The 72,089-nt window shown below is 32.4% G+C and overlaps 5 protein-coding genes across 6 annotated transcripts; 2 read left to right on the top strand and 3 right to left on the bottom strand.

Annotated features, from left to right (window-relative positions):
• Positions 1-7,782: 7,782 nt before the first annotated feature.
• Positions 7,783-11,281, top strand: LOC114389529 (sucrose transport protein SUC8-like). Its single transcript, XM_028350215.1, has 4 exons — positions 7,783-9,197; positions 10,228-10,291; positions 10,507-10,550; positions 10,698-11,281. Exons 1-4 carry the CDS (start codon positions 7,953-7,955, stop codon positions 10,878-10,880), a joined length of 1,536 nt encoding a protein of 511 aa, XP_028206016.1. The 5' UTR covers positions 7,783-7,952; the 3' UTR covers positions 10,881-11,281.
• A 4,348-nt stretch (positions 11,282-15,629) lies between these two features.
• Positions 15,630-17,906, bottom strand: LOC114390427 (sucrose transport protein SUC8-like). The gene is made up of 4 exons (XM_028351167.1): positions 16,612-17,906; positions 16,432-16,495; positions 16,173-16,216; positions 15,630-16,039 (listed from the first exon to the last, which is right to left on the bottom strand). The coding sequence occupies exons 1-4, from the start codon at positions 17,803-17,805 to the stop codon at positions 15,857-15,859; spliced, it is 1,485 nt and encodes a 494-aa protein (XP_028206968.1). The 5' UTR covers positions 17,806-17,906; the 3' UTR covers positions 15,630-15,856.
• Positions 17,907-28,324: 10,418 nt separating this feature from the next.
• On the bottom strand, positions 28,325-30,596 carry LOC114390450 (sucrose transport protein SUC8-like). Its single transcript, XM_028351190.1, has 4 exons — positions 29,297-30,596; positions 29,119-29,182; positions 28,859-28,902; positions 28,325-28,726 (listed from the first exon to the last, which is right to left on the bottom strand). Exons 1-4 carry the CDS (start codon positions 30,488-30,490, stop codon positions 28,544-28,546), a joined length of 1,485 nt encoding a protein of 494 aa, XP_028206991.1. The 5' UTR covers positions 30,491-30,596; the 3' UTR covers positions 28,325-28,543.
• Positions 30,597-36,884: 6,288 nt separating this feature from the next.
• Positions 36,885-39,077, bottom strand: LOC114390466 (sucrose transport protein SUC8-like). Its single transcript, XM_028351205.1, has 4 exons — positions 37,791-39,077; positions 37,611-37,674; positions 37,353-37,396; positions 36,885-37,218 (listed from the first exon to the last, which is right to left on the bottom strand). The coding sequence occupies exons 1-4, from the start codon at positions 38,982-38,984 to the stop codon at positions 37,036-37,038; spliced, it is 1,485 nt and encodes a 494-aa protein (XP_028207006.1). The 5' UTR covers positions 38,985-39,077; the 3' UTR covers positions 36,885-37,035.
• A 20,558-nt stretch (positions 39,078-59,635) lies between these two features.
• On the top strand, positions 59,636-62,997 carry LOC114389625 (sucrose transport protein SUC8-like). 2 transcript variants are annotated; one of them, XM_028350335.1, is made up of 4 exons: positions 59,636-61,010; positions 62,127-62,190; positions 62,389-62,432; positions 62,598-62,738. In XM_028350335.1, exons 1-4 carry the CDS (start codon positions 59,782-59,784, stop codon positions 62,599-62,601), a joined length of 1,341 nt encoding a protein of 446 aa, XP_028206136.1. In that variant the 5' UTR covers positions 59,636-59,781; the 3' UTR covers positions 62,602-62,738. The 2 variants fall into 2 exon arrangements, with proteins under 2 accessions (XP_028206136.1, XP_028206135.1); XM_028350334.1 differs by having other exon boundaries at positions 59,641-61,005; positions 62,598-62,997.
• The last annotated feature ends 9,092 nt before the right edge of the window (positions 62,998-72,089 follow it).

Raw genomic sequence — 72,089 nt, 5'->3', positions numbered from 1 at the left:
CTAGTTTTAGCACACAAACTTTTAAAATATTTATTTAAAAGGTTAATTCTATAATTTTTATTTTAATAGTTTTTATTATTTAATATTTAAGTTTATATTTCATTAAAATATTAATTTTTAATTTATTTTGTATTTTTAATTAGTTTGACAACTAACTAGCTAGTTAATAATGGTTATTTTAATGAAATAAATTCTAAGGAAAAAATGTTCATTTCACTGAAAGATAATTATTTATGAGTGAAAAATAATATATTTTAATTGGAAAATGCTTTAAATTCCATAATTGAAAGATGTTTCTAATTATTAGTAGATTTTCCTTGGTTTTAAATCAATAGCTAAAGAAAAGACAAAAGAATGTAAATTCAATTTGTAAGTTGTGGTTGCTTGATGAGACCCTTAACCTAGTGTCAAAAAAAGGATGAGGGATGACAATGGATCTTGTGGAGTAAGTGCAAGGTTGTAGGTAAGATAATTATTGATGGATCTTGTACTATAATTCAAGTAAAAGGTGGATGAAGATAGACCTTGTGGCGTAAGTGTGAGTTTGCACGTAAGATAATTGACGGTGGATCTTGTATTGTATTGAGAACAAGCACGTAAGTTGGGGTTGTTTGGTGGGATCCTTAACCCATTCACAAAAAATGATGGTTGGATAGTTGACAATGGACCTTATAAGATAAGTAGACCAGTGAATCCCAAATTATTAATCAAGGTCATTACAAACCTTGTGTCATGGTAAGTCACTACGACCTTTTCATAGATTAGGACTAAGAGGAGCATTAATGATCATTCTAGGACTTTAATAATAGGTCTAGATCAACAATAAACAAGCAAACAAAGTTTTTGCAATGAAATTAGCCTAGAAGCTTGGGAATTGGTTTTTAGGCTAAACAAAGACACGAGACTTCAGTCCAACATTGTAGACTTTAATACAGGCAAGCTCAAAATTGAATTTGGTTTTCCAAAATTGAAGATTGTATGCTAAATTTTGAAAGTAATCTTTCCATAATTAAATCTATCTTTTGGAATACGAGTTTGAAAACTTTTTATGTCTAGAATTATATTGCTTCTTATAATAAGAGATAAAGGGTGTTTTTATTTATTTATGAAAATCATACTATTAAGGATCAAATTCTAATATATTTTTTTATAAACAATGGTTGACACAAATGGTAACAACTTGTGTTCCTTAACCAAGTGGTATGAGATTCGAATCCTACGAAGATTTGTTATTGCTTTTAAAAGGACAACTTCGTACTAATACCATGGTCAACAAAAAAAAACTATAATATTTTCATAAATACAATTCAATGTAAATATGAAGTTATGTTTAATAGTCAAAAACAGAAGAAAATGCACAAGAAATGTAGAAGAATCCAAGCCTAAATTTCAATCCTTTTGATATATCTTCATCTTGTCAATTTTTCCAAAATTCATTCAATTCCTAAATTTTTAACTTATCCTAGTATTATCAGGGCACTAAATTCTTTGTTTGGAGAGACAAAACCTACTTTGATGATCCTTTTTCCTTGAAAGGATTTAGACTTTGAACATCGGTTAAGGGATATTCATGGTGAATATAAAAAAAATTCCCACAAAAAATTATAAGCTTATTCACATATAATTCTATGCCTTTTTTTTGGAGTATATGTGTATAATAGTTGTACATAAAGGACCTCTATCTATTTTTTGCTGGTCCCATAAAATGTCATGACTAAACTTGGTTCACTCTTTAACCAAAAGCTACATCTAGACCCTATACCAAAAGGATTTCTACTATTAGCACATTTTACAAGAAGTATTCTTTGTAGCGTCTTTAAGCCTTTACAACACACTAATCTCAATCCAATATTACTAACCCAAACATTCTTTGTCACTAAGCCTCTTTAGGCTTTCACAAAGATCATAATTTTCTTTTACAAAAATAACTCACAAAAGTAAGGAAATCAAACTTAGGTTCAAATATTAGATAACTTTGTAATTACAACAAAGTATGAAAGTTAAGAACTTAAGTATCATCTAATGAATACTCAAATAACTTGCTTGGAAATATTCATTTAGGTCTCTTATTCTCTTGATAAAGTCTTTCTTTTATAAGCCCGAGAGAAATAATCATTAAGATGAGGACTTTTCTCATTTTGATTATCCAACAATTGGATGAGGTCCTCCTTCACGTAAAGCAAAAAGGTCATGTATGAATTGGAGGATAGAAGCATGATAACATATTGTTTCATTTTCAATTTATCTAAAAGGCACATTGTACTTTTTCGGTTAACTGAAAATTCTTTCTATTTTCCTCTTCTTTATCATGCAACATGGGACTACTTTGATAAGTTGCCTGATTCACTTTTCTCAACATGTACTAAAGAGAGAATTGTTGCTTTGTAACAAATGAAAGCAAATATGAGAAGACTTGACAATTTAATAAACATGTCAACACCTAGCCAATTTTTCAAAATCATTTTTTAATCATTGAAGTTAAAAGAACATATGTTGTCCAATATAGTTAAAAAACACTTAAAAATTAACTAAGGTCCATTTAATAGAAATAAATAAAAACATGCATTAGACATTTCTTATGAAGCTATTTTCCAAATGCACCATGATAAAGCTCTAGGTTCAGATGGATTTAATCCAACTTTTTACCATAATTTCTGGGATATTGTAGCTTGTCAATGGGTTCGTGATGGGGGCCTTTCCACCTAACGTGACAGACACTACCATTGTTCATATTCGTAAGGTGGATAATCCTAGAGGTATGAAGGATCTTAGATCCATACTTTGTGAGATGTCGTATACAAGATTTTATCTAAAGGTTCTTGTTATTAGGATGAGGGAGGTTATTGATAAATGTGTATCTGAGGAACAATTTGGTTTTGTGCCTGGGAGATCAATAATGGATAATGCATTGGTACTTGTTGAGGTTTTACATTTCCTAAAATGTAAAAGGAAAGGGAAGAAATGAGATGTGGCTTTTAAGATTAACATTAGTAAGCTTATGATAGAATGGATTGGGGTTATATGTGTGCTATGATGATCAAGCTAGGGTTTCATGGTGATATTGTTAACTAGATTATGCTATGTGTCACCTCAGTCTAGTTTTTTGTGAATGTGAATGGTGAGATGATTGGTCTTGTAGTTCCACATAGTGACCTTTTTTAGAGGGACTCACTTTACCTATATTTATTTATACGTTGTCTTGAAGGTTTATTTGCATTGACTAAGGATGTTGGAGGGAGAGAAATCTTTCATAGGATGAAGGTGTGTAGAGGTGCCCTTATTATTTCCAATCTACTATTAGTTGATGATAGTTTTGGGTTCTTCAGAGCATAGGAGAATGAGACCCTATTTATAAAGTATATTCTTGATGAATATGTTGTTGCTTCTAGTCAGTTGATTAATCTCCAGATGTTAGAAGTTATGTTTAGCAACAATGTTGACCTCAATATGAACAATTTGGTTATATCCATCCTTGGGGTGACTAAAGGGCTAGGCAGGGGAAAGTACTTGGGATTCCTTACTGGTATTGGGAGAAACAATAAAATTTCATCAAGGATAAGGTTTGGAAGAAGATCAACTCGTAGGGAAGAAGATCAAATTTGTTCTCCAAGCTATTCTCATGCATTGCATGAGTATCTTCCAAATTCTCCAATCACTTGAGGATGAACTGCAGAAGATGATGAATTCTTACTGGTGGGGCAACAAATGTAGAGAGGCAAAAGACATAAATTGGTCGGCATGGGATAAACTATATGCTTTGAAGGAGGATGGTAGAATGGGGTTCCAAAATGTCTTTGCCTTTAATCTTGCCATGTTAGGAAAGTAGGGATGGAGAGTTACAATTGTCCCTAATGGTTTGTCATTAAGGGTTTTCAAAGCCAAATATTTCCCAGGAGGGGATTTCATGGAAGCATTGTTAGGACATAATCCATCTTTTACTTGGTGAAGTATTGTCTCTTCTAAGGTGCTATTGAAGGAAGGATTTTGGTGGAAGTCAGAAGATGGGATAAGTATTAAAGTGTGGAACCAACCATGGTTGAGGTCCACAACCAATACCTAAATCTAGATTCCTTTATATCCAGGTATGGAAAATGTGAAGGTAAATGTTCTTATAGACAATCCGTTGGATGTTTGGAATGTACCTCTTATTAATCACTTATTTGAGCCTGGGGATGTGCAAGCTTTCTTGCGAGTTCCAATAGTGGATGTCCCCAGAGGAGATATGCGTATTTGGGATCATTCTAGCTATGGAGGGTACATGATGAGAAGTGCCTATAAACTGATCTTGCCAAAACTCACAAATTTTGATATGTTACGTATGCATGGTGATTGGCACCTTACTTGAGATTTGAATATCCCTCCAAAAGTGAAGGTATTTTTATGGTGGTTGTGTAGAGATTGTCTCCCAACCAAGGCCAGACTTTGCTCCAGGGGAATTCATTGGCCTTCAATTTGTCCTCCATGCGAGCATAATGGAGACTACCTTTCACATGTTTTTTTCATGCCTCACAAATGAAGGTTGTTGGGAGCATGTGCAGATGAAGGAAGTTATTGTGGCTTGTTCCCTATAGGCCAAGTCTAGCCAATAGATGGTGCTCTTGTTGTTGTATTAGTTGAGTATGGACAAACACAAATGCTTTCCTATGTTGCTTTGAGCATTTGGCGAAGAAGAAATGATATGTTGTGGGAGATGATAGATGTCTCTGATTTTTCTGTTGTTCACCATGGAGATGATTTATTCCATGGGTGGGCCAAAGCTAAACTGAAATCAAGCTTCTCGAATGTTGAAACCGGCCAAGCTTCAATTGCTAAGTGGTTTCCCCCACCCTCAAGACATGTCAAGTGCAACATTGATGTTATTTTCTTTCATAAAGAAAACATCACAAGGACGGGGTATTGTGTGTGTGATCATGAGGGCACAATTGTTGGGTGCATAGATTGAAGAACTTCGATTATGGACATTAAGGAAGGAGAAACATGGGTCTAATAATGATTATGAAATTTGTCATCTCCCTTCGTTTGCAACACATGAAGTTCGAGGTCAGTTGCAAGATTGTGATCGATAGATAAAATTATCTAACACACCATTGATGATTTTGTGTTTGGCAGCTTAATTCAAAATTGTATTTGACTATTTCAACAAAATCCAACATTTTTTTATTGGGTTGTAAAGAGACAAGTCAATGGGTTGTCCATGAAATAGTTAGGGTGACACCATTCTTTTCTAGTCTCTATAGTTTCTATCTTGTTACTTCTTATATTGAGGAAGAGTAATTGATTAGTAATAAAATGAGTTGAGTTTGCTTTTGTAAAAAAAAAAACACTTATGAATGAAATACGAGTATTGGACGATCCAATACATGAAAACAAATATGACATTGAATGATCTGCGTTAATCCTTTACGAAACATATATTTAGAGCATTGTATGTTCAAAGAGAAAATTTAAAACATATGTATAAATCGAATAATGTTGCTAAAGAATTTTTAAGCAAATATCTACACATATAACATACTATCAAATGTTTCATATTTTTTTTAATCTTTATTATCATCAAAACATTTAGGATTAGATGCCTTATATATCTTTGGTTCCAACACAGTTAGGTCGGATTTAATTTTTATGTTTCATAATTAGATGCAGTTACCTTGACCAAATGATGTTGTTTAAAGTAAAACTGGGTTTGAATCTTTTAATTAAACATGGCCATAGGTTTAAATTTTATAAATAAAAAAATATTATTTAAAAAAGATTTTAGTAAAATTAATCAGTGAAATTTCTTAACGAATATTAACTATCAATAAAGTTAGTAAAATTTCCATACTATATAATAACATGGTGACATGAAAGTTGCAGTCATATCAAGCCTCATTTATGCTTTAGTCGATTTATTTAAAATTTATCTAAAGCCAACCTATTTTTAACATCAAATAAGAAATAATGATATAAAAACAAATGAAATTTTCTTCAATATTCATCTTTTCATTATAAATTAGATTATTCTTTTTCGTAAAAAAGTTATGTAAGCACAATTTTTTTGGTATAGGTATGCACAAATATAATATGACTAATGCTCTATTTGTTTTAAAATAATTATTAGTTTTTTAAATTTGAAATTATTTCTTACTTTAAAAAATTGTATTAATTACTTTTTTAGCAATGCTATCTTTTGTTGTTTCCACCAATTGAGATGGTACAAACGATAGAGAATAAATATAAACAAATAAACTTATATAATTTTAAAAAATATTGATAATTTTTTAATCCTTGTTCTAAGTCATGAAGATAACTATTTTAAAATGGGAAGCATATAAATTTAACATGAATTTAAAGTTTTAGCAATCCCAAAAGTTCGTGGAAAGGGTAAACTCGACTTTCTCATTTTAGATATAGTCCGAGGAGGTCAATCTAAGTAGAAAACTATAATCAATACTTTAGACTTCGTATCATATTTTCATTGATTCAAATTTTCATGTAAAACATTCTTTTCTACTTAACTAAGATAAGCAACAATAATTGATTAAGGACACTTTATCATACGATATATGTATCCAAATTTTAAAATGACACTTTTAATAGTCTTTTAGAGAAATTAAATTTTATTAATTCAATTATGGCGTTAAATGTTTTGATGAAATATATTAAGACTTTTAATTAAAAATTAATTAAAATTTCATCACATTATTTTATTTAACATATAATATATTATTTAAGTAAGATTTTACTATTAGATTACATATTTAGAACCTTTTGGATTATCTAAAATTTTTTCTATATACCATGATAAAAAAAATAAAATTAAACTCTGATTATCTTCCTAAAATCAAATCATAAATCACAGCCATGATACATCCCCGCCAGCTAATCTAAATCGATCTCAGTATTCCCTCTTTCCCTCTGATCAGTGCATGAATCCTGATTCTTCAAATCATTATTATTTAAAATTACTTATGCAAACTCAATTAAACTTATTTTACATGATCTTAAAATCTGAAACTCCCCTTTTAATTATGCAATTTTTTATCCCAGGGTAAAGGACAAAGTCCATGCACTAATAGTTAGGCCTCCCCCAGTCCGTGTTCCAGGTCTATCTTTGTCTTTATCATCATTTTTCAAAACTCCTATGGCTGTTAATACTAATTAAGTCTCGTAATATTCGTTGCCAAACAATAACTCCGTTATCTTAATACCCAAAACGCACCTCCCTCTTATTTTAACAGTCACGAACATAGCTCAATCAACTCATGCATCTCACTGTACATTTGTGTCCGTATTTATAGTCTGTCCTATCTCTTAACTCATTCTCATACTCCAGTATTAATATATCAACATCTAATTGTTATCTCTTTATTTTTTAATTATCATATATTCTATTATATATTTATCATACTTACATTTTTATGTTTTTATTTTTTATTTTTCTTTTAAGTGTCTAGTGAGTGACACAAGCGTTCAATTCACACATCACTTTTCCTACTCCTAAATGTTTAACCGTGAAGAACAAAATTCATGCATTAAAGTTAAAGGGTGTGAAAAGATAAATAAAAGCAAAACCCACAGCACTTCGAGGAAGCAGCGAGAGTAGGACCAACTTGCATTTTGAACTCTCTCTCTCTCTCTTTCTCCACGTAATAACCCTCTATACCAAAGCAACCTAAATTAACTGAAAAAGCGATAATAAACTTTAAAATTATCCATCATCATAAAATTATATATCCACACATCTTAAGTCATACTTCCATGTCCATGCCAAATTTAGTCCAACCCATTCTCCCCACGCTATAAAATCCCCCCACTCCTTCTTGCTTCACACAACATATCTTTCTCTTGTTCCTTCTCCTTGTGATCTTCTTCAACCTTCAGAGTGAGAAAACACATTCAGAAACCACGTTTCTCTCTTCTTCTTCTTCTTCTTCTTTTTCTTCTCTCGAGGTCATTATTAAGTATTCACCATGGAGGCACCATCTCCCACCAAACCCAACGACCCAACAAAACCTTCCAACACTTCCACCACCCTTAGTCTGGAGGCCGGCCCGGCCCAAGCGAGCCCACTCCGAAAAATGTTTGCCGTGGCGTCCATCGCCGCCGGCATACAGTTCGGGTGGGCTCTCCAGCTCTCTCTTCTAACCCCCTACGTTCAGCTTTTAGGAGTCCCCCACGCGGCGGCCTCCTTCATCTGGCTCTGCGGGCCCATCTCCGGGCTCGTGGTACAGCCCATTGTGGGCTACTACAGCGACCACTGTACCTCCCGCTTTGGTCGCAGGCGCCCCTTTATTCTCGGGGGCGCCTTAGCCGTCGCCGTCGCCGTGTTCCTCATTGGTTACGCAGCCGATATAGGATACGCGGCGGGTGACGACATATCGAAAACGACCCGACCCCGAGCGGTCGGGGTCTTCGTCATAGGATTTTGGATCCTAGACGTGGCCAACAACATGCTTCAAGGACCCTGTCGCGCCTTTCTAGCAGACCTAGCTGCCGGCGACCAACGAAAAACAAGAATTGCTAACGGTTTTTTCTCGTTTTTCATGGCCGTGGGCAACGTGCTAGGTTACGCAGCAGGGTCCTACAAAGGTCTCCACAAGATGTTTCCCTTCACGGAGACCAAGGCCTGCGACGTGTTCTGCGCAAATCTCAAGAGCTGCTTCTTTTTCTCAATCCTCTTGCTGCTGTTTTTAGCAACGGTTGCTCTGCTCTACGTAAAGGACAAGCAAGTGGAAGCACGGGCCTTGGATGACGCCACGCAACCCTCGTGCTTCTTTCAGCTTTTCGGTGCTCTGAAAGAGCTCAAGAGACCGATGTGGATGCTGATGCTGGTGACAGCTGTGAACTGGGTGGGGTGGTTCCCTTACTTTTTGTTCGACACCGATTGGATGGGGCGCGAGGTGTACGGTGGTCAAGTGGGGGAGGACGCGTACGCCAATGGAGTGCGCGTTGGGTCGCTAGGGCTGATGGTAAACGCCGTCGTTTTGGGCTTCATGTCGCTGGCGGTGGAGCCGTTGGGGAAGATGGTTGGGGGAGTGAAGAGGCTGTGGGCGATTGTGAACTTTATTCTGGCAATTGGGTTCGGAATGACGGTGGTGATCACCAAGGTGGCGGAGCACCAGCGCAAGATGAATCCCGCCGCCGTGGGTCACCCCTCCGAAGGGGTGGTGGTTGGGTCCATGGTTTTCTTTGGGGTTCTCGGAGTTCCTCTTGCGGTAATGTTCTTCTCTCTTCTCTCTCGACAACTACGCCTAAATCACTGCGTTTTTTTAAGTAACATTTAACAAATAATAACAAATTTTAACTTTTCCTTTTAAAAATTATTTCAAATCATTACACCATCATTAGGGTGATTTAAATTTTATTAGAGGATCAGAATTAATTCTCACAGTGATACTGAATTTGATGTTTTAAATAAAATTTTGAGATTGAACCTTAGATAAAAACAATGATTAAAGATAAGAATAATTGAATGCGCAATAAGAAATTTGAGATATGAAAAAAATTAATCAGAGAGTGTGTGGTTGTTTTTCGGGGTTGTGTACTTCACGTTTTTGTTTTATTTTTCTTCGTACTTGGTCGGAAATGATTCTGGACGGTAATTTTAGTGGGTGTTGTTATACAGTAGGGCCCTTTCCAGTTTTATTATTTACATATTTTTTTATAATAAATTTTATCAAGTTATTTTTTCTTTTAATTTTTAGGTTTCATACAGCAGTGTATTTTTCTTTTGAAAATATTTAATTAGATTTTTGAACTAAAATAAAATTGTTATTGAGTCCATTTTTATAATTGAGTTTCTCAAGTTTGTGATAGTTTTATTAATTTGAAGTACTCAATTATAATTTCTTTAGAAAATTAGCAAGTTAAAAAGAAAAAGTTTTATTGATTACTAGTTTTGTATTGAAGAATCTTGAAAAATCTTAAAAGGTAGACTCTTTTGACCGGTGGAGTTTCAGTTTGGACTTCATGTCAGTCTAATTTTTTTTGGCAGGTATTACCTAATTTATGTCTGATATTGCATAATTCAAATAGAGATTTAAAAAATGATTAAAGATATATGACTTTTTTTTTAATATGAAATAGAGACATGACCTTTATTCTTGATGTGAAGATAAAGTCACATAAAAAACGAGGTTTACAGGACAATTATAAACATTGAGAAGCATGGAAAAAAGTTGAAATCCTTGAATAATACCCAGTTGCCTTAAACTAATATACACTTTTTGTTGTTCTTGTGTTCAGATTACTTTCAGTGTTCCATTTGCTCTAGCATCAATATACTGCAGCGCTTCAGGAGCAGGCCAAGGTAAACACACCAATTCACAACTTGTCAGAATTAGATTATTTTAATTACAATTTATTTATACTTAAATTCATAAAAGTAACTTTAAATATTTTACTTTTCGCAAATTGGGTTATACTAAACACACACTCAATTAAATAAATTCTTCTCAAACTTGGGCTAATTCATGTAGCCAATTGGGTTTTACACTTTCACTAACCTTTTTTTCTTTGCTTCAGGTTTATCTTTGGGAGTCCTCAATCTTGCAATTGTGGTGCCACAGGTTAGAATTCACTTCCTCGTATATTTAATTTGTCTGATTCATATCTCTGAGAGATTAATCTTTGATTCTGGATCAGATACTCTGAATAAAGAATAATAAAAATTATGCAATTATTTGATTATGTTGTATACACATGTGAATGTACAGATGGTGGTGTCTACATTAAGTGGTCCTTGGGATGCTTTGTTTGGTGGTGGCAACTTGCCGGCTTTCATGGTGGGTGCCGCGGCGGCCGCATTGAGCGCCATAATGGCGATTGTCTTGCTGCCAACTCCAAAGCCAGCTGATGAGGCCAAGGCTTCAAGCATGATGGCAGGGGGCTTTCACTAGTTAATCGAGTTTTGCATGTTTCAGTTTTGTCCCCTGCTTTAATAGGAAGAAACCAAACAAAGAAAGTAATAAAAGAAGAAAATTTGGATAGTCTTTTAAGATTTGAATTGAAGCTGGTGTGTAATTAAGTAATAGACCCACCAAGTGCTACATTTATAACCTTTTGTAGCACCCACTGAACATAGTAATTGTAGAGTTTGGTGTGATTGTACATAATTGCAGTGGTTGGAACTTGGAAGACCCTTCCTCTTGTATAATTTTAGTCTGTTTCAGTGTTCAGAGGAATGTGGTGATTAAGGAGGAGTCTTAGTTTTAAGACTTTATATCAATTAATGATAATAAGGGAAATGCTACTTTTACAATGTTCTCTCAATTACTTATTTGATAGTTTATTTTTCTCTTATTCCTTTTCACACTGCTTATCTTATTTGAAGCATAAAAATAACATTGCCTATCTTATTTATACTTTTATCTTCTTTACTTATCTGCTTCTTTTTATGTAAAAAGTATTGTGAGAAAGTGTTATAAAAGTTATAATACTCCTTTAAATAATGCTATTTTCACTCACTATTGCTACAGAATGTTTTTTACATTTTTTGTCTTAACTGTCATATCATTTTCATTTCATATTTTTTTCCTTATTAAAAAAGTTATTATAACTTAATGAATGTAACCTAATTGGTAACATACACTTTTGTGGGAAATAATATGTGAAAACATTTCAGAATAAACAGTTGTTTAGGAAAACAAAGATTAATATTCAAAATTATTAATTGTAATCAAGTGAAAACTTGAAATACTATAACCAAAAACTAGAAGTTGGAGGAAAATAAAAATAAAAAATAAGAATACTCTTTTTTTAACCTTCATACAACACAATTGATTATTTGTGATTAAATGATCTAATATAAAATTATTTTACACTATTAATATATAGATATTAAACTAAAAAAAAGTCCTTATACTTTAATGACACTAAACTCTCGTGCTAAAATAAATATGGGTTAAGTTGGATTGATTATGATATTTGGGATAAATTTGAATATGACATGCGGTTTGGGTTACAGTGAGTCAGATTAAATTTGTTTGAATTTAATTTAAAATTCTAAAATGATGTTTAAGTGCAATAAAACTTTTTTTTTTACTTGAGTGATTTTTTGCTAGCTAAGGCCACTTCTAAGAAACCAACAAATCTTAAACAAGCAATTTTTACACTTGTGTTTCTTCCTTAGAAACGCTGTTAAACACATGCAATAGATAAAAATTAAATCTTTGATGCCCCTAACAACGGGAAACAACAATAAAAAAAAAAAAAAAAGGAAACCTAACTTTTGTGCGGCGGTTGGAGGGGACGATTTGGGTTACAATTCGGATAAAATTAGAAGATTGTTATCTTTTTTTTTTCTTTCTTTCTTTTCTTTTAATATTTTAATTTATTATTTTTAAAAATAATTACACATAATAGATGGTAACTCGTCATATACCAAAAAAAAAAAAAACACTTATAACACGTCCACTTCGTGCATTTCGTACCTCAATCCGTTCTTATCATATGGCACCGCAGAAAAATAATTAATCATCACGATTATATTATTTTCATTTATTTAACTTCAAATTTTATTAAAGTCTTTCGTGAAAATTGAATACTAGATATTAATTTTAATGGTAACACTTAATAGTGGTTGGGGGCACTAACTTTCCTTGTCTGATGTCCTTTTTGGCATTTTTCTCTTACAAAATTTAGAAGATATGAGCAGAACAGTTGTCTTAGGTTTTTAATTGGACAATCTCCACCAGAACAACTTATGAAACCAGCCATGTTGGGTAGGTTAACATTTAATAACATGTAAAACCAAATCCAAATGTTATTGGGCTGGGAAATACCCACCCAATGGCTGGGCTAAATTTAATGGGGATAGTTTTGTACGTAGGGGTAGAACGGCAAGTTATGGCTGGGTCCTTTGAGACTCCCACAAGTATTGTTTCTTTGGCTTTCTATGCCATCAATATATTAGTATATAACTAAAATTTATAATAAATACAAAATTTAAACATAAAAAATAGATTCATAATCAATAATTTAAATTATGGTATAAAATTATTTTAAAATAAACATAAATATAATTAAGAAAAGTGATAGTTTGAAATGGTTGACAAACATATCTTTCGGCTAGTTGCAAAGATAACGTGTGAAATGCGCATTCCAAAGAAAAAGAAAAAGAAAAAAGAGAGTAATTGAGAGAGTGAAGTAAGAGTCATATTCTCCAACTGGAGGATTTTAATTTGGATAATCCTAATTGTTATGAAAACTGTTTCGTAACATATCAGGAATGCGTTCGCTTCAATTGAAATCTATTTAAATAGTTTATTTAAATTTTACTTGAGATTTATTTGAATGATAATTGATGTCGTTGATTCAAAATTCGAGTGATTCTTGTTATTTGGTTTCGTACCAAATAACATTGTTGTTCTAATTTATACTATAGGAGTAGGTCAGTAAAGTTTTGGGCCACGGTTATTTCATATTAAGTAGTGATCTCTAGTTTAAATCTTGATTGAACATGTAATAATTGTCTAAAATATTTTGAGAAAAAAAAATTTACAATTAATAATAGTCTGTCTTAATTTAAATATAATTGTCTATTAGAGAATATTTGTGGTATCATAACAGAAATAGTACAATAATCATGTTAGAATTTTTTGAATTAATCTATATTTTATTGATGGGTGATCTTGGGTTCGTAAAATGGGTTAAATGAGTAGTTTAACAAATTTTCAATGAGAGCGTATAATACTATATAATTTTTTAGGAGATATATGATTGGCTAGATGAATGAGAAGGAGGCACTTAAGGATCAATGAAAAAGAGAAGAAAAAGGTGTGTAGGTTCAAATTCTTCCTATTAATATTTTTAGTAAACTAATAAAGTAATATTTGTCTGATTCAAAAATATAATTTTTTGAAACATAACTAACATGTATGTTTATTGGGTTTGGGCCCAATTAATTAACAAGTGCATTTTTTTTTAGTTATTAATAGAAAACTTTCATGATATCGAGTAAAATAATAAATAAAAGTGTTATAAACACATTCTTTTAAATAATGGATTAAAGTGTGTAAAATAAATGTATTCTTTGTATTTCTCAATAATGAATTTAAGAATTATTTCCGACGATTATTCTGTTAAGTATTCTAAATTCTATTATATATTTGATTAACCATTTATATGTAGGTTATATTAGGCTTAGAATTCTAAAATTTATATTGTCAACTATTTAATTTGAATTTTGTGAATTTAAGAGTTGATGATGTGAATATTGGGGTTGCCTAACCATTGTGAGATTATGATCGAATAAGACAATTCCCATTTAGGTAACTGATTTAGAGTATGTTTGAATAGAGAATTTTAACTGAGGAAAGTAATTTATTAGAGAATTTGAATTTCTATAATTTAGAATTCATTGTTTGGATGCTTTTTATGAAGAATTTAAAATTTTGAAATTTTAAAACAGAATTTTAAACAACTAAAAATCTGAAATTTCAATTTCCTTCTAAAAGGTGAGAAATTGAAATTTTCTTCTTATAATCTTCTTCAAGAAACATCGTCTAAACTCCTAAAATATCGATCGGGTGTGAGTATAACGAAACACGTATGACTAGCACACCAATTATATTTTCTCTTTCTTTTTTCATTCATTTTTTTCATCCTCATAATTTTAATTTTTTTTATCCAAACACAAAATTTTGAAAATAAAAGAATTTCAATTAAAGTATTTGAAATTCTTATAATTTAAAATTTCTCAACATTTTAAATTTTTTTATTCAAACATACTCTTAAGGAAAAGATTATGTGTCTCAATTGCGGGTTCTTAGTTCATTGTAAAAAGCTTTCTGACAGTTCTGTGACTGACCCAGGTATCTAAGCTATGCTACTCTTCATAACATTTAGAGTAAAGAAAAATTGTAAATAATTGTTTTGAAATTGTGATTTAAAATAACTATAACCGATTTTTCATAAAACCAATTCAACAAAAACCAAACAGGTTTTTGACAAAAGTAGAGTGGTCCCATTTTGAAATACAATTTAAATAATTGGTTTAAAAATGAACTTGATTTGATATTCCATGAATCCAAACCATGCATGTCTCTGTTTTTTATTATATCCAATTTATTAGTAAATAATATAGATTTATTTATATAATTAATTTGAGTAATAAATTAATATTTTTAAATATACAAATTATATTACAATTAAAATTTGATAAAAAAAAATAGTTGAATAATGGGTATTTAGGATTCCAAACCTGTTTGAGTTTATACTGATTTTAATTACAAAAGATCGGTATTGAATGTAGTACATTATAAACAAATATAATTAATTTATATTTTACAAATTATATATACTATAATTAAAATTTATTATAAACAGATATATTTCAATATGTAAATTATATTTTAAATTTAAAATAAAAAATTTGAATTTTAATATAATATTATTCTTAACTGATAAGATTTTTAAGAAATTATTAAAATTTAATTTAAAAATAAAAATAAAATACATTGATTGGAGATGATTGCGAGTGTATTATTTCACTAAATAGGGAGTACCGTGTGAAATACAGATCAAAATAAAAAATATACATATATTGATGAAAAGCCTAGGACAAATTATATACTCTACTTTTCAAATATTTCTTTTATAATATGATAATATATATATTTATTATGATATTTTTTTAATGTGTGAAATAAAAAGATGTATGTTTAATGATTTTCTATTCGGTATAATTGTCGCACCAAAGTTTACAAATTAATGATTGTCCTTGGACATAAAGTGGCTATGGAAGCATCTAAAACCCATGTCTAATACCTAATATACACATGCACACACCCACTTCGAATCTAAAGACTAAGTTCTTTTTCCCATATCAAAGCAAGGTTGAAAGTGAAACATGTAAAGCCCTATAATAGACACACTAATGCAAACTTCCCATGTTGAGGCTAGAAGCCCTGACCTCATCAGCTTTCTTTGGAGTTGGCAGCAGAAGAACTGCTAATATTGCACTCACGACGGCGGCCACCGCACCCAACACGAATGCAGGCAAGTTTCCACCGCCGAACAAGGCATCCCAAGGTCCACTTATGGTTGATACTATCATCTGTATAAACCAAATAGGTAACTCATCGTTAGATTTTTTTTTATTCTATTTCAGGCCAAATTCAATATATTATACCACTTGCGGAATAATGTAATCAAATGCCATATTTATGAAGCACTAAATGGATTCTAACCTGTGGAACGACAATTGCAATATTAAGGACACCCAAAGATAGACCTGAAATTTTTTTTGAAACAGAAATAAATGTTATACATTTTGGTCTATATGAAATTATATCTTCTGGTCAATTTCCATAATAAAAAACTATATACCTTTTTTTTGTCTGTGTAAAACTTTGTTTAACAAATCATTTGATAAAGCTTAACTTTTGAAAAAGAAATAATTTTTTGAAGAGAGTAATGATATGACTTTGTGTTTTGCTCAATTATTACCTTGGCCTGCTCCGGAAGTGCTGGAGTATATAGATGCTAGAGCAAATGGGACACTGAAAGTAATCTGGTTACACCCAAAGAAAGCACTAATTAGTTTAGGTTTAGGTAAAATAAAATTGATATGCATTACTAGTCAGGTCCAATTTATTTTTTATAAGAAACAAGTTAAAGTGTATTTACCGCAAGAGGGATTCCAAGGACAGAGAAGAAAACCATGGAACCAACTTTGATACCGAGGGAAGGGTTCCCAACCAAAGCAGGGTTAAGAAGACGTTCATGCTCAGCGATCTTTGTGATGAGAACGGTCATTCCCAAGCATATAGCCAACAAGATGTTAACGATTCCCCACAACCACTTGATTCCCCCAACCACACGCCCCAACGGTTCAATTGCCAATGACATCACAGCCAACACCACCGCATTCAACATTAGCCCTAGAGAACCTGCATGAACTCCCGAATCGTACGCCTTCTGCCCCACGTCACCACCGTACACCTCACGACCCATCCAATCGGTGTCGAACAAGAAGTAAGGGAACCACGCTATCCAGTTCACGGCGGTCACCAACATCAACATCCACATTGGCCTCTTCAGCCCCTTGAATGCAAGACAAAGTTCTCCGCAGAAGCACGAGAAGTGTGTCTTCTCTGCATCTTCGGTTTCCTTCTCTGCCTTTGGCGTGTAGGGAGTTTCTTTCACGGTAATCAGCACCAAGGTGGTGAGGACCACCAGGAGGACGATAGCGAAGAAGAAGCAACTCTTGAGGTTTGCGCAGAAGACGTTGCATGCCTCGGTTTCCGTGAAGGGGAAGAGGCGGTGGAGGCCGTCGTAGGATCCCGCAGCATAGCCCAGGATGTTGCCGACGGCCATGAAGAAAGAGAAGAAGGCATTGGCTGCCTTTGTCTTTTTCTCATCCCCGGCAGCGAGGTCGCCCAGAAAGGCACGGCATGGACCCTGGAGCATGTTGTTAGCCACGTCGAGGATCCAAAACCCGATCACGAAGATCGCCACTGCACGTGGCCGAGTCTTTTGGGTCAGGTTGTCGCCTGCCGCGTGTCCTATATCGGCCGCGTAACCAATTAGGAACACAGCAATGGCGACGGCCAAAGACCCGGCTAGGATAAAGGGACGGCGACGACCGAAACGGGATTGGCATCGGTCGCTGCTGTAGCCCACAATGGGCTGCACCAGCAGCCCAGATATCGGGCCACATAGCCAAATAAATGAGGCCCAAGCATGCGGGACGCCTAGGGTTTGAACATATGGGGTGAGAAGGGAGAGCTGTAGGGCCCACCCAAATTGGATACCGGCCGCCATTGACGACACCAAAATCATTTTGCGTAACGGGCTGGGTCCTGGTTGTGGCTCCTCCATTATTTTGAGAGAGGCTTAGAAATTCAGAGAGAGAAAGAGGTTTATTTTTTTTTATATTTTTTTAAATGTTTTCTCTTTCTCTCTATGAAGGCCTCGAGGAGGAGGAGTGTGTGTAAATGTAAGAGGGTTGAAGAGTTTATATATGGCTTTTAACATTGGGATGAGTGGTTCAAAACTTAAGATAATAATAGGATTTGTATCGTATAGTAATTAGCTGTGGCAAAAACTAACCATTTTTTACGTTGCATGTGTTCTTTAAGGATAACTAATTGATAATTATGAATGGCTATGCTTATCCATTGGTGAAGTTGGGTTTACTTTCTGCATTTTTTGTATCCTAATTCTAACCGATGCTGTGGTCATTTTACTAAATTTAATCTTTGTGGATGTCATCATTTACGTACACGTTTTGGATAATATATATATATAGTGATTCTAATAGTTGAGTTGGATTTGATTTATCTTGAATTAGAAACCTAGGCTAAATTATATGGAGAAAATTTGGGATTGTTTCAGGGGATAAAGAGATAGGAAGTATATGTTCTAGAAGCAATGACGATTGAGGGAGGCAAAATTTTGGAGTGTATTAGGAGAAGAAGAGAGGAAGTATATTTTGTGTCGACTACTTTGGTGAAAAGGTGCCTTTTTCTCCGTTTCTTTTTCCTTCGTTCGTTTATGCACAGCAATTGGCAACCATGGGATTGGGGCCTATGGTGTCAAATTTAATCAAGAAAACTCACTTTATTTGACTCGCAGCAGAGGGAGAGGACCGAAAGGGTTACACTGTACGTTACAGCTTTTCGACAAATAAAAAGAAAACCGTTACCGCTTTTTGTTATCTTTTTTTCTTAAATAATCGAGTTTTATTTGGAATAATAAAAAGATAATACTAACAAATTGTTGGTGTAAGTAAATTTGAGTTTGTGTTTTTTAATAAAATTTCATATTCGAATCTTATAAATAGAAAAAGTTTAATTAAAAAAGAAGACTCCAATAATAATAATCAATTAAATTTTTTTACCATAATTAATTAATTATCAATAAAATTAATAGATTTTCGATAGCAAAAAATAAGTTAAAAAGAGTTTGAAGATGTGGATCAGTTGAAGCCTAAATGCTTTGTCGATTAAAGTTTCTTGTAGAAGTTGTGGTGTCCATGGAAAGATTTTATTATTGTGCATATTTTAGGGGGGGAAATCATTTTCCTTACCGTGTGGGATAAATTACGTGGTAAGAAAGTAGTAGATATAGGGCATGATTTTTATGTGGATTGGTTATTTGTAGGGGCCCTTGGATTATGTATGATCATTTTTTAGTTGTTAGGCCACGGATACCATACTTTGTCGCTTTTGAGATTAAAATAGAAAGCACTTCAATTTGGATAAGGTTTTCATGCTTTAGGGATGAAGTATTATGATGATAGATTTGTGTTAGCTTTGACAACCATGGTTGGTAGACTAGTGGAGGTGAATATTAGAAACATCGATGCCTTGAGAGGAAAGTTTACAAAAGTGTGTGTTGAGATTAATTTGAGTCAAACAATGGTGGGTAAAGTGTGAAGTGAATCCGTTGGTCACTAAAAGGGGTTAAACAGTGACACTCAACAAACCTTGGCCTTTTTCTACAAAATGAAAACATTGCTTTCGATATATATCATCAAGCTTTTGCTCGGATATCAAAAGTTTATTAGAAGGGGATGCTTCCTTTCTTGTTTAAGGTATCAAGCGATAAATCAAAGTATATTAAATATCTTAAAGGGTGTTACTTCTCAAGATATCTAGAATCTGATTCTAAAGGGTGTTACTAATGTTACTTCTAAAGTTAAAACCTCTTTGAAAATTCTTGTTTAAGTGTAAAGAATAATAACTTAGCATATATTTAAATACTTCTTAAATGATTGATGGAAATGAAGTAGACTAATGCATGAGAAGCATAAAAGAAAAGGAAGACAGTATACACAAAATTTATATTAGTTAACCCACAACTTTGGGTTATAGTCAATCCCAACAATTATAGGATTTTTGCTAATTAAAGCGCCAACAACAAAGTACTTCCTTAGGATTTTCACTAATTTATATTGTTTAAGCCTTTGTAGACTCTTCACCTAGTATTATCTAAACCTCTCTAGGTTTTACCCAAGTATTCTTTCAAAAATTCTCTTCAAGTTTCACCCCAAGTAATAATTACTACTGTACTCACACAATAACTAGTATGTTCACTCAAACTCTAGATGCAACAATCCCCTAATTGCTCTTTTAAGATTTTTCCCTTTCCTAAAAGGTTCTTCTTAAGAACATACTCCTATGGCATCTTCGGTATGCTCTCTTTAGTAAGGATCCTTGAGTGGAGGTGATTACAAACACTCTATGGGTTGGAATAATTTGGCTTCAAATCCTAGAGTGTTTGGGCTAAAGAAGACAAGTATTAGAAGCAAATTATTTCTTTTTATAGCTTGACTTCTTGATATTACATTATTTATCCTAATTTTCTTCCTTTCAATAAGCTTCAATATGTCCAGGTTCTTTATAAGTATAGAAGTATTTGTTACTAGTTGTTGAAGAAAATTAAAGTCCAAGTCAAACTGTTGCGAACTGTCTCTTTCACATAGTTGGTTGTTTGTTGTTTCCTACTACTTATAAACTTTATATGTTGACACATCTTCTTCCTTAACTCTAATACAACAATGCATAAAAAATAGTGCTCGCACAAGGGCAAGTATACCTCATGCAGTAGTTATTAATTGTTATTCATGAGTTCTTAGTGCATTGAAAATTTCTAAGAAAATAGCAATGTACCTCCAATTTATGGTTCTTTTTGTGGAAATTGTAAATATTTTTATTCTTGTGTGAATTTATAGAGTAGAAACGTCATTTTTGTTATCTAATGTTGAATTCAACTTAGTTTGTAGGCTAAAGAAGAGAATGTGTAAAAAGCTGCTGATGAACTCACTTAGCGAGACAGATTGACTAAGCGAGCCTTATTTGCTTAGCAAGGCAACCAGCTCACTTAGCAGATACAAAACCCTAGAAGAGGATAAGTCAGAGATCAGCGCGCTTAGCACGCAGCCAGCCCGCTCAACGAGGATGTTGTCTTTTCTCGCGCTTAGCGCGCCCAAGCTCGCTTAACGGATTTTCACTTACTCTCGCTTAGCGAGACACGCTCACTGAGCGAGCCTTCGTGTGCTGAGAAGTCCAAGAGCCTTTAAAACACTGAGTTGGTGGGAAACCAAAGGTCACCAAGCTAGACACAACTGAAGCTACATGAAAACAGAGAGAAGAAGGCAGATAGGCTATAGAGAAGACATTCTTTTTCACCCTTTTCCATTTTCTTTCATAAAAACATTCATTTTTCTAGTTGTATGAAGCTTTTCTTGTAATGGAAGGCTTGGAACTTCATTATTGGGGAGTATTCTCCTGAACTCTCTTAATGTAAACCTCGAACTATCTATTTAATGCTATTTTCTGGTGTTCTTTGCTTCTATCTGCATATATTTTACATGCTTGTGGCTTGATCATCCATTTGTATGTTTAGTAGGCTTTTGAGTGTTGGAAAATACTTTAAAACCTTAGAACTTGATAGAGCAAGCTAGAGGCCTGTGTATCTACAAATAGAATGCAATAATCTAGTATGTTTTGCACTGTGCGCGTATTGCAATTCTTTTAGAACGAGTTTGTTGGGGAATCAAGAACAAAAGCTAAGAGAGTTAGGCTCATTCTTGTGAGGAATCATGGTTTGAGTATCTACTTGATGCAAGAGCACTAGAATAACGTTAAATAGAAAAAAAACCTTTTTATACGGCAAGAGAAAGTTCAGTAGAAGACTCCCCGACACTTTTATCTTGATATTTATCGCATCTTTTATAGCTTCGAGTTTATTTCGTAAGTTGATAAGTAGAGTAGTTGATTGCAGAAAATTAAACCATCATTGAATCTTTATTTTATTTCAAAAGCTAAAAAGTGTTTACATACTGAATATACATAATCTAAGTGAAACAAATTCCCTGTGGATACGATACTCGGTCTTACCGTTTTAAATACTACTTGTGCAAATCGGTACACTTGCCAATACATGAACAGTAGTAACCTTAGAAACCAGTTGTATTCTCAAATAGTCAAAATTATTAAACTAAACAGTTGAGATAATTTAAAAAGAAGATTGAAGTATTTTTGTGGCTTTTGGTTTTTTTAAAAGAAAGCTAATAAACTATCCCAAAAGAGAGATTTAAGTGATATTGAAAGCGACTAAGGATTATGATTCACTGATACTAATTTTTCCCTAATTATATTTCATATGAAATTCTTACCACATTTAATTATTGATTCCCAAAGTCAATGAAAAGCCTATGATCAAGGTCTAATGTTTCTTTTTTCTTTAAACCAATACTTAATTGATTATAGATATATTGATTTAAGTCAAAGGTTATAACCAATTCCAAAGGTTGATCAATTAAGGATTAATTAATCCATCGAAGATTATCCAAACAATTTGATCATATAATTTGGTGTAAAATGGTCTCTACCTATGTCTACCAAACATACACAGATGATCACCACAATACATTTGATTAAGCATAAGATTGATCAATTTTCAAATAAACAATAAAAATGAGAAAGATGATTAATTAACATAAAATACTAAGGAATTTCATTAAGAACATAGAAAAGGGTAGAATTGGACAGTTACATCATATCTGCCAAACTTGGATGATGCTTATGATCAAAACAAAAGTAGAAAGCCTATAAGAAATTAGCGTAGACATACCACTAGGTAAAAACGATGATCACGATTCATCTTCAGAGTGTTGTCCATACTTCAAAACTCTCAAAACCACTCAAAGTGCTCTAAAATTCGTAAATTAGGTCAAATATGTCAAAGTTACAAAAAAACAATCCTTATTTATTGTTTCTTAAAGATATCAGCTAGAAAGGCACACTATAATCGTGCTCAAATCCACCACAGTTGTGGTCGGAAACTTGTGATGTTGAAGCTTTGGTGTGTTGTAGAACAACCACAACCCTTATGGTGTAGACTATGGTCCTAGTGAATTTACCATGATCGTTGTCAAAAGTTGATGTTGTTTAGATGGGATGTCATTATTTTGTCATGGTCGTACTGCTTACGATGATAGTGATGAATGTACCACGATCATAGTCAAGTGACAGAATTCTTCAAATCTTTAGAAAACATGCAATTTTCAAATCTTTCACTTCATTGAGCAACTATACTTCTACAAGACAAAACTTGTGTTCAAACGTGAGTTCTGCAAAGAAAAAATGCATGAAAATGATACAAAAACTCACACATACTATCACTCAAAAATTAGTTTATCATACAACTTGCACAATTTGAATTTGAAATTGTGATAGTTGGTGCTTGTTATTGTTACTGGCTCATGACTTCTCTTTCTTCTTCAGCTAGTCTTTTTGTAGAATCTTTTGATAGCATTTCTTATGGTAATTGCAATGCTGATGCAATGATCTTTTCTTCTTTTGGTTTCTTTGTTTATAATCTTTTCTAAATTTTGTGTTTATTAATTTCTTGCATGTCTTTTGTAGAACTTGTTACTTATGATTCAGTACTTTATTACACTGATACATGACATCTAACTTTATTTTTGGTTTGTGCTTTTGAACAGTATAAACTTCAATGGCTTTATTCTTTTGCACAACAGTTCCACTTCTGATGAAATTCAAGCCATGTGTATATTTTGATACTACTCTTGACTAAAGATATCTTTAAATCTTGCTTTTGATCATACACAACTTTTAATCTTGTTACACTTTGATTTGAGAAAGCATAATTAGTCTTTCATGCTTATGATCAACTTTCTTTCTAGTATTCTTGCTTCTTATGTTGTAAAGTCTTTTTCTAGATTGTGGGAATGATGCAAATTAATGTTTCACACCTTTTCTTGAAACTTCTTGATCAAGTCTTGCCTTGACTCAAGTACTCAAAGCAAATCATTAGTAGCATGAAGATTTAGAATTTACTTCTCAAAAGTTTGTTTTCATTAAAACATTTGAGTTTAGAAAATGGTTATACTTCAACAAAGTGTGGTTCCACAATTTTGGTTCAATGTAGAATATGAAGGTCTTCATATATTTGCAAAAGATGTGAATTGTATCGTCATAGAGATAATAGTTGTCTACACACTAAGGCTGAAGCACAAAGACAGGTAATCAATTCACAAGAACATGAGAAAAATATAGGGACCTAATGAGAACACAACGATCAACTATGACATTAATGAGGTCATTAATAAAGATAGTGGAAATAAAGGGCAAATGAGGAATTGTATGGAGATTGGATTGTTGTTGCTAAAAGTAAGAAACAACAAAAATCAAGAACCTGTGGTGATGTGGAGTCATATAGCCATAGAGAACACTAAGGTTGAAGCACAAATGCAAGGTTTTCAGTTCACAAGAACATGAGCAGAATGTGGGGGACCCATTGACAACATGACAATCAACCCTAGGATTAATGAGGTCATTAATGGTGACAAAGGAACTAGAGGGTAGAAGAGGAATTATTTGGAGATTGGATTGTTATTACTAAAAATAAGAAACAACAAAAATCAAGAAACCACAATGATATGGAATTGTATAGTCCTAGAGAGGGTAGTTGTTCACACACTAAGTTTGAAGCACAAAGGCTGGTCATCAATTCACAAGAACATGGACAAAACATAGGGAACCTAATGGCAGAATGACAATCAACCCTAACATTAATGAGATATTAATAGGAATAGAAGAAATAAGGGGCAAATGAGGAATTGTATGGAGATTGGACTGTTGTTACTAAAAATAAGAAACAACAAAAATCAAGAAACCGTGATGTTATGAAATTTAAATGGATTGTTAATGTTGGGCGACAATCAGGTGGTAACAAAAAGTTTTAAAAACTTTTGAAGGAGTTAAGTTAGCATAAATAAATGTTAAAAAATGTAACTCTAATATTGGTAAGGCTCCATCTATTAAGGATCAAATTAAGGGAGGAATACAAGCAAAAAGGACACTTCCTAATCCATGTCAAAATAAGAATTTGCTGATGTCTTGATTAAAAAATGTTGCACATGAATCATGTCTATCTTTATATCTTGAAATAAAATTTTTTATATCTTGCTAGACTTGTGGAATTGACCTTCCACTTATAGGTGCTCTAAGAATCCTCTTAGACTCTTTCAAATTCACCATCTTGTATTTTAAATATGTTTCTTTCTTATGGTATGTTTTTTTGTTTCGTATTGTGTTTGACCAATAAAACAAACTTGTATTTATGTTTTTGGATAATCTAGGAAAAAGCTTTTTCTTCACTTTTGTAATACATATTGATGAGTTAGAGGTTGAAATTTGAAGACCTAGGCTTACCAAGTTGAAGGAGGGTCACTTGCAACATAACAAGACGATGCGACTTATGAATAATAAAAAATTATTAAATAATAATAATAATAATAATAATAATATTGATAATGATAATAATAATATGTTGTTGTTGTAAAGAATTTAACAACCAAAATATTTATTGAAAAATATAGTCACTAAAAATATATAATTTTAAAATTATTATTTATACTTATTACTCAACTAATGAATCAAAGACCGACATAACAATCCCTAATTCTTTTTTTAAAAAATTAAAAATAATATATTTTTGTGACAGATTTAGCTACCAAGTTACTTTGGTAGTTATATAGAGTCTGAATTAATTACAAAATCTGCAATCATAAAATGATTTTTAAATTAATTTTTAGGTTTAATTACTCATTTAATTAGTATAGTTTCTAAATTTATCAATTTTAGTCCGTAAATTTTTTAGTTTCTAAAGTTTACATTTTAATTCTCAAAAAGTCTTTGTCGTTAAAAAATTTTAACTAACGGATTAAAAAAAATTAATGACAAATTCATTTTAAGAATTAAAATATAAACCTAAGAATTAAATAAATTCATTTCAGGACTAAAAAATGCACTTATTAAACTTGCGGAACTAAAAATCCACTTATTAATTATATAAACTAAAATAGATAAGTTTAAAAATTATAAAAACTAAATAACTAATTAAACTTATTTTTTATATCACAACCAACTTTGAGACCGCATTAGTTTACTGCTGTTTTTGGTCGCAAATATAAGAGACAGTTACCATATTAGCACTAATCGTGCAATTGTATTTTGGTTATTTAAAATATACTTTATGAAAAATAATAATTAAAATTTATATATATATATATATATTCATCAATTTTACGTATTACATTAATATATATATTTGATATTTTAAAAATATATATGTTTTATAAGCTAATCTTCTCAAAATCTTAATTAAATAACAATTTTGTGTCACTGGATTACTTTTTTGATTTATTTTAAAATCTTTCCTCTCAAATGAAAATAAATTTTTAATAAAAATGTATTTGAATTTTATGTTTATTATACTTTTCAATATTGTTCCATACAATATTTGTAAATTAATTTTTTAATCGCATTTTTTGTTTCTTTTACATAATACTATAATGTGACTTAATTTATCTGATATATAAATTAGGAGAAATTTTGCATAAAATCTATGATTTTAATTGTTAATTTCATTATTTATTATTATTACCTAAAAAATTGTATTTCTTTCTTTAAGTCTTTTGCTATTACGGAAAACTTTTCATCTTTTTGATAAACAACATTCACTTTTTCCTCAATCTTGGCATGCATCTAAAATTGCAACACCGTATTTTATTTTTTTCATTATAGACACATATCTTACGATCAATAATAGTCTTACTTAATTTAAATATAATTGTCTATTAGAAAATATTTGTGGTATCATAACAAAAATAGTACGATACCTATGTTAGAATTTTTTGGATTAATCTGTATTTTATTGATTGGTGATCTTGTGTTCGTAAAATAGGTTAAAAGAGTAGTTTAACAAATTTTCAATGAGAGCGTATAATATTATACAATTTTTTAGGAGATATATAATTGGCTTGATAAATGAGAAGGAAGCAGTTAAGGATCAATGAAAAAGAGAAGAAAAATGTGATAGGTTCAAATTCTTCCTACTAATATTTTTAGTAAACTAACAAAGTAATACATGTCTGATTAAAAAATATAATTTTTTGAAACATAACTACCATGTATGTTTATTGAGTTTGGGCCCAATTAATTAACAAGTGCATTTTTTTTAGTTATCAGTAGAAAACTTCCATGGATCGAGTAAATTAATGAATAAAAGTGTTACCAATACACTCTTTTAAATAATGGATTAAAATGTGTAAAATAAATATATTCTTTGTATTTCTCAATAATGAATTTTAGAATTATTTTAGACGACATGTAATTTTATACAAATGTTGAGTATTCTAAATTCTACTATATATTTGATTAACCACTTATATGTAGGTTATATTAGGTTTAGAATTCTAAAATTTATATTGTCAACTATTTAAATTATTTGAATTTTGTGAATTTAAAAGTTGATGGTGTGAATATTGGGGTTGCCTAACCATTGTGACGATTATGCTCCAACAAGACAATTCCCATTTAGGCAACTGATTTAAGGAAAAGATTATGCTCCAACAAGACAATTCCCATTTAGGCAACAAGACAATATTGGGGTTCTTAGTTCATTCTAAAAAGCTTTCTAACAGTTGTGTGAGTGACCGAGGTATCTAAGCTATGCTACTCACAATAACATTTAGAGTAAAGAAAAATTGTAAATAATTGTTTTTGAAATCGTAATTTAAAATAACTATAACCGATTTTTCTTAAAACCAATTCAACAAAAACCAAACAGGTTTTGACAAAAGTAGAGTGGTTCCATTTTGAAATACAATTTAAAAAATTAGTTTAAAAATGAACTTGATTTGATATTCCTTGAATCCAAACCATGCACGTTTCAATTTTTTATTATATCCAATTTATCAGTAATTATTATTTTAATTCGTACATTGTAAATAATATAAATTTATTTTATATAATTAATTTTAGTAATAAATTAATATGGTTTAAAAATAAAAATTATATTATAATTAAAAATCGATTAAAAAAATATTTGAATAATGGGTATTTAGGATTCCAAATTAACCTTTTTGAGTTTAAAACTGATTTTAATTACAAAAGATCGGTATTGAATGTAGTTTATTATAAACAAATATAATTAATATATATTTTACAAATTATATATACTATAATTAAAATTTATTATAAACACATATATTTCAATATGTAAATTATATTTTAACTTTAAAATAAAAAATTTAAATTTTAATATAATATTATTCTTAACTGATAAGATTTTAAAAAAATTATTAAAATTTAATTTAAAAATAAAAATAAAAGACATTGATTGGAGATGATTGGAGTGAAATACACATCAAAATAAAAAATATACATATATTGATGAAAAGGCTAGGACAAATTATATACTCTACTTTTCAAATATTTCTTTTATAATATGATAATATATATATATATATATATATATATATATTTAGTATAATATTTTTTTAATGTGTGAAATAAAAAGATGCATGTTAAATGATTTTCTATTCGCTATAATTGTCGCACCAAAGTTTACAAATTAATGTTTGTTCTTGGACATAAAGTGGCTATGGAAGTATCTAAAACCCATGTCTAATATCTAATATACACATGCATACACCCACTTCGAATCTAAAGACTCAGTCCTTTTTCCCATATCAAAGCAAGGTTGAAAGTGAAACATGTAAAGCCCTATAATAGACACACTAATGGAAACCTCCCACGTTGAGGCTAGAAGCCCTGGCCTCATCAGCTTTCTTTGGAGTTGGCAGCAGAAGAACTGCTAATATTGCACTCACGACGGCGGCCACCGCACCCAACACGAATGCAGGCAAGTTTCCACCGCCGAACAAGGCATCCCAAGGTCCACTTATGGTTGATACTATCATCTGTATAAACCAAATAGGTAACTCATCGTTAGATTTTTTTTATTCTATTTCACGCCAAATTCAATATATTATACCACTTGCGGAATAATGTAATCAAATGCCATATTTATGAAGCACTAAATGGATTCTAACCTGTGGAACGACAATAGCAATATTAAGGACACCCAAAGATAGACCTGAAATATTTTTTGAAACAGAAATAAATGTTATACATTTTGGTCTATGTGAAATTATATCTTCTGGTCAATTTCCATAATAAAAAACTATATACCTTTTTTTTTGTCTGTATAAAACTTTGTTTAACAAATCTTTTGATAAAGCTTAACTTTTGAAAAAGAAATAATTTTTTGAAGAGAGTAATGATATGACTTTGTGTTTTGCTTAATTATTACCTTGGCCTGCTCCGGAAGTGCTGGAGTATATAGATGCTAGAGCAAATGGGACACTGAAAGTAATCTGGTTACACCCAAAGAAAGCACTAATTAGTTTAGGTTTAGGTCAAATAAAATTGATATGCATTACTAGTCAGGTCCAATTTATTTTATAAGAAACAAGTTAAAGTGTATTTACCGCAAGAGGGATTCCAAGGACAGAGAAGAAAACCATGGAGCCAACTTTGATACCGAGGGAAGGGTTCCCAACCAAAGCAGGGTTAAGAAGACGTTCATGCTCAGCGATCTTTGTGATGAGAACGGTCATTCCCAAGCATATAGCCAACAAGATGTTAACGATTCCCCACAACCACTTGATTCCCCCAACCACACGCCCCAACGGTTCAATTGCCAATGACATCACAGCCAAGACCATCGCGTTCAACATTAGCCCTAGAGAACCTGCATGAACTCCCGAATCGTACGCCTTCTGCCCCACGTCACCACCGTACACCTCACGACCCATCCAATCGGTGTCGAACAAGAAGTAAGGGAACCACGCAATCCAGTTCACGGCGGTCACCAACATCAACATCCACATTGGCCTCTTCAGCCCCTTGAATGCAAGACAAAGTTCTCCGCAGAAGCACGAGAAGTGTGTCTTCTCTGCATCTTCGGTTTCCTTCTCTGCCTTTGGCGTGTAGGGAGTTTCTTTCACGGTAATCAGCACCAAGGTGGTGAGGACCACCAGGAGGACGATAGCGAAGAAGAAGCAACTCTTGAGGTTTGCGCAGAAGACGTTGCATGCCTCGGTTTCCGTGAAGGGGAAGAGGCGGTGGAGGCCGTCGTAGGATCCCGCAGCATAGCCCAGGATGTTGCCGACGGCCATGAAGAAAGAGAAGAAGGCATTGGCTGCCTTTGTCTTTTTCTCATCCCCGGCAGCGAGGTCGCCCAGGAAGGCACGGCATGGACCCTGGAGCATGTTGTTAGCCACGTCGAGAATCCAAAACCCGATCACGAAGATCGCCACTGCACGTGGCCGGGTCTTTTGGGTCAGGTCGTCGCCTGCCGCGTGTCCTATATCGGCCGCGTAACCAATTAGGAACACGGCTATGGCGACGGCCAAAGACCCGGCTAGGATAAAGGGACGGCGGCGGCCGAAACGGGATTGGCATCGGTCGCTGCTGTAGCCCACAATGGGCTGCACCAGCAGCCCAGATATCGGGCCACATAGCCAAATAAATGAGGCCCAAGCGTGCGGGACGCCTAGGGTTTGAACGTATGGGGTGAGAAGGGAGAGTTGTAGGGCCCACCCGAATTGGATACCGGCCGCCATTGATGACACCAAAATCATTTTGCATAACGGGCTGGGTCCTGGTTGTGGCTCCTCCATTGTTGTGAGAGAGGCTTAGAAATTCAGAGAGAGAAAGAGGTTTGTTTTTTTTATATTTTTTTAAATGTTTTCTCTTTCTCTCTGTGAAGGCCTCGAGGAGGAGGAGGAGGAGCGTGTGTAAATGTGAGAGGGTTGGAGAGTTTATATATGGCTTTTAACATTGGGATGAGTGGTTCAAAATTTAAGATAATAATAGGATGTGTATCGTATAGTAATTAGCTAATGGTGGCAAAAACTACCCATTTTTTACGTTGCATGTTTTCTTTAAGGATAACTAATTGATAATTATGAATGGCTATGTTTATCCATTGGCGAAGTTGGGTTTACTTTCTGCATTTTTTGTATCCTAATTCTAACCGATATTGTGGTCATTTTACTAAATTTAATCTTTGTGGATGTCATCATTTACGTAAAAGTTTTGGATAATATATATATATATATATATAGTGATTCTAATAGTTGAGTTGGATTTGATTTATCTTGAATTAGAAACCTAGGCTAAATTATATGGAGAAAATTTGGGATTGTTTCAGGGGATAAAGAGATAGGAAGTATATGTTCTAGAAGCAATGACGATTGAGGGAGGCAAAATTTTGGAGTGTATTAGGAGAAGAAGAGAGGAAGTATATTTTGTGTCGACTACTTTGGTGAAAAGGTGCCTTTTTCTCCGTTTCTTTTTCCTTCGTTCGTTTATGCACAGCAATTGGCAACCATGGGATTGGGGCCTATGGTGTCAAATTTAATCAAGAAAACTCACTTTATTTGACTCGCAGCAGAGGGAGAGGACCGAAAGGGTTACACCGTTACAGCTTTTCGGCCGATAAAAAAAAATAAAAACAAAACAAACTGTTACAGCTTTTTGTTATTTTTTTAAATAATCGAGTTTTATTTGCAGAAAAAAAAATATTAATAAAATGTTGGTGTGGGTAGACTCCAACATCTTATAAATAAAAAATATTTTTTAATCAAATTTTATATTCAAATCTTATAATTAAAAAAAACTCCAATAATAATAATTAATTAAATTTTTTAATAGAAATTAATTATTAATAAAATTAATAGATGTTACATCACAATGTCATTGTCATCATTAAAAAAAATTATGTGTGGTATGTGAACTGGTTAAGTGCAATATTTGACTTTGAGGTTGAGGTTCAGCCCGAAAAATAATTATTACTCGTGCGTGTTTAGAAGAAGTATTTTAGCAACTTATCCACATGTGTATTTTAATCAAGATTAGTCATATTTGTAGTTGGCTAACATATTACTTCTAAAAATGAGTGGGTGTACGTTAGCAAATTCCAAAAGTAATATTTGTCAATGTATACCTATTACTTTTTTAGAAGGAGTACCTTAGCTAGTTACATCTGAATATATACATTTTAAGATTATTTAGAGTTATAATTTGCTTACATAAGTCATATGAGCTTTTAGGGAGCTACAACAATTATAAACTTAGCTAGGGGTTACTTGATATTGTAATAATTCTGGATCAACAAAGAAGAATATCTGAAACTCAAAAGGGAAGTAAAGGATTAGTTCCTCCCATGCAATGTGGCATGGCTTGCTTGGGACTCATTGAGGAAAGGGCACCTGATCTTCGTAGCTAGAAATAAATCAAACTCAAACGAAACCTAATCAAACAAATCAATTGCTTGGATTGCGGAAAAAATATAATAATAACTTGGGCTAGAACCTTTGCATGTGAGAGAGCCTATCTTTTGGCTTCCTCAGAAAACCTTTGATCCATTTTCCAAGAGTGTTGAATCATTCTAAAAAAAACAAGTGTGTTCATTAGTTATTCAGAATAACATGATGATCCACTCCCAACCAAACCCAAACCACTAGACAAAGAGGAGGAGTGCAGCCAAGTCAAGGTTTTATTTCATGGCAAAGTCATAGGAAAGTTTATAAAATGGAGGTGAATATTAAAACCATTGATGCCTTGAGAGGGATCGAAGTTTACAAAAGTGTGTGTTGAGATTAATTTGAGTCAACCAGCAATGGGAAAAGTGTGAAGTGAATTTGTTGGTCACTAAAAGGGGGTTAAACAGTGACACTCAACAAACCTTGGCCTTTTTCTACACAATGAAAACACTGCTTTTGACATATCTCTTCAAGTTTTTGCTTGGTTATCAAAAGTTTATTAGAAGGGGATGCTTCCTTTCTTGTTTAAGATATCAAGCGATAAATTAAAGTATATTAAATATCTTAAAGGGTGTTACTTCTCAAGATATCTAGAATCTGGTCCTTATGGTCAAATTTTGATTTTTGTAGTTAAATACTAATGTTGCTTCTAAACTTAAAACCTCTTTGAAAATTATTGTTTAAGTGTAAAGAATAATAATACTTATTAAAAGATTGATGGAAATGTAGTAGACTAATGCATGAGAAGTATAAATGAAAAGGAAGACAGTACACACAAAATTTATATTGGTTGACTCACAACTTTGAATTACAGTCAGTCCCTACAATTATAAGATTTTTGCTAATTAAAGCGCCAACAACAAGGTACTTCCTTAGGATTTTCACTAATTTATATTGTTTAAGCCTTTGCAAACTCTTCACCTAGTATTATCTAAGCCTCTCTAGGTTTTATCCAAGTATTCTTTCAAAAATTCTCTTCAAGCTTCACCCAAGTAATAATTACTACTATACTCACAATAACTAGTATGCTCACTCAAACTCTAGATGCAACAATCCCCTAATTGCTCCTTTGAGTTTTTTCCCTTTCCTAAAAGGTTCTTTTTAATAACATACTTCTATGACACCTTCGGTATGCTCTCTTTAGTAAGGATCCTTGAGTGGAGGTGATTACAAACACTCTATGTGTTGGAATAATTTGGCTTCAAATCCTAGAGTGTTTGGGAAGCAAATTATTTCTTTTTATAGCTTGACTTCTTGATCTTAAATTATTTATCCTAATTTTCTTCCTTTCAATAAGCTTCAATATGTTCAGGTCCTTGATAAGTATAGAAGTATTTGTCACTAGTTGTTGAAGAAAATTAAAGTCCAAGTCAAATTGTTGCAAACTATCTCTTTCACATAGTTGGTTGTTGGTTGTTTCCTGTTGCTTCTAAACTTTGTATGTTGACACATCTGCTTCCTTAACTCTAATACAACGATGCATAAAAAATAAGAAAAAACAAAAATCAAGAAACCGCGATGATATGGAATTGTATGGTCCTAGAGAGGGTAGTTGTTCACACACTAAGCTTGAAGCACGAAGGTTGGCCATCAATTCACAAGAACATGGACAAAACATAGGGAACCCAATGGTAGAATGACAATCAACCCTAACATTAATGAGATATTAATAGGAATAGAGGAAATAAGGGGCAAATGAGGAATTGTATGGAGATTGGATTGTTGTTACTAAAAATAAGAAAACAAAAATCAAGAAACTGTGATGTTGGGGAATTTAAAGGGATTATTAATGTTGGGCGACAATCAGGTGGTAACAAAATGTTTTAAAAACTTTTGAAGGAGGTAAGTTAGCAGAAATAAATGTTCAAAAATGTAATAATAATGTTGGTGAGGCTCCATCTATTAAGGATCAAATTAAGGGAGGAAAACAAGCAAAAAGGTCACTTCCTAATCCATGTCAAAATGAGAATTTGCTATGTCTAGATTAAAAAATGTTGCACATGAATCATGTCCATCTTTATATCTTGAAACAAAAATTATTATATCTTGCTAGACTTGTGGAATTGACTTTCCACTTATAGGTGCTCTAAGAATCCTCTTAGACTCTTTCAAATTCACCATCTTGTATTTTAAATATGTTTCTTTCTCATGGTATGTTTTTTTGTTTCCTATTGTGTTTGACCCCAATAAAACAAACTTGTATTTATGTTCTTTGGATAATCTAGGAAAAAGATTTTTCTTCACTTTTGTAATACATATTGATGAGTTAGAGGTTGAAATTTGAAGACCTAGGCTTACGAAGTTGAAGGAGGGTCACCTGCAACACAAGACGATGCGACTTATGAATAATAAAAAATTATTGAATAATAATAATAATAATAATATGTTGTTGTTGTAAAGAATTTTACAACCAAAATACTTATTGAAAAATATATAATTTTAAAATTATTATTTATACTTATTACTCAACAAATGAATCAAAGACCGACATAACAATCCCTAATTGTTTTTTAAAATTAAAAATAATATATTTTTGTAACAGATTTAGCTACCAAGTTACTTTCGTAGCTATATAGAGTCCGAATTAATTACAAAATCTGTAATCACAAAATGATTTTTTAATTATTTTTTAGGTTTACTTACTCATTTAATTACTATAATTTTCAAATTTATCTATTTTAGTCCTTATAATTATTAAGTGATTTTTTTAATTCATCAAGTTTACATTTTAAATCGCAAAAGGTCTTTGTTGTTAAAATTTTTTAACTAATAAAGTTAAAAAAATTTAATGACAGAGACATTTTTGGAATTAAAATATAAACCTAAGAATTAAACAAATTTACTTATTAAACTTCAGGATTAAAAAAATCCACTTATTAATTATATAAACTAAAATAAATAAATTTAAAAACTATAGAAACTAATAAGTAATTAAACTTATTTTTTATATGACAACCAACTTTGAGACAACATTAGCTTATTTCATTTTTTGGTCGCAAATATAAGAGACAGTTGCCATATTAGAACTAATTGTGCAATTGTATTTTGGTCATTTAAAATATAATTTATGAAAAATAATAATTAAAATTTATATATATATATATATATATATATATATATATATATATATTCATCATTTTTACGTATTACATTAATATATATTTGATATTTTAAAAATATATATGTTTTATAAGCTAATCTTCTTAAAATCTTAATTAAATAACAAATTTGTGTTACTGGATTACTTTTTTGATTAATTTTAAAATCTTTCCTCTCAAATGAAAATAAATTTTTAATAAAAATGTATTTGAATTTTATGTTTATTATATTTTTCAATATTGTTCCATACAATATTTGTAAATTAATTTTTTAATCCCATTTTTTGTTTCTTTTACATAATAATGTGACTTAATTTATCTGATATATAAATTAGGATAATTTTGTATAAAATCTATGATTTTAATTGTTAATTTAATTATTTATTATTATTACCTAAAAAATTGTATTTCTTTCTTTAAGTCTTTTGCTATTACGGAAAACTTTTCATCTTTTTGATAAACAAGATTCACTTTTTTCTCAATCTTGGCATGCATCAAATAAAATTGCAACACCGTATTTTTTTTTTTTCATTATAGACACATATCTTATTCATAATTTACAATGGGTGGAATATTTTCAAAAGAAACGGATACGTACATTTTATTGTGACAAATATTTTTGAATATTTTTTCATTTAATTTTAAAACATTTTTTTTACGTTTCAAAGCCGGTAAATGAATCAATAAAGATTATTTTTTGGATTAATCTATATTTTATGGATGGGTGATCTTGGGTTCGTAAAATGGGTTAAATGAGTAGTTTAACAAATTTTCAATGAGAGCATATAATACTATATAATTTTTTAGGAGATATATGATTGGCTAGATGAATGAGAAGGAGGCACTTAAGGATCAATGAAAAAGAGAAGAAAAAGGAGTGTAGGTTCAAATTCTTCCTATTAATATTTTTAGTGAACTAATAAAGTAATATTTGTCTGATTAAAAAATATAATTTTTTGAAACATAACTAACATGTATGTTTATTGGGTTTGGGCCCAATTAATTAACAAGGGCATTCTTTTTAGTTATTAATAGAAAACTTCCATGAGATCGAGTAAAATAATAAATAAAAGTGCTATAAACACATTCTTTTAAATAATGGATTAAAGTGTGTAAAATAAATATATTCTTTGAATTTCTCAATAATGAATTTAAGAATTATTTCAGACGACATGTAATTTTATACAAATGTTAAGTATTCTAAATTCTACTATATATTTGATTAACCATTTATATGTAGGTTATATTAGGCTTAGAATTCTAAAATTTATATTGTCAACTATTTAAAATTATTTGAATTTTGTGAATTTAAGAGTTGATGATGTGAATATTGGGGCTGCCTAACCATGGAGACGATTATGCTCCAACAAGTCAATTCCCATTTAGGCAACTGATTTAAGGAAAAGATTATGTGTCTCAATTGGGGGTTCCTAGTTCATTCTAAAAAGCTTTCTAACTGCATGTCTCTGTTTTTTATTATATCCAATTAATTAGTTATTATTATTTTAATTAATTTATTTTATATAATTAATTTGAGTAATAAATTAATATTTTTAAATATACGAATAATATTATAATTAAAATTTGATAAAAAAAATATTCGAATAATGGGTATTTAGGATACCAAACCTGTTTGAGTTTAAAACTGATTTTAATTACAAAAGATCGATATTAAATCTAAAACCCATGTCTAATACCTTATATACACATGCATCCCACTTCGAATCTAAACACTCAGTCCTTTTTCGCATATCAAAGTAGGGTTGAAAGTGAAGCATGTAAAGCCCTATAATAGACACACTAATGGAAACCTCCCACGTTGAGGCTAGAAGCCCTGGCCTCATCAGCTTTCTTTGGAGTTGGCAGCAGAAGAACTGCTAATATTGCACTCACGACGGCGGCCACCGCACCCAACACGAATGCAGGCAAGTTTCCACCGCCGAACAAGGCATCCCATGGTCCACTTATGGTTGATACTATCATCTGTATAAACCAAATAGGTAATTCATCGTTAGATTTTTTTTTTATTCTATTTCACGCCAAATTCAATATATTATACCACTTGCGGAATAATGTAATCAAATGCCATATTTATGAAGCACTAAATGGATTCTAACCTGTGGAACGACAATTGCAATATTAAGCACACCCAAAGATAGACCTGAAATTTTTTTTGAAACAGAAATAAATGTTATACATTTTGGTCTATGTGAAATTATATCTTCTGGTCAATTTCCATAATAAAAAACTATATACCTTTTTTTGTCTATCTAAAACTTTGTTTAACAAATCTTTTGATAAAGCTTAACTTTTGAAAAAGAAATAATTTTTTGAAGAGAGTAATGATATGACTTTGTGTTTTGCTTAATTATTACCTTGGCCTGCTCCGGAAGTGCTGGAGTATATAGATGCTAGAGCAAATGGGACACTGAAAGTAATCTGGTTACACCCAAAGAAAGCACTAATTAGTTTAGGTTTAGGTAAAATAAAATTGATATGCATTACTAGTCAGGTCCAATTTATTTTTTATAAGAAACAAGTTAAAGTGTATTTACCGCAAGAGGGATTCCAAGGACAGAGAAGAAAACCATGGAACCAACTTTGATACCGAGGGAAGGGTTCCCAACCAAAGCAGGGTTAAGAAGACGTTCATGCTCAGCGATCTTTGTGATGAGAACGGTCATTCCCAAGCATATAGCCAACAAGATGTTAACGATTCCCCACAACCACTTGATTCCCCCAACCACACGCCCCAACGGTTCAATTGCCAATGACATCACAGCCAACACCACCGCATTCAACATTAGCCCTAGAGAACCTGCATGAACTCCCGAATCGTACGCCTTCTGCCCCACGTCACCACCGTACACCTCACGACCCATCCAATCGGTGTCAAACAAGAAGTAAGGGAACCACGCTATCCAGTTCACGGCGGTCACCAACATCAACATCCACATTGGCCTCTTCAGCCCCTTGAATGCAAGACAAAGTTCTCCGCAGAAGCACGAGAAGTGTGTCTTCTCTGCATCTTCGGTTTCCTTCTCTGCCTTTGGCGTGTAGGGAGTTTCTTTCACGGTAATCAGCACCAAGGTGGTGAGGACCACCAGGAGGACGATAGCAAAGAAGAAGCAACTCTTGAGGTTTGCGCAGAAGACGTTGCATGCCTCGGTTTCCGTGAAGGGAAAGAGGCGGTGGAGGCCGTCGTAGGATCCCGCAGCATAGCCCAGGATGTTGCCGACGGCCATGAAGAAAGAGAAGAAGGCGTTGGCTGCCTTTGTCTTTTTCTCATCCCCGGCAGCGAGGTCGCCCAGGAAGGCACGACATGGGCCCTGGAGCATGTTGTTAGCCACGTCGAGGATCCAAAACCCGATCACGAAGATCGCCACTGCACGTGGCCGGGTCTTTTGGGTCAGGTCGTCGCCTGTCGCGTGTCCTATATCGGCCGCGTAACCAATTAGGAACACGGCAATGGCGACGGCCAAAGACCCGGCTAGGATAAAGGGACGGCGGCGGCCGAAACTGGATTGACATCGGTCGCTGCTGTAGCCCACAATGGGCTGCACCAGCAGCCCAGATATCGGGCCACATAGCCAAATAAATGAGGCCCAAGCGTGCGGGACACCTAGGGTTTGAACGTATGGGGTGAGAAGGGAGAGCTGTAGGGCCCACCCGAATTGGATACCGGCCGCCATTGATGACACCAAAATCATTTTGCGTAACGGGTTGGGTCCTGGTTGTGGCTCCTCCATTGTTGTGAGAGAGGCTTAGAAATTCAGAGAGAGAAAGAGGCTTATTTCTTTTATTTTTTTTGAAATGTTTTCTCTTTCTCTCTGTGAAGGCCTCGAGGAGGAGGAGGAGTGTGTGTAAATGTGAGAGGGTTGGAGAGTTTATATATGACTTTTAACATTGGGATGAGTGGTTCAAAATTTAAGATAATAATAGGATTTGTATCGTATAGTAATTAGCTAATGGTGGCAAAAACTACCCATTTTTTACGTTGCATGTGTTCTTTAAGGATAACTAATTGATAATTATGAATGGCTATGTCTATCCATTAACGAAGTTGGGTTTACTTTCTGCATTTTTTGTATCCTAATTCTAACGGATAATGTGGTCATTTTACTAAATTTAATCTTTGTGGATGTCATCATTTACGTATACGTTTTGGATAATATATATATATATATATATATATATATATATATATATATATATATATATATATATATATATATATATATATATATATATATATATATATAGTGATTCTAATAGTTGAGTTGGATTTGATTTATCTTGAATTAGAAACCTAGGCTAAATTATATGGAGAAAATTTGGGATTGTTTCAGGGGATAAAGAGATAGGAAGTATATGTTCTAGAAGCAATGACGATTGAGGGAGGCAAAATTTTGGAGTGTATTAGGAGAAGAAGAGAGGAAGTATATTTTGTGTCGACTACTTTGGTGAAAAGGTGCCTTTTTCTCCGTTTCTTTTTCCTTCGTTCGTTTATGCACAGCAATTGGCAACCATGGGATTGGGGCCTATGGTGTCAAATTTAATCAAGAAAACTCACTTTATTTGACTCGCAGCAGAGGGAGAGGACCGAAAGGGTTACACCGTTACAGCTTTTCGGCCGATAAAAAAAAATAAAAACAAAACAAACTGTTACAGCTTTTTGTTATTTTTTTAAATAATCGAGTTTTATTTGCTGAAAAAAAAATATTAATAAAATGTTGGTGTGAGTAGACTCTAACAAATTTTTCCCTAATTATATTTCATATGAAATTCTTACCACATTTAATTATTGATTCCCAAAGTCAATCAAAAGCCTATGATCAAGGTCTAATGTTTCTTTTTTCTTTAAACCAATACTTAATTGATTATAGATATATATTGATTTAAGTCAAAGGTTATAACCAATTCCAAAGGTTGATCAATTAAGGATTAATTAATCCATAGAAGATTATCCAAACAATTTGATCATATAATTTGGTGTAAAATGGTCTCTACCTATGTCTACCAAACATACACAGATGATCACCACAATACATTTGATTAAGCACAAGATTGATCAATTTTCAATAAACAATAAAAATGAGAAAGATGATTAGTTAACAAAACATACTAAGGAATTTCATTAAGAACATAGAAAAGGGTAGAATTGGACAGTTACATCATAACTGTCAAACTTGGATGATGCTTATGATCAAAACAAAAGTAGAAAGCCAATAAGAAATTAGCGTAGACATACCACAAGGTAAAAACGATGATCATGATTCATCTTCACAGTGTTGTCCATACTTCAAAACTCTCAAAACCCCTCAGAGTGCTCTAAAATTCGTAAATTAGGTAAAATATGTCAAAAAAAAATCCTTATTTATTGTTTCCTAAAGATATCATCTAGAAAAGAGACACTACAACCGTGCTAAACTCCACCACAGTTGTGGTCGAAATTAAAACTTGTGATGTTGAAGCTTTGGTGTGTTGTGGAACAACTACAACCCTTATGGTGTGGACTATGGTCCTAATGAATTCACCATGATCGTTTTCAAAAGTTGATGTTGTTCAAATGGGATGTCATCATTTTGTCATGGTCGTAATGCTTACGATGACTGTGATGAATCTACCACGGTCGTAGTCAGGTGACGGAGTTCTTCAAATCCTTAGAAAACATGTAATTTTCAAATCTTTCACTTTATTGAGCAACTATACTTTTACAAGACAAAACTAGTGTTCAAACGTGAGTTCTGCAAAAAAAAAAATGCATGGAAATGACACAAAAACACACACATACTATCACTCAAAAAGTAGTTTATCATACAACTTGCACAATTTGAATTTGAAATTGTGATAGTTGATGCTTGCTATTGTTAGTGACTGATGCCTTTTTTTTCTTCTTCAGCTATTCTTTTTGTAGAATCTTTTTGTAGCATTTCTTATGGTAATTGCAATATTGATACAATGATCTTTTCTTCTTCTTGTTTCTTTGTTTATAATCTTTTCTAAGTTTTGTTTTTATGAATTTATTGCATGTCTTTTGTAGAACTTGTTACTTTTGATTCAGTACTTTATAACACTGATACATGACATCTAACTTTATTTTTGGTTTGGGCTTTTGAACAGTATAAACTTCAATGTCTTATTTCTTTTGCTCAACAGTTCCACTTTTGATGATATTCAAGCCATGTGTATATTTTGATACTACTCTTGACTAAAGATATCTTTAAATCATGCTTCTGATCATACACAACTTTTAATCTTGTTACACTTTGATTTGAGAAAGCATAATTAGTCTTTCATGTTTATGATCAACTTTCCTTCTAGTATTCTTGCTTCTTATGTTGTAAAGTCTTTGCCTGGAGTGTGGGAATGATGCAAATTAATGTTTCACACCTTTTCTTGACACTTCTTGATCAAGTCTTGTCTTAATTCAAGTACTCAAAGCAAATCATTAGTAGCAAGATTTAGAATTTACTTCTCAAAAGTTTGTTTCCATTAAAACATTTTAGTTTAGAAAATGGTTCTACTTTAACAAAGTGTGGTTCCACAATTTTGGTTCAATGTAGAATATGAAGGTCTTCATATATGTGCAAAAGATGTGAATCGTATCGTCATAGAGATAATACGTTTCTACACATTAAGGCCGAAGCACTAAGACCAGTAGTCAATTCACAAGAACATGAGAAAAATATAGGGACCTAATGAGAACATAGCGATCAACTTTGACATTAATGAGGTCATTAATAAAGATAATGCAAATAAAGGTCAAATGAGGAATTGTATGAAGATAGGATTGTTGTTACTAAAAGTAAGAAACAACAAAAATCAAGAACCCGTGGTGTTGTGGAATCATATAGCCATAGGGAACACTAAGGTTGAAACACAAATGCTAGGTTTTCAATTCACAAGAACATGAGCAGAATGTGGGGGACCCATTGGCAACATGACAATCAACCCTAAGATTAATGAGGTCATTAATGGTGACAAGGGAAATAAAGGGTAGAAGAGGAATTGTTTGGAGATTGGATTGTTGTTACTAAAAAAAGAAACAACAAAAATCAACAAACCACGATGGTATGGAATTGTATAGTCCTAGCTAGAGAGGGTAGTTGTTCACACATTAAGGTTGAAGCACAAAGGTTGGTCATCAATTCACAAGAACATGAACAAAATGTAGGGAACCCAATGACAGAATGACAATCAACCCTAACATTAATGAGATATTAATAGTAATAGAGGAAATAAGGGGCAAATGAGGAATTGTATAGAGATTTGACTGTTGTTACTAAAAATAAGAAACAACAAAAATCAAGAAACTTTGATGTTGTGGAATTTAAAGGGATTGTTAATGTTGGGTGACAATCGGGGGTAACAAAAAGTTTTAAAAACTTTTGAATGAGGTAAGTTAGCAAAAATAAATTTTCAAAAATGTAACTCTAATGTTGGTGAGGCTCCATCTATTAAGGATCAAATTTAGGTAGGAAACAAGCAAAAAGGTCACTTCCTAATCCATGTCAAAATGAGAATTTGCACATGTCTCGATTTAAAAATGTTGCACGTGAATCATGTCGATCTTTATATCTAGAAACAAAAATTATTATATCTTGCTAGACTTGTGGAATTGACTTTCCACTTATAGGTGCTCTAAGAATCCTTAGACTCTTTCAAATTCACCATCTTGTATTTTAAATATGTTTCTTTCTCATGGTATTTTTTTTCTTTTGTTTCCTATTGTGTTTGACCCCAATAAAACAAACTTGTAGTTGTGTTCTTTGGATAATCTGGGAAAAAGCTTTTCCTTCACTTTTGTAATACATATCGATGAGTTAGAGGTTGAAATTTGAAGACCTAGGCTTATGAAGTTGAAGGAGGGTCACCTGCAACATAACAAGATGATGCAACTTATGAATAATAAAAGATTATTGAATAATAATAATAATAACAACAACAACAATAACGATATTGATAATGATAATGAAGATAATAATAATAATAATAATAATATGTTGTTGTAAAGAATTTAACAACCAAAATACTTATTGAAAAATATATATAGTCACAAAATATATAGTTTTAAAATTTTTATTTATACTTATTTGCTCAACCAATGAATCAAAGACCGACATAACAATTCCTAATTCTTTTTTTAAAATTAAAAATAATATATTTTTGTAACATATTTATCTACCAAGTTACTTTGGTAGCTATGTAGAGTATGAATTAATTACAAAATATGCAATCGTAAAATAATTTTTTAATTATTTTTTAGGTTTAATTACTCATTTAATTATTATAGTTTTCAAATCTATCCATTTTAATCCTGATAGTTAATAAGTGAATTTTTTAGTTCCTTGACGTTTACATTTTAATTTTTAAAAGGTCCTTGTGTTAAAAAAATTTAACTAATGAAGTTAAAAAAAATTAATGACAAAGACATCTTGGGAATTAAAATATAAACCTAGGAATTAAACAAATTCACTTATTAAACTTGGGAGACTAAAAATACACTTATGGGGGACTAAAATTCACAAATTAATTATATAAAGTATAATAAATAAGTTTAAAAACTATAGAAACTAAATAAGTAATTAAACTTATTTTGTGACACTGGATTACTTTTTTATTTATTTTAAAATCTTTCCTCTCAAATGAAAATAACTCTTTAATAAAAATGTATTTGAATTTTATGTTTATTATACTTTTCAATATTGTTCCATACAATATTTGTAAATTAATTGTTTAATACCGTTTTTTGTTTCTTTTGCATAATACTATAATGTGACTTAATTTATCTGATATATAAATTAGGATAAATTTTGTATAAAATTTATGATTTTAATTGTTAATTTAATTATTTATTATTGTTACCTAAAAAATTGTATTTCTTTCTTTAAGGCTTTTGCTATTACGGAAAACTTTTCATCTTTTTGATAAACAACATTCACTTTTTCCTCAATCTTGGCATGCATTAAATAAAATTGCAACACCGTATTTTATTTCTTTCATTATAGACACATATCTTATTCATAATTTACAATGGGTGGAATCTTTTCAAAAGAAACGGATAACGTACATTTCATCGTCACAAATGTTTTTGAATATTTTTTCATTTAATTTTAAAACGTTTTTTTTTTTTACCTTTCAAAGCCGGTAAATGAATCAATAAAGATTACATTAATAAGAGAATTAATTGGCCCTCATAAATAGTCTTTGACATTCAATGTCCAACAATATTTTGGTTAAAGTTACGTAGTGTGAAAATAATAAAATTTGATGAACCCACGTTGACAAATGGATTAGGATTGCCACTCAACACTAAAAACCACGCGAATACGCGACACAGCTCTTCTAATTGACTCATAATTTGGCGTATCCATCGCAATTCCTCACACCTTATAAACTCACCAACTCTCTCCACTTTCTCACACTCAGCTAAACTCTCTCAAAAGCCTGAAAGAAAAAAAAATCATCTTTCTCTTTCTCATTTTTTTCTGTGTGTGAATTTGTTGTTCTTTCACAATGGAACAACCTCCTTCCTCGTCTCTTCAGGTGGAGACAGCACAACAACCGAGACCTAGTTGATACAAAACAAGACTCAACAGCAACAAAAGAGACAACAGCAAAAACAGAGGTGCAAATAGAGGACAAGCCCAAAAGGAAGCTCACAAAATCAGCTTACCTCAGAGACTATGTATGAAGAAACGGACAAAAGCTTAGGATCCTTGCTTGCCTTAGTGCTATTTGCTATCAGGGAGCAGCCTAACAAATTCCTTTAGTGTAATATTCCTAGGGAATCAATTAGTACAATTCAGTTACTAGGAAGCACTATAAAATAAGCAATGCAATAAGCAAGCATGTAATGAGAAATTTGAATACTTATCTTTTCATTCCTTGTCTTCTTCTTCTATTCTAGAGGTGTTGGCCTTTAAACCAGTTTCTGAATCTCGAGCCTATCATTTGGTGCTCTCGTTATTGTTTCCATGGCCGATTCTGGCAATACCAATGGTCCCCCCGACCGGCTGGAAGATGCCTTGGTTCGTCTTACCAACATTTAATCATGACCCATAAAATTGATGAATTCCTGAGTCGTGTTTCCCCCATCCTCACTTCCCCTTCAGCTTCTTTCCCTCTGTTTCCTCCACCTCGTCCTATACCTGCAACAACCCACAAAATGAAATTAGAAATTCCCCGGTTCAATGGCACTGACCCATTAGGGTGGATTTTCAAAATCACCCAATATTTTGAATATCATGGAACCCCAGAGTATGAACGATTAACCATTACAACTTTTTACATGGAGGATAGGGCCCTTGCTTGGTTCCAATGGATGACAAGCAACGACCAAATCACCTCTTGGCATGCCTTCTTACAAGCTTTACAAGCTCGTTTCGCCCCTTCACAATATGAGGACCTTACGGGTTCTCTTTTCAAGCTCACGCAGAAAGGAACAGTAAGCCAATACCTGTCGGAGTTCGAGGAACTCGTGAATCGCGTTGTCGAGCTTCCTCCCTCCTTCCTCCTCAGTTGTTTCGTGTCCGGTCTCTCGCCCGACATCCACCGTGAAGTTCAAATCCACCAACCGTTGACGGTGGCCCAGGCTTCTAGTCTGGCGCGCCTGCACGAGGAGAAACTTCTGGACCATCGCCCACCACCACCGCGACCACGCCCACCACCCTCAACTATACCACCCCCTTGCAATCCTTCCTTGCCACCACTGTTACCTTCCCCACCGCGGCCTCCTCCCCAACAACCACCCCCAACCCTAAAGCGCCTCTCCCCTGAAGAAATAGCCTCATGCCGTAAGCGTGGACTCTGTTTCACATGCGATGAGAGGTACCATAAAGGACACCGCTGTGCCTCTAGGGTTTTCCTCTTAATCGCGGACGAGGAAGACCCAGCTAACCCTTCTCTTCCTTTTATGAACCCCCTTGACCCGTCCAGTGAACCCGACCCAACCCCAGCCCAACTAAGCCTTAATTCCCTAGCGGGCCATTTGGTACCCAAAACCCTCAGAGTCGTGGGTATGATTTTCGACCAGGCGGTGCTCCTCCTGGTGGACGTTGGGAGCACCCATAATTTTATCCAACAGCACCTCGTCACCCAACTCAGACTTTCTTTTTGCACCACTACTCCTTTTTCGGTTATGGTGGGTAACGGCCAACAATTGGAGTGTTGTTGGCTTTGTGAGGCGGTCACCATCGACCTACAGCCAGCCTCCTTCACGGTAGACCTTTACGTCTTGCCCATTGCCGGTGCCAATGTCATTTTGGGCATTCAATGGTTTCAATCACTAGGCCCCGTGCTCATCGATTATAACACTTTAACCAAGCAGTTCTTTCACCAAGGTAGCCTTATCAAATTGCGAGGAGATAAGGACGCTACAATGGGGATGATGACTCTACATCAACTTTGACAGTTATGTCGTAAACTCGACAATGGCACATGTTTCCATGTCACTATGGTCCATGCGGACACGTCACCAGAACCCACTACTGAATTCTCCCTTGAGTTATGAGCTTTACTCACTAAGTTTAGCTCTTTATTTCAAAGTCGACAGGCCTTACCGTCGGCGCGAGACACAAACCACACATACACTTCCTTCCGTAGTCAACACCGGTCAATGTGTGTCCATACTGGTACCCCCATTACCAGAAGCATGAAATTGAACTGCAAGTGGACTTCATGCTCCAAAAAAGGTTGATACAACCTAGCACCAGCCCGTTTTCTTCACTGGTGCTGTTGGTAAAGAAACACGATGGCTCGTGGAGGTTCTGTGTAGATTACCGAGCCTTGAATGCCCTCACTATTAAGGATTGATTCACAATTCCCACAGTGGACGAACTCTTGGATGAACTTGGCGGTACGTGTTACTTCTCGAAGCTCGACCTGTTACAGGGCTACCACCACATTCGAATGAATGCGATGGACACTCCTAAAACAGCTTTCAGAACACACCATGACCATTACGAATTCAAAGTAATGCCATTTGGTTTGTGTAATATGTCGTCATCATTCCAAGCAACAATGAACATGATCTTCTAGTCGTACCTCCGACACTTCATCATCGTCTTTTTCGATGACATTCTCATTTATAGTGGCTCTCCTGAGGATCACCTTCACTATCTAGAAACAACATTTCAAGTGCTAGTTGATAATCAATTCGTTTTAAAATTCTCTAAATGTTTGTTTGCTTAATCCCAGGTTGAATACCCTGTAGAAGCAAAGCTTCATGGTGAATCAAAGGTGATTCAAAGGTGTTTTGATGATAACAATGATGATAACAAAAGATGATGACAATGGTGATGACAAAAAGCTCAAAGATCAATCAAAGAACAACTCAAGTGAATCAAAGATCAATCAAAGAACAACTCAAGTAAATCAAGAAGAATTCAAGACTCAAGAAGAAAGTTTAGAGTCAAGAATCAAGATTCAAGGTTCAAGATCTCAAGAATCAAGATTCAAGGTTCAAGATCTCAAGAATCAAGATCAAGATTCAAGACTCAAGATTCAAGAATCAAGAGAAGGCTCAATCAAGATAAGTATGAAAAGTTTTTCTCAAAAATTAAATAGCACATGATTTTTCTCAAAACATGTTTACCAAAGAGTTTTTACTCTCTGGTAATCGATTACCAGATTGTTCTTAAATTCAAATGTGAAGAGTCACATCCTTTCACATAAAAGCTTTGTGTAATCGATTACACTTATTTGGTAATCGATTACCAGTGACTGTTTCTGAATAAATCAAAAGATGTAACTCTTCAAATGGTTTTTGACTTTTTCAAATTGGTTTTAAGTTTTTCTAAAAGTTATAACTCTTCTAAATGGTCCTCTTGACCAGACATGAAGAGTCTATAAAAGCAAGACTTTGTTTTGCATTTTTTAAAAAATCTTGAACACTTATTCATACAATCCTTTACAAGCCTTGAATCTCTTTGAACTTCTTCTTCTTCTTTGTACCAAAAGCTTTCTGAAGTTTTCTGGTTTTCTAAACCTTAAAAACTTGTGTTATTCATCTTTTCATTCACTTCTCCCTTTGCCAAAAAGAATTCGCCAAGGACTAGCCGCCTGAATTCTTTTTGTGACTCTCTTCTCCCTTTTTCCAAAAGAACAAAGGACTAACCGCCTGAATTATTGTGTGTCTCCCTTCTCCCTTGTCAAAGAAATCAAAACGACACAGTCTGAGAATTCTTTTGATTCTTCCCTTTCCCTAATACAAAAGTGTTCAAAGGACTAACCGCCTGAGAATTCTTTTGCATCCCCATTCACAAAGTATCAAAGGTTTAACCGCCTGAGATCTTTGTCTTAACACATTGGAGGGTACATCCTTTGTGTATAAGTAGAGGGTACATCTACTTGGGTTTGACTGAGAACAAGAGAGGGTACATCTCTTGTGGATCAGTTCTAGTGGAGGGTACATCCACTAGGTTCAAAGAGAACAAGGGAGGGTACATCCCTTGTGGATCTTTGCTTGTAAAAGGATTTTTACAAGGTTGAAAGAAATCTCAAGGACCGCAGGTCGCTTGGGGACTGGATGTAGGCACAGGTTGTTGCCGAACCAGTATAAAAACTATTGTGTGTTTGTTTTCTTCTTCCCTACTCTTTTACTTTCTGCTGTGCATTTAATTTCCGCTTTTACTTTTTGTTAAGTTTCTCTTCTACTCCTCATTCTCTTAACAATTTAGTAAAAGTCTTAAAAAGAGTAATTTTTTAATTAGTAAAGGTTTAGGAATAATTAATTCAACCCCCCTTCTTAATTATTCTGAGGCCACTCGATCCAACATACCCCAACCACCTGGTCTCGCATAAAGGGATTGAACCAGTTGCTTCCAAAATTACTACAATTCAACAATGGCTCCCTCTGTGTTCCATTAAAGCCCTTCGGAGCTTTCTGGGCCTCGCTGGGTTCTACCATCACTTTATCCACGGGTATGAAACCATTGCTGCACCCTTGGTCAAAACCACCACCGTCGAACCCTTCCAGTGGTCACCTCAAGCTCAAGTAGATTTTGATAAATTGAAGCAAGCTTTATCCACAGCGTTGGTCTTAGCCTTGCCAGACTTCAAGCTCCCATTCACCGTTGAGACAGATGCATCAGGAATTGGCATGGGTGTCGTCCTCTCATAGCATGGACACCCCGTAGCCTTCTTCAGTAAACCCATCAGCCTGAAACTCATGCATGCCTTGACTTATGTGCGCGAGCTCGCCGCAATCACCACGACGGTGAAGAAATGGCGACAGTACCTTCTAGGGCACCACTTCAACATTGTGACAGATCATCGCAGCCTTAAGGAGTTGTTGAACCAAGTGATTCAAACCCCGGAGCAACATATGTATTTAGCTCGCCTGATGGGGTATGATTATGATATTCATTACCGCTCCGACAACCACAACCAGGCGGTGAATGCCTTGTCGCGCTTACCAAAACATGACTCCACCATGTTAATGGTTCTCTCTGTTCCATGCCTAACATTCATGAAGGAACTTCACCGTAAACTGGACAATCATTTCGATTACCAATGCCACCTTCAAAAGGTGCTCACTTGTCCAACCAAACACCCCGGGCTTGAGGTCTCACAGGGCCTGATTCTCAATAAAGGTTGCATATGGTTACCTCGTGACTTGCCAATAGATTCTACTTTACTCACGGAGTATCATGCAACACCAATAGGGGGGCACACTGGGGTTACAAAGACTTTGGCAAGAATCATGGACAATTTTGTTTGGCCAGGGCTTCGAGACGACGTTACTCAATTTTGTTTGGGCAAGACTTTGCCAACTGTGTGGAGTGTCAGGCCACCAAGTATGAAGCTAAGTAGATGGCGGGTCTGTTATGCCCTCTTCTTGTGCCCCACAGACCTTGGGAGGATCTTTCCTTAGATTTTATCGTGGGCTTACCCTCATATCAAGGCAACACCGTGTTACTAGTGGTTGTTGATCGGTTTTCCAAAGGCATCCACCTGGGAATGCTACCTTCGAATCATTCTGCTCTGATGACGACATCTTTGTTCTTGGACATTTTCGTGAAACTCCATGGCCTCCCTCAGAGCTTGGTCTCCGACCGTGATCCCTTATTTGTCAGACGCTTCTGGCAAGAGCTTTTTCAGGCAAGCAGCACGCAACTCAGAATGAGTTCAGCATATCACCCTCAAAGTGATGGACAAACTAAGGTACTAAATCGAATCATTGAACAATATCTGTGAGCTTTTGTACATCGCCGGCCACGTGCATGGGGCAAGCTGCTCCCTTGGGTTGATCTCGCATAACACATCTTGGATTGGGGGCACGGGCTCGACTCCTTATGAAATCACTTTTGTTCACAAACCCTTCAATTTTCCAGAGTACGTTGCTGGAACTTCTAAGGTTGATGTCGTGGAAGAGATTTTGACAGAAAGGGAGGAGATTTTCCGAAGTATTCGTAAGAAACTCTTGAAGGCTCAAGAAGCCATAAAGTGCCAAGCCAACAGGAAACGCCGGCACATGCACTACCAGGAAGATGATTGGGTTCTGGTGAAGCTCCGGCCCCATCGACAAACTTCGACAAAAGGAGCTTAAGCAATTGCCAAAAAATTAGCTAAAAGGTATTATGGTCCGTTCCAGGTCTAGGAACGAGTTGGCCCGGTAGATTATCGATTACGTTTACCAGAAATAGCTCAGATTCATCCGGTATTTCATTGCTCCTTGCTCAAACCATTCCATGGCTCCCTGGAGAACATAGATGTTGCAGACTTACCAACTCAATTTGCTGATCATCAACCCCTTATTTCTCCACTTGCAATACTAGACTATCGTCGAGCTTCACCAAGTGCACCATGGGAAGTACTTGTGCAGTGGAATGGGTTATCTCCAGAAGAAACGTCCTGGGAAGATTGGTCTCAGTTGTGCAGCGACTTTCACCATGAGGACAAGGTGAATTTGCAAGGCCCGAGGGATGATACAGAACAAGTCTCAACAACAACAACAAAGACAACAACAAAAAGAGAGGTGCAAATAGAGGACAAGCCCAAAAGGAAGCTCACAAAACCAGCACACCTTAGAGACTACGTATGAAGAAATGGACAAAAGCTTAGGATCCTTGCTTGCCTTAGTGTTTTCTGCTATCAGGGAGCAGCCTAACAAATTTCGTTAGTGTAATATTCCTAGGGAATCAATTAGTACAATTTTGTTACTAGGAAGCACTATAAAATAAGCAATGTAATAAGCAAGCAGGCAATGAGAAATTTCAATACTTATATTTTTGTTCCTTATCTTCTTCTTCTATTCTAGAGGTGTTGGCCTTTAAACCAGTTTCTGAATCTCGAGCCTATCACTAGTCCTCTCCAAAAAATGATCGTTGTCTCGTCAATCGCCGCGGGAATTCAATTCAGGTGAGCCCTACAACTCTCTATTTTGACACCGTACGTCCACACCCTCAACGTCCCTCACGCTTGAGCCTTCTTCATTTGGCTCCACGACCAATCTCTACGGCCCAACTGTTTCTTAGATTTTTTTATTAAAAAGAAAATTTTGTGGTGTTATCACATAATACTCTCTTAACTTGACTCCTATCTATCTATGTATCTATCTATCAGGGTGATAAATTAAGCATATCATATTCGAGATAAGAAATTTCAATAAAGATAGTGAGAATGAGTTCCAAATATTTTTTGGTACCAAAATCAATGGGATATTACGATATCTATATTCTTTATAAATAGATTCAAAATATTTTTAGAAACTTATCTCAAGTAACTTTAATTAATAAAATCCTTGTCGCTTTCATCATAAAGGTAAAGGATATATCAATACTTACTCAATTCAAGTTTATTTATATTTTTTAATTTAAAAATATATTATATATTACATATATTAATAATAATAATTTAATATAAATAATGGATATGTTAAAACTCATTATCTAATTTAAAATTCAAGAAATTTATTAATTTTGTTCAAATTTAATCTAAACATAAAAATTATCTAGTCCAAACTATCTGATTTGATTTAAGTGAATTCAAGTATATGAATCACCTACAGCCACTTACACCCTTAATTTTTTTGGACTAGCCAATATCTGTACAAGATAAAGGCATAGGCTGTAACCAATTTGAGGCCATAAGTCGAGAGGTGTAAATTGGTACAGTATTTAAATGCAACTTGCATATTTGTCTATTAAATATTGATTGATATTTATAAATAAATTTAGGTATTTATCCATACAGCACATTACAGGAAAAATAGAATGCGACAAATTGAAATTTATTTCAGAATATTATCAATGGGGGTATAAGAATATATATTAGCTATATGTTTTCTTTTTCCAAAGGTGGTAAAAAAATTTGAATGAAAATCTCATTGTATGCATGGTCAAAACACGGATCTATACATGCAGAAGACAACTAAACTCGAGTTTGGTTTGGTGGTCACCATCATGAACAAGAACAATCAAACAGGGCCCATACTTGTAAATTGATTTTGAATTCTTCAAAATGGTGGAATAATTATTTTTTTTCAAAGAGGAGGAATATTTATTATACACTTTAATTTTATTTTATTTTATGTGTGCATACTTATATATTTGACACTTTTTTGATCGAAATATGTAAAACTTTTTATAAGATGGTTAAATAAGGTCAACAGATTTACTGGGTCTCCACTCCCTCGTCATCCACGATCATATTCTTTCCATGTTGATCATTTATACACGAAGATATAATTAATTTAAATATCCTCTTCGTAAGTATTTGTTCATTTATAGTCTAATTTTTAATAGTCTAGGTATCATTGATATGAACTAGTGTTAGTTAGTTGCATCAACAGAAAACGTATCAAATGATAACTTCGTTTTATATCAAGTGTTAATTATTTGCATATGAATGTTTTTCTAAACGTGAAAGTGAGAACCGTAGATTTTAAAATAAAATAAATTACAATATTATCAGTATTTTAAGAAAAGGAAAATTGGCATAAAAACAAATTTGAAACAAATTAAAAATAGAGTAATTTCATTTTTAAAAAAATAAGAATCTAAAATCATATGTCATTTATAATACAAGGACTAAACTTTTTTTTTTAATATACAAGAAAAAAAAAGAAAATTAACCTTTAAAAAATTGAATAAAAAAATTTAAAAATATTAAATCACACATAATTTAATTCAAAATTATAACCATATCTTAGTATATTATAACTTTAAGATTTAATATATTTTATAAAAATATATGATTTTATGATTTATCAATTCACTTATATATATATATATATATATAAATTTTATTTATTTTGAACTTTTTGATCTGTCTTGCTTAATAGATCTCTAATTTAAATTTATGTAATTGAAAAAAGAAAAAGAAAAAAAAAAAACATGATACAACAGTGACAATTTTTATTTTATAGGTAACAGCTAGAACTAGAAAAAGAACGTGGATTTGAGTGAGAGAATAAACGTTACACGTGTGGCTAGTTCCGACACACTTGATAGGGAGATGAATACGGAGAGTAGGGGGTCCACATAAAAAGCAATCATATCTTCACCTTTCCAATTAGGCTTCATTATCAATTTTAATCATATTTTCGCCTTTCCAATTAGGCTTCATTATTTAACTTTCTAAATTTTCAAACGATTCAACCAGGTTCTTTAATTTTTAAAGGTTTTTCAACTAAATGCTTTTCGCCAAATTGAAACTAATAACATTATGATCAGAATTCTAATGATTTTTACTTATGAATAGTGACAACTTTTAATCACTAATATATTTATTATTATTTTTAAATTAAAAACACAAAAAGATATTATCAAAAAAAAAATTACTCGTCGTCCAAATCAACAAGATCATCTCCTCCTCCATGTACCAAGCCATCTTCAAAGCGTCGTGCTCATCTCTTACTCTCAAAATTACCCCATCGCCAGAGTAATGGATTCATTGTCATATTCAAAGAAGCTGAAGCCCATAGTTGAAAGCTATTATAAGGTCTTCATAAAATTATATATTGAAATAGCTCAAAAATAAACATATTTATATGATTTTTTATATAAATTTTAATTTTATTTTATAAATAAAAATACAGTTTTAAGTGTTATAATTTTACTTTTTAATTAATTTTAAACTCTTATAATTTTTAATATATAGATGAAATATTTTAATTATATTTTTAGTTTCAATTATTATATTTTTATTTATATGTTCTAGTATTAATCTTATATTATATCTTAAAATATTTTAATCATGTTTAAAATAAAGTATAAAAAAATACTTAAATAGTCATTGTAATTTTTATTATGTTAATTAGTATCATGATTAAAACAAACCATCTAATATAATTTTTTTAAAATAATAGAAAATAAAAAAATTAATATTTATTATTGTCAATTTTATGAAATATAACATGAATGAGTAAAAAAAAGCAAATAATAAAATTATATTTTATTTGAAAGATTAATAAAAAAAATTTAATAAATATTCAAGGATAAAAATAAAATATAAAAAATTTGAAGCTAGTATTTTTAAAATATTACTTAAAATTATATTTTTAAATGCTTAAAATTATTTTAAAAAACAATTATTTATTAAAGGGTGTTGCTAGGTGCACCCAGCATTATTGCTGGTCACCCAGCACTTAAGGAGAAAAAACTGAAATACCTTGATCCGTAAGCCTTTTAAGTTGATCTGTAAAAGGCTTACTGATCAACTTGATCCGTAAGTTTTTTACGAATCAACTTGATCCGTAAGTCTTTTACGGATCAAGTTGATTTGTACGATTTACAGATCATCCTCACGCACACTCATCACAAATGCAAAGAAAACACAATTACAGCTTTAACATTTTAAAAAAACGCTAAATACACAAGCAATAATATCGAATGCACCTAGCAACATCCTTTATCAAACTGACAAATAAGCTTATCAACTAAAAACAAAAAATTACAAAGTAACTAAAATAAATTGCATAAGATAATCAAAGTCTAATGAGACATATATGCCTCTAGCGTTACTAGGAAAATAAGCATTTATGACATATAGTATTTGTGTAAGGTTTGGTTTAATAGGTTCAATCTATTAACAGGTTTGATTTGTCTGCTTAATCCGTATTTTAAAAACTATTCATTGAACTTGCGCTAGGCAAAAAGATCAACCTAACCAACCCGTGTAATTCCTAGCTAGTTAGAATTTTCTTGTATAAAGAAAGTGAAACTTTCCCTCTAAGATTCAAATTTCGTACCTACACCTTTGTCACCATGTTGGTTTCACAGTCACCTACAGTTATTTATTACACAAATTCTTCACCATGCATTACCTTTTTAAGTTTAGGTAAATATTTTATATTTTTATTTACCAAATCAAACTTTATGCAAATTAGGAATAAATTATTCTTGGCCAATATGACTTAAACTACATCAGGCCTATGGGTCAAATTTGACTTTTTTAGAAAATAAATTATTCCAAGACTTTCATTAAAAAATAAAAAACAAAAAACACATATTTCAAACTTAAAAAGAAAAAAGAAAATAGTGGAGCCTTTGAAACTAAGAATATAGAATTTGAGGGCAAAATCTAATTTCTATTTATTTTTCATTTTATCAATTTGCACTCTTGTTTATAATCATGGAATATAAAAAATGAAGCGATGGATATTCAACAACCTTTTCACACATAAGCTTGAAACACTTGAGTAGTTTGGTTGAAGTTCATGCGCCAACTTAATTAATATGCATGTTAAGATACTACTTTATTAGTGTATTACCACAACTACACGTGGAAGTAAATAAGCATTGAACTAATTAATCTATCTATTATTTCAAGTCACGCACACACATGTATGGACTGAAATTGCCAAAAAAATTATAAATTATTAATTCGGTCAAACTAGTTTATAAGCGACTCAAATTATAATAAATTATTAAAATAACCTAATAAATATCTTAATTTTGTGTTAATTTTTGTTAGTTACTGGATTATTGCTATAATTATTTATTAGTTTTACTTATCTTTATTTGAAAAAATAGGTTGTTTATATTTAAGAGTTTTATTTCTCAATCCAAATTAACATGTGTTAATTTTGCCAGAAGGAAATAATACTTTAAAAAAATTAGAGGTTAAATTTTTGTTAGAAAAGACAATCACATTTATATTTAAAACAAAACGTAAAATTATAAATTTGGTCATTCTATTTTTCATATAATTCGATTTTAATTTCTCTATAATTTAATTTACAAATTTAGTTCTTCAGTTTTTTTAATTCTATTATTTCAATTTTCAACTCCAAAATTAAACGTTGATGATTAATTGCTTACTTTGACTGATACTTGGCCTGTTTTTATTGGACGTTGATCACCACATCTCAGGATTTTATTAGAGGTTGACGTTAATTAGGTACATGAAATTAATGTCCAATAAAAAATACGTGATGATCAACATTGACAATTAGCAATTAACATTCAATTTCGAGATTGAAGACTCAAATAATAAGATTGTAAAAAATTGAGGGACTAAATTCGTGAATTAAATTATAAGATGATCAAAATCAAATTCTGACATAAATAAGAGATCAAATTTACAATTTTGTAAAAATTAAATGATCTCTTATAAAAGGTGTTATGAAAAAAAAAATATATCCATATACAATTTTCCAAAATGTCAAAACATTTCAAATTTTGTTGAGTGAATAGCCAAACAATTCTAAACAAATTTGAAGGGTGCAAAAAATTGGGTATAACTACCAAAATACTCATTCTTTCTTCCCTAACCTTTCAAAATCATTGCATGTGCCAGCAACATGCATATATGATTGATCGACGTATGTACATTGGGGTGATTTTTGGCCATACAAAAGTATAATGTTTCATTTTCATGACCCCATAACATGTCTTCATTTTCTGTTACTTCCCTTTCATTTTGTTGATTCCCTTTTACGCAAAGAGTATTAAACAAAACTCATGTTTATTATGAGGTCCCTTGAAAGCATGCGGTTGGACTCATTCTCCGTCTAGCGTAATGTATAAAATAATATATGTTTTCAAGTTATTTAAATAAAATGTGTTTAGATTGATTTCATTTTAATTAAAAGCAATATGATTTATAAATGAAAATTATTTAATAGTATTATTTATACCAATATTATTTTTATATATTATATGTTTTATATTTCTTTTATTCTACAATTTTATTTTATCGGTCAATATTAATTTTTTATTAGTGGGGGATTCAAATTAACTAACTCGACTCATCTCTTTATCACGAATCTTATAGTTATTTTTTCTCTTTTAATTATTCTCTAATTTAATTATATATAATGTTACAAATTAAATGATATATTACCTTGAAAAGTTAAGTTGAGTGGATCTTAACTCATGTATTAAATTTAATAAGATGGGATGACGTAGTGATTGGATTCTGTGTTTACATGTGATGGAAACAATTTTTTTAATTGAAAATTTCATGTTTGATTTTCTTTTAAGTCAACCATAGTTATATTAACATGAGTAAAATTAGCTTTGTCCCAATGAGCAGGGGTCGTGGAAATCATAAGGTGAATCAAGCCTTTGTCTTAGGCCCTCAAGATTTTTTTTTTTACATTTTTAATATTTTTTTTAATTTAAATTATTAAGTGATAAATTTTGTTAAGATATGATTTATTATTTGTAATCATTTTTTCACTAATAAAACTACATAATCTTAAATTATGAATGTAATGGTTATCATAAATCATTTATTTAAAATTTTAATTTTATTTCAAAATGTTAAAGAAAAATATTTTATATCTATTTTATATTTAACCTCTCCTTTACCTAAAAAAAAATCTATTGAAATTAGTACAAAATTTAAATTTAATGTCTATGGTTGACATATAAAAAAAAATATTTTGGCGAAAAATATTAATTATAAGATCACACATTTAATTAAAATTTTATTTCATGTTGATATTTTGTATACATAAATTAATTTAAATTTTTAATTGAGTCAATTTGAAATTTAAATAATATTTAAAATACCAATTCACAATTTTTTTAAAAAAATTAACAGTGTATTAAATTAAAATTTGAAATTTAGATTCTTTTACAAATGTTTACATTGCATATAGAATTTTATTAACAATCCCTATAACAATTGTTACTGCTGAAAGAAGTTTTTCAAAATTAAAATTATTTAAATCATATCTAAAATCAACAATATTACAAGATAGATTGAATGAGTTAACTATTTTATCTATTGAAAGTAAAGGTTAGAATTGCTTAATTATAAAACTCTGATAAATGATTTTGCAGCTAAAAAAACTAGAAGATTAATATAAAAATTGATTTTATATAATATATCAAGTCTCTTTAAAATTCTTGTAAAAAAAAGACCCTTTAAACATTTTCACCTTAGGCCTCAAAATGTCTTAGACGTCTTGCGAATGAGGTAGATCTATATAGATACATGTGGCAAGAAAAAAAAAAGTATATTAAATTTGTATTTAAAATATAAAAAAAAAACTCATGTATTGAATCTTGATTTAATAAACAAGCTTATCCTAATCCAGACAAAGCTAGTAATAATAGAGAACCACCCAAATTCCTCTGTCCTTCCAAGTTCAAAGGATGTTTGATATTGTAAAAATATATATGTTCTATAAGCTAATCTTCTTAAAATCTTAATTAAATAACAAATTTGTGTTACTGGATTACTTTTTTATTTATTTTAAAATCTTTCCTCTCAAATGAAAATAACTTTTTAATAAAAATGTATTTGAATTTTATGTTTATTATATTTTTCAATATTGTTCCATACAATATTTGTAAATTAATTTTTTAATCCCATTTTTTGTTTCTTTTACATAATACTATAATGTGACTTAATTTATCTGATATATAAATTAGGATAATTTTGTATAAAATCTATGATTTTAATTGTTAATTTAATTATTTATTATTATTACCTAAAAAATTGTATTTCTTTCTTTAAGTCTTTGGCTATTACGGAATACTTTTCATCTTTTTGATAAACAACTTTCACTTTTTCCTCAATCTTGGCATGCATCAAATAAAATTGCAACACCGTACTTTATTTCTTTCATTATAGACACATATCTTATTCATAATTTACAATGGGTGGAATCTTTTCAAAAGAAACGGATACGTACATTTTATTGTGACATATATTTTTGAATATTTTTCATTTAATTTTAAACCGTTTTTTTTTTTACCTTTCAAAAAGCCGGTAAATGAATCAATAAAGATTACATTAATAAGAGAATTAATTGGCCCTCATAAATAGTCTTTGACATTCAATGTCCAACAATATTTTGGTTAAAGTTACGTAGTGTGAAAATAATAAAATTTGATGAACCCACGTTGACAAATGGATAAGGATTGTGCCACTCAACACTAAAAACCACGCCAATACGCGACACAGCTCTTCTAATTGACTCATAATTTGACGTATCCATCGCAATTCCTCACACCTTATAAACTCTCCAACTCTCTCCACTTTCTCACACTCTGCTTCCTCTCTCCAAAGCCTGAAAGAAAAAAAAAATCATCTTTCTCTTTCTCATATTTTCTCTGTGTGTGAATTTGTTGTTCTTTCACAATGGAACAACCTCCTTCCTCGTCTCTTCAGGTGGAGACAGCACAACAACCGGGACCTAGTCCTCTCCGAAAAATGTTCGCTGTCTCGTCAATCGCCGCGGGAATTCAATTCGGGTGGGCCCTACAGCTCTCTCTTCTGACACCGTACGTCCAGACCCTCGGCGTCCCTCACGCATGGGCGTCGTTCATTTGGCTCTGCGGCCCAATCTCTGGGCTGCTTGTGCAGCCCATTGTAGGGTACAGCAGCGACCGATGCAGATCCCGCTTTGGTCGCCGCCGTCCCTTCATCTTCGTCGGAGCCATCGCCGTCGCAATTGCTGTGTTCCTCATCGGCTATGCAGCCGATATAGGACACGCGGCGGGCGATGACCTCACGAAGAAGACCCGTCCACGCGCGGTGGTGGTTTTTGTGGTCGGCTTCTGGATCCTGGACGTGGCCAACAACATGCTCCAGGGTCCATGCCGCGCCTTCCTCGGTGACCTCGCCGCCGGGGACCACCGCAAGACGAGGACCGCCAACGCCTTCTTCTCGTTCTTCATGGCCATCGGAAACGTCCTCGGCTACGCAGCCGGCTCCTACGACAAACTCCACCGCGCCTTCAAATTCACACAAACCGAAGCGTGTGACGTGTTCTGTGCAAACCTCAAGAGCTGCTTCTTCTTCTCAATTGTCCTCCTCCTGGTTCTTTGTTTCGTTGTGCTCATTTGCGTCGACGACCCACAATTCACGCCACGTGGCGATGACAACAATGGCGAAAACGACGGCGTTTCGGGGTCGTGCTTTGGGGAACTCTGGGCTGCGTTTAAAGGTCTAAAGAGGCCAATGTGGTTGTTGATGGTAGTGACCGCTATAAACTGGGTGGCGTGGTTTCCGTACATGCTGTTCGATACTGATTGGATGGGGCGTGAGGTGTACGGTGGTAAGGTGGGGGAGAAAGCATACGATTCGGGAGTGCATAAGGGGGCGTTGGGGCTTATGCTGAACTCTGTCGTTTTGGCATTGATGTCGTTGACGGTGGAACCGTTGGGTCGTTTCGTTGGGGGAGTTAAGTGGCTATGGGGAATCGTAAACGTAATTCTCGCCGTTTGCATGGCAATGACGGTGGTTATCACAAGGGCTGCAGAACATGAACGGAAAAACGGCGTTTCTGCTGTTGGGCATCCCTCAGTTGGTGTGCAAGTGGCTGCATTGACTTTCTTCTCCGTCCTTGGTGTTCCTCTTGCTGTAAGGTTTTTTCTGATTTCTTACCATGCATGTATATGGAAATTGCATTTTTTTTTATTGATGTTTAGAAAATGTTTTCTTATTCTGTTTTTATTTTCTTTAACTATTTCACATTTTTCAGATCTGGAAATACCAAAAAAGTTACTATTTCCTTGGTATACCAAACAATACTTTTCAGATCTAGAAAATATTTGATATTTAATATTTAAAGTAATTAAATTATTATTAGGATGATTTAGTAATATAGAAAATAATATTTTATTATGAGTGGTTATCATTATAATTAATACCTCATTCTCACAAAAATGTTAAATTATAAATACCTCTTTTTTTTCTTTTGACCAAACCACTTTTTTTCTTTTTTAATTGGAAGGTTGAGGACACATGAATAATGAGGTTTACAATTGACAGTTAGTAAAAAGAAGTGTGAGAAAAGTTAAAAGCTCAAATATTTTTTTAGATCTATAAAATCTTTAAGATAAAAAATGATTATTCAGTTGTAAGAGAAGAAAACCATATAAGAGAGAATATTATGTTTTCTTATCAGTAACTGTAAGTTATTTCGTACCATGTAAGAAGAATGAATTTTTAAAGATTTTGAAAATGTATCTTATTCTTTTTATAAACTAATTTATAATTTTCAGATCCGCAAAACGTATAAAGTCTTTGAAACCATTAAATGATTATTAAGATCATTTAATAATTAAGAGAATGTATAATATTTTATTATCGTTGTAAGTGTCCTTGATAATGATCATTAAAATAATTTAATGTTAAGTACGTTTCATTTCTTAAAAAAGAAACGTTTGATTATTTATGAATGTAAAATAATTCCCCTCATCGGCTTAAAGAATCTTGCACTTGGCATGTACCAAGGAGTATTTCAGTTATTTTGCGGACGATACTTTTATATATAGCCTACAGATGTTAGTAAGTATTGCATACTAAACATATGAAAAAATACTTCTTATTTTTTGTTTTTATTTGGAAGGTTGAGGCGAAAATGAGTTTTCAATTGTTATTTAGTAAGATGTATATGTGAAAAAAGTTAAAAGTTTGACATCAATATATGTGCTGTAAATTAAACTAATACTCTCTGTAATCTGCATGTGTGTACCCAGATTACTTTCAGCGTCCCCTTTGCACTGGCATCTATATACTCCTCCACTTCAGGAGCAGGCCAAGGTAAACTAACTCCGTATCATTTAGGCATTTAGTGTGTTTTATATTTAAAATAGTTAACAATAAATATTATGGTTAAAATTTAAGTTTTTTTTATATATAAATTAAGGTAGTTAGTTAAAATTTATAGAAATCGACCAACTGATATAGTCAATCATAAATCAAAATATATAACCTTTCTTTTTGCTTCAAAATTTTCAGGTTTATCCTTGGGTGTCCTCAATGTTGCAATTGTCGTGCCACAGGTTAGACTCCATTTACTTCGTATATTTGTCATCTAATCCATCATGTCATAACTATATTAAGAATTGTATATGTTTTTGTTTAGCGTAATCCATAGCAATGAAATTAATTTGATTACATTTTTGGCAATTATTTGACTAATTATGTATGTACAAACATTTAAACAGATGATAGTATCGGCTATAAGTGGACAGTGGGATAAGTGGTTTGGTGGTGGCAACTTGCCGGCGTTTGTGTTGGGTGCCGTGGCGGCCGCCGTGAGTGCCGTGTTAGCGGTTGTTCTGCTGCCAACACCAAAGCCAGCAGATGTGGCCAAGGTTACTTCCGTCACTGCTGGGAGTTTCCATTAGTATATATTATAGAGTTTTACATGCATGGGACAATATTAGATGGAGACTTTTAATTTAAATTTGGTGAGTGTGTATCATTTAGGTATTAGACCCATCAAATAACTCTTTAGGGTGGGCTTAAGTTTTATCCTTGTTTTGTCTAATAAATATATGTACAACAACATTAAAAAATTAAAAATCCATCAAATGCTTCGTATTGCCATTTTGGCAACATAAACGAGTATGAACACTCATATATCTTGCTGGTAAAGTTTGGTGAAGCAGGAGAAACTCTCAAAGTTTGATGATCAGCGGAACCAAGAATATTCTTTTATGTTTAATTTAACCCCATATTAAGAAAATGAAAAAAAAAATCCAAAATTTGAAGCACAATCCCATGGATGTTTTACAAACAACAGAACCTCCGCAATACTTAGTACACTTGGTATAATTATATATAAGAATATTATCATATGTATTTAATAGAGAATACTGTCGTATATAAAATTTTTAAACAAAATTTTATTACAAAACGATTATATATAGAAAGTTATTAAGAGAGTTTTAGAGTGCAAATACTAATAAGCGTTTGTTGTTACTTTTGTATACAACAGTTTTAAGTTAATAATAAATTATCTAAACGCAAAATTTTATAAATATTTGTATACTCAATATAATTTACAAACAAAATTAAGTATCGTTTAAATAAATTTATATTTCACTTGAATGATCCATTAAAGAGAAATTAATTAATATTAATTTGGATGATGATAGCACTAATATTATCAGTCATGTCATGCACGAAAATAATCTTAATAATTTGATTATTCACGCTGTATTTATTTAGTTTTTAGTAGTACAAAATTCTAAAACAATGTCAATTGATATGCGTGTCATCATCAGACACCACAATAATTTTATTTTTTGGAGAGAGCTACAGCTACTGGTTGTTGCACATTTCCACGTGAAGAGAGGTGGAAGAAGATGCCATTATGAAATTCACAGGGAGAGAAGGGGGCGTGTGGTGTATTTGCTTTCTGTGTTCAGTAGTATCTCTCTACCGAGATCGAGAAAAGTGTCATATGAAGAGTGGGTGTAAGTGTGTGTAAAAAGGAGAAAGTTGGTGGGTTTATAAGGCAGAGTAACATGCATTGGAATGATAGGCCAAAATTTAAGTTAATCAGAACTGTGTTGCGTGGTATTTAATGGTGATGGATGACAATGCTTATCCATTTTTCAAGTTGGGGTTCTTTATTTTGTGTTTTTACTTTTTATGCTGACCTAGATATCCCTGAACATTAAATGTAGGAGACTTTTTCTAGCAGAAGCTGTTGTCAGTTTACAATTGTCACTTTACAAAGATTAATTCTTGTTGCAAGTTTTGGATAAGGGATTGTCTAAATAATATTTTGTCTTATTATAATTATTGTGTAAAAATAGTATTTTAAAATAATTATTATTTTAGATTTTTAATATAACATTATACATCTTTTTTTTCTTATATTATTTATAATATTAATGATAAATTATAAAATTTATAAATAAATAAATTAACGATCATATAAAATTGATTTTATAAAATTAAATTTGTTTGAATAAAACAATCTAAGATGACATAATTATTTTAGGATGAAGGTATAATAATAAAGAGTTTAAAAATATAAATAAAAATTATTAAAAGAAAAATATTTATCACATAAAAATGTTTTTTTAAATAATCCCTTTTGCTTAATATTTATACTTTGAGTTCAATTTTTTATAGACTCTAAATTGTATATTTAATCAAAAATTTTAATTTTTTCATTTTTATTATTAGTATTATTTGTTATTTTTTCTATTTTATTATTTTTTTCTTTTTGAAGTATATATAAGTTAAGAAATGGGTGGAGAATCATTTTATTATTTATTATTAAATAGAAAATGAGATAAATTCAATTGTAATAATGCAATCATGATGGTGGTGGATTACTTTGCGTGGTTTGCATTATGGGGCTTAGGGTTGTCAATAAGGGCCGGCCCGGTCTATTTTGGCCCGTCATAAATGGGTCAGTCTGGCCCGACCCTTTAAGCAAAATGAGTTATTTTTCCTAGTTCGGCGCATTTCAAGCCGGCCCACCTGCTCGTCAATTTTTTTTTTCATATTTTGTATTATCCTTTATTGTTGTTGGTAACATCAATTTTGAATGTAACTCTTGTCTTTTTATAATTTTTTATAACTAAAAATAATAATATACTAGTAATAAGCAATAAAAGAATAAAACTTACACAAACTTCAATATCTAGAATCTAGATGACCTTGTCACCTTGTGTGCCTCTAATCCACATCAACATTGGATGCACCCTTGGAAGAAGTTGTCTTCACAATTGAATCTTCATCAAAGAAATCATCATCATCTATAAAAAAAAAGTGAGAAGTGACAAATAATTACCAAAATAATATAAAGTGAAAAGTGAGAAGTGAGAAATGAAAAGTGAAGGTCTAGTTGGGCTTGCGTGCGTTTGGGCCATTTGGACTGCGAGAGTGTGTTTGGGTCATTTCAGAGTCCATAATCTATTTTTTTTTTACAAAAAGCACTAGCCTGCGGGCTGGCCCGCCCCGACCCGCCTCTAGCCCGTTGGGCTTGCAGGCTAAACGGGACAGACCTAAACGGTTTATGGATCTCAAATTCCAGCCCAACCCAACTTTTTTGGAGAACGGACCGGGCCAGCCCGTCAGGCCTGACTCGATTTGACACCCCTAAAGGAGCTGGTCATTTTCAGAAGTGACAAATTCTTAAGATTATGTGAATGAAGTTTGTCTTCATCAAAAGTGTAAATTTTCATTTTTTAGATTATGCGAATCAAGTTTTCTTTCAAGAGTGATAAGAAGTTTCAATAAGAATAATAATACAAATTATCAACCAAGAGATCATCATTTGAATGTACAAATGAGGAAAGATAAAATATTTTGAATATAGTTACAAGATTAAATCTATGTTATTCTACTCACAAAAAAAATATCAAGAGCTGGGTCAATAATATTTCCGTCCCAAATAGTAGGATCCACTAAATATAGGCCAAACTAAGTAGATATCAAGTTCCTCTGAATTACAGATGAATGACTCCTTACTTCTACTATGAGAACCCCCTTGGGAAGTGATACCCAAGAATAAGCCTAACAACCCCCTCTATATTCTCTTTTTCCCTAGCTCCTCGATTCTAAACAATCAAAATTGAGGACCTTAATCGAAGACCCATTAGTGGATGAAATTGTCCAGTGCCTACCTCTAGCAAGGAAAAAGGGAATTTGGAGTTGAAGACAAACTAATCATTTTGATCATCCTTGATGGGATGTTTTCATCTCTGAATTAATTGGTAAAAGCTTAATAAAATTACAAGTGGTTCAATAAGAAAAAATGAATGTTATTAGAGGAACTTGTTACAAAGAAAAGAAGAATAGAGCAAGATATCACGGTTAATCACTTAATCATCCATGTTATATCTCAAGTGCAAGGATTATTAAATAGGAAAATTATCCCAAAAGTGAAAATAAATGAAGTAGAAGAACCTTTTTATAACTAAAATCTGAAGCATAAAATTGTAAAAAAAAAAAAGAGCAAATAAATTCCTCGGAATTTAAACATAGAGTGAGAAAACGACTCAACTAAAACATTTAAGCTAATTGAAAATAACACGTGAAAAAGCAATTTGGAGATTTGAAACTTAATGTGTGTATGTTGCATGTATGCCAAGTAAACGGGCTACCGTCACGGACTAGGCCTAAGTCCAATCCCCCACATTTTTACTGAGTCCAAATCGATGTGATCGAAGAAGCTAATTGAAGACAATAATCAATATTAGAATTGCACGAATACACGCTGCAATACAGAATAACTGCCAATGAGTGACCTAGGGTTTCATGAAACATTGTTACATATATATATATATATATATATATATATATATATATATATATATATATATATATATACACGTCATTGATACATGTCCATGTCTTCATATGAAACATTGTTAATTTGGATTAGTTTAACATTAGGGTTTATTTTAGGTCTTTCCTTCCTTTTGAGTCCAAACTAGGGATATTATTATGAACAAAAGGATATTTGTGTAGGCTTATTTTATAACATGAACACACACACAAAAAAAAATAACAAAATAAATGAATGAAATTCATGGTATAATTTGCTTTTGAACGCAGATTCAATGAAGACTTTTTTAAAAAAAAAACTCAAAAAATAAGGATATTTGGATCAAAATCATAAGAGTGGGTCACACAAGTTTTGAAAACAATTTTTTAATCAGACTTAATTTTGTTTTGGTTTGTTTGTCTTGGTTATAAAGTTTAATTTGATGATTGGATTTTGTACCCCTTTGGCCTCTCCCTTGGTCGTTTCTTGGACGATTGCTTCTTGTACTTAGTTTTTTTTGTTTTTATGCACTTAAGACTATAGAGTTATATATTCCCTCTATTCATCATCCCTCAATCGTTTCTTGAATGATTGCTTCCTGCACTTAGTCTCTTCGTATTTATGTACTCGAGATTAGAGTTGTGTACCCTCTTGACCCCCTCCCCGACCATCCACCTTTTCCCTTGAACCCATTTGATGGTCCATATTTTATTCATACCTCATGTATCGATCAATCCTTAATTGTTAACAACCTTAACCGTTTGAGTTATGTGCCTGAGGATTTCGAAAGCAATGGGTAAGATCACATACGATATACGAATCGGTCGATTGCGATGCAGTCTTATATAAACACTAGTGTCTAACTTTGAAAAATAAATTACACTTGACACTGAAATGCTCTTAGACTAGGTCTTCTTCCTAAGTACGTATCATCTAATTACAAGAACAATTTTTATATTCATTTAAGTGACATCATTATAATAAAAATAATTGAGAAAAACAACATAAATACAATAAATTATAATAAAAAGATTGCTGATGTATCATTTATTCTTGTGTGGATCTCGTGGTTTTTATCTTTTTGCTTGTGAATATTTTTTATTTGAATATGTTACACATTTTACATTGTCTTCTCATTTAACTATATTTTTAGAAATAAATAAATAATTATTGATTTTGAAATCACTTTATTTTATTTATTTTACTTTTTATTGTTAAGTTATTTTTCGAAGTAAACTCATTGCAAAATTAATTTTCAACAGTGATTATATTTAGATGTATTTAAACTCAAAGTAAGACAATATATATATAAATTTTTATATTTAATGTAAAAACTATTTACGATTGCTGTAACTCATAGTTGGACTCTAAACCAATCCTTGAACAATATTAACCTAAACTCATGTTAAGTGATACTTTAACGTGATTTTGGATTATTCAATATGAATGTACATACTCAGTTAATTTTGGTTATTATACAAAACTCTATTATGAAAGTAATTTCTTCTTTTTCTTTTCATTGTTACATCCCCCAGTAAAATAAAATTGTGGATCCTCTATTCTAATTCTGTTAGTATTTAAAAAATGTTATATGTAGGTATATATATTTATTCTTCATCATCGTGTGTAGTATTCATTGTTACAGATGCGGGTGTGTTAATTGCTCAAGAAACCCCTTCAGACTGGGCACGTTATTAAAAGCAATATATTGCAAAGATTCATGTGCTAATTCGAAGGCTAATAACCAGACAAATTTTGTTAATAGATTTTGCAATTAATGTATACTGCCTTTCTGAGAAGGAACTTTAGATAGTTGAAAAAGATCGTCAGCAAAATTAATACACCTTATCCAATTGAGCTCCACCGACTTTAATTGATAATAAAACAAGTCCAACACGTTTTAGGGCAAAAGGACCTGAAATTTTTCCAAAAAGAACCGGTTTTTTAGCATCAAAGAAATGCATAAAATCTATGCTTTAATTGATGGCTATATCTTTAAAGAAATCAATTGCACCATATCTTTAACGCGTTTGGCCGACCAAAATGATGAGGTTTCTATTGGGGAAGACGACCAACCCAGGGTAGACATGGATTGAAATTGAAATTGAAATGCCTTAACATTTCCACTACTGATGAGGAGAACAAGAAAGCAATTTCCATGAACAAGAAAGCAATTATTACATGATGCAAATCTCCAAATTATCTTATGCCGACCAATTTTTATATATATGATGTTTCTTTTAATTTAAAAAATGCGATCGTGTACTACATCTACATAGTCTCGATCTGGAAATCTGCCCAATTGCTAACTGCTCCTATCACTTTGTGAAAATGGGATGAAAAGACATTTTTGTTCCTCTCTAATTTTCCCCACACCTTTTTTCGGTTGTAATAGAATTACGATTTCATTATATTTTTCTAAGTCAATAAAATTCAACATAATTACAATTCTATGTATAAAATATGAAACAAAAATATTTTTATTTCAAATTTTGTAAAAAAATTGTGATTCAATTGAGTATTTTATATGCACTTCGTATACAGCAATGAAAATATATTTCTATTGTACTATATAAGTTTTGTACAAATCTACCATGAAAACGTATTTTTGTTATAATACAAAGGATGCATATAAAATATTCAAAGAAATCATGATTCAGTGTACAAACTCTGAAACAGAAACATGTTCTCATTTCAAATTTTGCGTGTGGAATCATGATTTCATTGAGTATTTTATACACATCTCCTTATATTGAAAATACGTTTCTATTGTAGTATGAGAATTTTGTATAAAATCTACATCGAAAACACATTTTCATTGTAGTACAAGGAGTGTCTACAAAATATATAATGAAAACATGTTTCTGTATATAAAATCTAAAATAAAAATATTTTTATTTTATATTTTGTTTGCATCTTTGTAACTACAACAAAAACATAAATTTTATATGCAGTTATACAATAGAATTATGATTCCATTGTGGGAAAAAATTTCCCACTTAGTTAAGGGTCAGCAGTGAGATTGGAACCAATAGCAATCCCCCTAATAATTTTGTCCTCTAACGGCTAAGAAACAAGATGAATCTTAAGCTGTTAGCTCAAATCCCATAATGGCACACAAATTCAAAAATAATTTTATACACTCAGGCCCAAGGAGAGGCGTTAATTTAGGGACTTATAATGGGCTAGATTATGTGGGCTATATAAAAGAAGCAAAGACTCAATAGAGGCAATTTCTTCCTGCCTTCAAAATTTACTACTTGCATCCCCATATCTAAAATGCAATATTGGAATACAAGATGCATAATTCCGGAAATGCTTTTCCAGAAGTGAAGTTTTTTTATGCATTCTGGAAATGGCTATATGGAAATATGTGCAAATAAGAAAAAATAATGTCCACTTCATCGCATGAGTGTGTCTACCACCAAGACAAAGGAGAAAGAAATAAGGGAGTGAGGAAGGTGTTCACACACAAATGGAAAGGAAGGAGGTAAATAGATACCTAAGGACATTTTTGTTCATTCAGCTTGTTTAAAATTCTCGTGGGATGCAGTAAGTAAACAAGAGGTGTAGGAAGCAAATCTCCACCATAGAGTTTTAGAAAGCAAAAAGATGGTTATGGGCTGGCTGGAGTTGAATTTCCTATGGTCCAAATAATTAAAGTTCGTACTACGTGTGCATATGTCAATTTAACAATGAATTGTCTTAGTATTATTTGTGACAAAACAATATTCAAATTAAGACTTTAAAATCAAATTTCGCACTTGAAGTAAGGTTGCATCTACATTTCCAATACAACACAATTAGAATTTCAATAAATAATTTTGAAAATAATTTGATTCTTAAATTTAAATTTCAAGAAATAGAATTCTAGGCGTAACATTTTCTACCTCCCTTCTCAGAAATGGATGGATTAGCTAGTAAGAAATTGTTTCAGTTTAATTAGCAATTTCAAGTTTGATTCTTAAATATGCAACTACGTTAAATTCTCAAAGGAAGAGTTTTATCACTTATGGTGATTCTATTTTTTTGAACCGACAAAGAAAATATATATTGATATGGGTACCAGTGGTACCAAAAGGATTTACAATGAAAAGAAGCTACAAATAACTCATATCTAGTTAGCTAGTATGTATACCCAAAGACAGAGAATAAATAGACACTAACCAAGTTGTCTTGGTAACCAACCAGAAACCCACCCAAAGAGCAACATAATTATCTAACCCAAATGTTGTAAAGATAAATATCATAAAAAGAAGGATTGAACTTGTGATTTTAAATTTTTCATAAGCATTTTCCGAAACACATCATTTGATAACATTTATCAAAGAGAAATAGAAGTTTTCACAAACAAATAATATTAGATGATAACAATAAATATAGTTACAAACTCTTTTCAAATATCAAAATCAAATTTGAACCCTTGTTAATTAAAGAAAAAGCAATAAATGTATAAGACATAATATTGATTCGTCTTTACCGTTGAGATTACGTTCAGTTTTTAGCAACCTGTCAAGTTTCACTAATTTTCACAAAAGTTAAAGTATCTTTCATTATTATTTTTGACTCTTACAACATAACTTACACCTAAGTTTTATAATATAAGTATTCTTTTTCTATCAAGCCATTTCTGGCTTTTAAAGAAATGAACAAATTTGTTGGGGTTAAATTCAAAACTTAGTCTTTTTCTCTCATGCTTACAAGGTGTTTTGAGATCTTTACAAGTTATGAATTTACAAAGCAAGAGCTTCGATAAGAGGAAACAACAAATTTTGAATTCTTAGAGAGTTGTTTCGTGATATGAACTCTTCAAAACGTTTTTCGTATTTATAGGTCAACTTCATCACGTATCTATTGTCTCTAACTAACTTCATTTTCTTTGTTGAAAACTTGAGTATTTGAAAGTGTTCATTGGAGTATTTAATGCTAAATGCATGCCCTCTCCACGGTGAAACACTGCTCCTTTTAGCTTTCTTAAAGCATACTTCGAGAGAAGTCAATGTACTTTTGTTTGGAATAGGTATGTCACAACATATGTCATAGACATGTCTTTTAAGATGTTGAACTTTTAAAACATTGACTGTTCTATTACTTCCTTGAATTTCGACAAATTTTAGGAAGAATATTTCTAAGACATTTTCTATAAAACGAATCTCAAGCACAAAGTACTAAATAAAATCTTAAATATTTTATCAGATCTTAATATTTGTTTGTCTCCATCTAATCTATCAAACACAAATACAATATGTTCGTTTGATTGCATATAAGACAATTTTTAAATTTTATAATTATTTGTATCTAATTAAAATTATTGAAAATCTTAATTCATTTTATAACTCAACAAATGCCTAACACCACATCTCAACTAACAATAAATAGTGTTGAACTCAATCAAGTTAGTAATAACAAAAATCTATAGTAA

Source organism: Glycine soja, chromosome 16 (genome assembly GCF_004193775.1).
Source record: "Glycine soja cultivar W05 chromosome 16, ASM419377v2, whole genome shotgun sequence".
Classification (NCBI taxonomy): Eukaryota; Viridiplantae; Streptophyta; class Magnoliopsida; order Fabales; family Fabaceae; genus Glycine; species Glycine soja.
This window is presented reverse-complemented; position numbering and strand designations above follow the sequence as displayed.

Bases quoted from the DNA above. Each gene is read 5' to 3' on its own strand.
- LOC114389529 (XM_028350215.1), top strand. From the start codon at position 7,953: ATGGAGGCACCATCTCCCACCAAACCCAACGACCCAACAAAACCTTCC. The intron at 10,292-10,506 runs GTAAACACACCA...TCTTTGCTTCAG, and splicing joins CGCTTCAGGAGCAGGCCAAG to GTTTATCTTTGGGAGTCCTC. The intron at 10,551-10,697 runs GTTAGAATTCAC...GTGAATGTACAG, and splicing joins TTGCAATTGTGGTGCCACAG to ATGGTGGTGTCTACATTAAG.
- LOC114390427 (XM_028351167.1), bottom strand. From the start codon at position 17,805: ATGGAGGAGCCACAACCAGGACCCAGCCCGTTACGCAAAATGATTTTG. The intron at 16,217-16,431 runs GTAATAATTGAG...AAAAAATTTCAG, and splicing joins CACTTCCGGAGCAGGCCAAG to GTCTATCTTTGGGTGTCCTT. The intron at 16,040-16,172 runs GTTAGAATCCAT...TGGTTTATACAG, and splicing joins TTGCAATTGTCGTTCCACAG to ATGATAGTATCAACCATAAG.
- LOC114390450 (XM_028351190.1), bottom strand. From the start codon at position 30,490: ATGGAGGAGCCACAACCAGGACCCAGCCCGTTATGCAAAATGATTTTG. The intron at 29,183-29,296 runs GTAAATACACTT...GGGTGTAACCAG, and splicing joins TCCTTGGAATCCCTCTTGCG to ATTACTTTCAGTGTCCCATT. The intron at 28,903-29,118 runs GTAATAATTAAG...AAAATATTTCAG, and splicing joins CACTTCCGGAGCAGGCCAAG to GTCTATCTTTGGGTGTCCTT.
- LOC114390466 (XM_028351205.1), bottom strand. From the start codon at position 38,984: ATGGAGGAGCCACAACCAGGACCCAACCCGTTACGCAAAATGATTTTG. The intron at 37,397-37,610 runs GTAATAATTAAG...AAAAAATTTCAG, and splicing joins CACTTCCGGAGCAGGCCAAG to GTCTATCTTTGGGTGTGCTT. The intron at 37,219-37,352 runs GTTAGAATCCAT...TGGTTTATACAG, and splicing joins TTGCAATTGTCGTTCCACAG to ATGATAGTATCAACCATAAG.
- LOC114389625 (XM_028350334.1), top strand. From the start codon at position 59,782: ATGGAACAACCTCCTTCCTCGTCTCTTCAGGTGGAGACAGCACAACAA. The intron at 61,006-62,126 runs GTAAGGTTTTTT...GTGTGTACCCAG, and splicing joins TCCTTGGTGTTCCTCTTGCT to ATTACTTTCAGCGTCCCCTT. The intron at 62,433-62,597 runs GTTAGACTCCAT...ACATTTAAACAG, and splicing joins TTGCAATTGTCGTGCCACAG to ATGATAGTATCGGCTATAAG.